At 35.1% G+C, this 72,089-nt stretch overlaps 3 protein-coding genes, 1 non-coding gene and 4 pseudogenes across 7 annotated transcripts; 3 read left to right on the top strand and 5 right to left on the bottom strand.

Annotated features, from left to right (window-relative positions):
* The first annotated feature begins 3,096 nt into the window (after positions 1 to 3,096).
* Positions 3,097 to 6,129, top strand: LOC143594972 (DEAD-box ATP-dependent RNA helicase 10-like). The gene is made up of 13 exons (XM_077074141.1): positions 3,097 to 3,240; positions 3,335 to 3,458; positions 3,532 to 3,601; positions 3,691 to 3,753; positions 3,949 to 4,023; positions 4,084 to 4,203; positions 4,311 to 4,352; positions 4,440 to 4,514; positions 5,146 to 5,292; positions 5,366 to 5,503; positions 5,577 to 5,688; positions 5,780 to 5,868; positions 5,946 to 6,129. Exons 1-13 carry the CDS (start codon positions 3,105 to 3,107, stop codon positions 6,066 to 6,068), a joined length of 1,314 nt encoding a protein of 437 aa, XP_076930256.1. The 5' UTR covers positions 3,097 to 3,104; the 3' UTR covers positions 6,069 to 6,129.
* Positions 6,130 to 9,026: 2,897 nt separating this feature from the next.
* Positions 9,027 to 10,440, top strand: LOC143594969 (large ribosomal subunit protein uL30w pseudogene; annotated as a pseudogene). Its single transcript, XR_013146443.1, has 4 exons — positions 9,027 to 9,053; positions 9,846 to 10,037; positions 10,149 to 10,246; positions 10,362 to 10,440. The product of XR_013146443.1 is annotated as a large ribosomal subunit protein uL30w pseudogene (transcript).
* A 6,935-nt stretch (positions 10,441 to 17,375) lies between these two features.
* LOC143594973 (glucan endo-1,3-beta-glucosidase 12-like) lies at positions 17,376 to 20,005 on the bottom strand (annotated as a pseudogene). Its single transcript, XR_013146444.1, has 3 exons — positions 19,912 to 20,005; positions 17,982 to 19,315; positions 17,376 to 17,507 (listed from the first exon to the last, which is right to left on the bottom strand). The product of XR_013146444.1 is annotated as a glucan endo-1,3-beta-glucosidase 12-like (transcript).
* A 5,398-nt stretch (positions 20,006 to 25,403) lies between these two features.
* LOC143594968 (glucan endo-1,3-beta-D-glucosidase-like) lies at positions 25,404 to 28,454 on the bottom strand (annotated as a pseudogene). The gene is made up of 5 exons (XR_013146442.1): positions 28,391 to 28,454; positions 27,448 to 27,949; positions 25,984 to 26,678; positions 25,563 to 25,682; positions 25,404 to 25,438 (listed from the first exon to the last, which is right to left on the bottom strand). The product of XR_013146442.1 is annotated as a glucan endo-1,3-beta-D-glucosidase-like (transcript).
* A 1,545-nt stretch (positions 28,455 to 29,999) lies between these two features.
* Positions 30,000 to 33,006, bottom strand: LOC143594967 (uncharacterized). Its single transcript, XM_077074137.1, has 8 exons — positions 32,944 to 33,006; positions 32,328 to 32,469; positions 31,988 to 32,242; positions 30,894 to 31,773; positions 30,490 to 30,728; positions 30,323 to 30,396; positions 30,145 to 30,253; positions 30,000 to 30,056 (listed from the first exon to the last, which is right to left on the bottom strand). Exons 1-8 carry the CDS (start codon positions 32,997 to 32,999, stop codon positions 30,000 to 30,002), a joined length of 1,812 nt encoding a protein of 603 aa, XP_076930252.1. The 5' UTR covers positions 33,000 to 33,006.
* A 17,825-nt stretch (positions 33,007 to 50,831) lies between these two features.
* Positions 50,832 to 56,544, bottom strand: LOC143594966 (AUGMIN subunit 2-like; annotated as a pseudogene).
* A 2,576-nt stretch (positions 56,545 to 59,120) lies between these two features.
* On the top strand, positions 59,121 to 59,204 carry LOC143594975 (small nucleolar RNA SNORD96 family). The gene has a single exon (XR_013146446.1). It is a non-coding gene; the product is annotated as a small nucleolar RNA SNORD96 family (small nucleolar RNA).
* Positions 59,205 to 65,701: 6,497 nt separating this feature from the next.
* Positions 65,702 to 69,909, bottom strand: LOC143594971 (nucleobase-ascorbate transporter 1). The gene is made up of 14 exons (XM_077074140.1): positions 69,804 to 69,909; positions 69,014 to 69,111; positions 68,742 to 68,918; positions 68,566 to 68,666; positions 68,383 to 68,458; positions 67,811 to 67,870; positions 67,510 to 67,697; positions 67,317 to 67,413; positions 67,152 to 67,238; positions 67,004 to 67,062; positions 66,829 to 66,920; positions 66,620 to 66,697; positions 66,369 to 66,526; positions 65,702 to 66,051 (listed from the first exon to the last, which is right to left on the bottom strand). The coding sequence occupies exons 1-14, from the start codon at positions 69,877 to 69,879 to the stop codon at positions 65,839 to 65,841; spliced, it is 1,560 nt and encodes a 519-aa protein (XP_076930255.1). The 5' UTR covers positions 69,880 to 69,909; the 3' UTR covers positions 65,702 to 65,838.
* Between the last annotated feature and the right edge of the window lie 2,180 nt (positions 69,910 to 72,089).

Raw genomic sequence — 72,089 nt, 5'->3', positions numbered from 1 at the left:
AGTGGAGCTCGAGCTCGACTTGTTTTGATTTACGAGAGCTAGAGCTCGGGCTCTTTCTTTAAAGCTCGAGCTTGCCTAGTGAGTCATTTCAAGGTCAAGCACGGTTGTGCGGTATGAAATTTATACATTGAAGTAAAAGACTAAAAAGGTAAAGAATGCACTAGGCTTGATTAGCCTAGACGATCTATGCAAACAAGGTTTGAGCTATGGCTCAATAACTAAACAAGTTTTAATTTTATTGCTCTACTCAAGCCTCAGCCTCGATTCCTTTTGAGCTTTTTATCGACTTGATTGAGTAGCTTGTGCTCAGCTCGTTTGCATATGTGAGTTGCTCGACTTTGCATCCTTATCGATCAATGGATAATAGTTTAGATGGTTGAAACTTGATTTTCCTTTGAATATAAAACACGATATTATATGTAGCTCAAGTTACAAAAGAAATGTTCGTTGAGTGATAAAAGGAATAAGATTCTCCACCTTATACGCCAATTATTGAGTTCAAAGGCGTTTTGTTTGTATTCTACTATTCTCTCTTCTTTAAGGCTTGTCATTTATCTACGAACTAGAATTAACTATATAACGACCTTTCCAGTTGAGCATAACCTCGTCCTTAAACTTCACTTCCACTTCTATGTTTCATTTCCTTTAATTAATTTGTTACAATGTATGGTGTACCTCATCATTGATCGTATAAACTATCACCCACTCAATTATTCCGTGAATCTAATAACATATAATATTATGTAGTTATCCAATGTATTAATAATATACATGACCCAAATAGTTCTGTCACATAGGTCTAATACTTGAATATAGATGACCAAAATTAGTTCTGTCAATAGGGTCTAGGGTCTAGAAATTAAATATGCAGGACCCAAATAATTTATTGTGTTCTTTTAAAGGGTCAAAGTGTTCAAGATTACTTTTCTCCTATACATTTGTCGACGCATAAAAATATATAACTTATGATAGTAAAATTTATATTTTACGTTGGATAATGTGAAAATGTGACAATGAAGAAAGTCGATTTTAGTAGTGCTTTTTCTTTATTCGTGTGAGAAAAGATAAAGGGAAAGGAAGGAAGGAGGTCAAAAGGGGCTAAGATGTTTTTATTTTCTTTCATTTGCTTTAAAATTGCTTTATGGTTTGACATTTCAACATGCATGGCCTATTCAAAGTTCAAACAAAAACGAAAATTTGGATTTTTTTATGATGTCAAAGTAACACCGAGTGGAAACTTGATATAGTCCTTAATTCGGTTGATCCTCTTACCGACTTAAACTATCTTCAATTGTAACGTTTTCATATATTAGAATTAGAAAGAAACAACCAAATGTTGAGGTATCGTCGAATGTGAACACCCAACATGTTACAAGTTGTTCCAATAAGTCAAGGTATATATCTCTTGAACGAAATCTTTATAATAAAAGACCATCTCTCATAAATTAACAAGTCTCCAGAGATATACTACAATTTTGACGCAACACATAACTTTTTCACTTCACTAAGTGTTTTAATAAAAAAGATTATGAAGTTCACTTTAAAATGATTTTACAAATTTAGGTATAGGAAATATGTCTAGGAAATTCTCATTTATTTAGGTTTGCTTAAATTTTATATATCTTTTTATGTAGTGACTAATAATAGGTTAACAAAAACAAAAATGTGTGGTTAAACTTAATAAATCTATTGTTTGTTCAAATGAAAGAGGACGAAGTTTTTGTGTGTAAGAACATAGATAGACATGTATACGAATTGAAAGCCCAATGAACTGTTTGTGTATCACTCGAAGTATAGTATGTTCTATACTCACCTACATGAACACTAAACGGTCCATATGACCATACTCGAGCAATCCTCAACTGTAATGAAGTTATTGACTTTGCTAACGTTGACCCAGCGACTTTCAAAACAACAATATTCCAACAAAAACGGATGAAAACTTCATGCCGGCGTTCAAAAACAACATTACAGGTCCTTCAAATATTCAATCGCAGCCTCCTTGGTGTCTTGATACACACAGTCACACACACACACATTTCCATTTTACCTTTGCGAGACACTTATAAGGTTTTCAATTTCCTTCGGAGACTTATAGGAAGAATAAAAATACTCGACAATGCATACACTTGAATCGAATCGAGCACTGAATTGATAAGCTGTAGTCTACACATGAAAGAGTAATGTTCTTTCGTAACATTTCTTCACATTTGTAGTAAGTTCCACATATGAATGAGCAATTGAAACCCCATCCCACAAATGTATTTTAATTAAATATTTTATCAAATAATATACGAAGAGTGAATCATTAGTTGACATTTTTTTCACACATATTAAAAAGTAAAAATCGATAAATGTAGTTTTATAAAGAGTATTTCCATTTGAAAAAGATTAGTGGCACAGATTGTTGTTTGTTTGCCTTATATTTTGATGTAAAAGCTCCATTTACCCTTAAGAAAACCTATTAAGTTTAAGCATAAAAAAAGTAAGACACGATAACAATATGTAGAGAAGGACGGTACGTAAATTGAATTGAATCTTTTTATCAAACTTATCACCCATTCTACTATGTGATGTGGACACCAATTTCGCACTTTCCCCACCGTATCACGTCTGGTCGTCGGCTACACATCACACCCCACTCCACTCCTTCACAATAGCTATCACGCAACACGTTTAATGGCCTCCCAGAAGTCGTTACCTACTTACCTCCAATGACAAACGGTGATTTCTAAAACCCAAACCCATCGGCCTAACGGGCTTAATAGGCTCGTGAACACGTCAATGTACATTAAAGGCTGGCCCATAAAACTCGTTAAGCCCATAACATAATAAGCTAAAATACACCCAACATACCGAAACCCTAAACCCATACCTGAACAACAACCGGATATCAACTGCCATTACAATTCATTCACCAAAGTCTTCCAGAACACGCGTCGCCGGTGCCGCTTGTTAGCCTCTGCAAAACCTAACTAAATCTGCTCGTATTGCTCTCTAATCCTTTATTTCTACAAATACACTTTTAATCAATATTCTTTATTTAAAATTGACAGTCCTTTACACTAAAATTAGGTTAAAACATCTTGTTTTCAGATTGAAAAATGGAAGAAGAGAGAGAAGAAGTGAAATCATTTAAGGAACTAGGAATTGTTGACCAATTGATTGAGGCTTGTGATAATTTAGGCTGGAAGCATCCATCTAAAATACAAGCTGAAGCCATTCCTCATGCTCTTGAAGGTCACATTATTTTTTAATTTTTAGGATATTATTCAAATTGTGTATTTTACATAGTTAGTGTAGCTTATACTGCCTGTTTGTGTATAATGTTTAGGAAAGGATTTGATAGGGTTAGCGCAAACCGGTTCGGGTAAAACTGGAGCTTTTGCTTTGCCGATAATTCAAGCGCTGTTGGAAGCTCCGAAAGCGTTCTTTGCTTGTGTGCTTTCTCCTACTAGGTTTTATTTTGTTCGGTTATTTGTTTAGCAAATTTATTGTGGTATTTTGTTAATGGTATTGTTTTTTTTATAGGGAACTTGCAATTCAAATTGCTGAGCAGTTTGAGGCCTTGGGCTCGGTCATTGGTGTAAAATCTGCAGTGGTGAGATTTTGCGTAGTGACAATGATTTATAATAGTTTGCAGATATACGATGAAATTTGTTTGAATAATTATGCAATTTAAATTTGCAGCTTGTTGGAGGGGTGGATCATGTGCAACAAAGCATAGCACTTGGAAAACGACCTCACATTGTTGTAAGTTTTACTTTCTGATTATCTTTATTGTTTGATTTATTAGCATAGTTAATTGTCAAAAGTATATTTGAAGGTTTAAAACCCTTATCTAGTTTCATAAATTTTACGTGCGTGTTATAATCTGAATTTTTACATGCTCTGGCCGGACGTCCACATTGCCCACACTTAAAGCCCCCCTATTCTTTTTTAATGCAGGTTGCAACACCTGGACGTCTTGTGGATCATTTATCTAACACCAAGGGTTTTTCTCTTCGCACAATACAGTATCTGGTAAGAATTTATTTGAATACTGCACTATTTTGTGATTAAGTTAACATGCATATTTGACAGGTGTTAGATGAGGCAGATCGACTGTTAAATGAGGATTTTGAGAAATCTCTTGATGAAATATTAAATGCCATCCCTCGTGAGAGAAGGACATACTTATTTTCTGCTACTATGACCAAAAAGGTAGATTTTGTTTTTTTTTATTATTATTATTATTGTTATTATTATTATTATTATTATTATCATCTTTTACAATAAAATGTCGTTGCTAATAAAGTTTCACATTGCAGGTGCAAAAGCTTCAGAGAGCTTGTCTAAGAAACCCTGTAAAGGTACCAATAGGAACTTTATTACACTTCACAATTTGCATGGTTGTTTTAATATTTATATGTTAATCTGTTTTTGTTATTTTTTTCCAGATTGAAGCAGCATCTAAATACTCTACTGTTGATACCTTGAAACAGCAGTATCGTTTTGTTCCAGCTAAATACAAGGTATGCCAATTTGATGTTGGAATACTGCCGTATATTAGTTTGTTGGCCTGTAAACGAAACAAACGTTTAGCGAAGCATTTAATGGGAAGTTTATTTGTATGTTTATTATATAAATGAACAAACATGCATATTTTTTTTGTCTATTTAGTTAAATGAACAAACATGAACTTATGTCTTTGAATGTTTGTTTATGTTTGTTTACATATGCATTAAAAAAAATTATATTTAATACTATTTAGTGTAGTTTTATCAAATATAAAATATAAAATATTATGAGTTATAATTAAGTGTGGTGTTTTTGTGTACCATTAATTAGAGTTTGCCTGGTTATGTTTGTTCATCAATCATCTATTTTCACTTTTCAGTTATGTGTATATACGTTCTTGAATTATTCATTTGTTTGTTTACACTTATTAAAGAGTTAACTTAAATGAACATGAACACGCTCGTTTTTATAACTAACAAAACACAATTAAGAAAAATATATTCGATTAATTATGCATGTTGGATTGTTTGTTCGGTTAAATTTAAAACGAACTAACATGAGCATTCCTTTTTCGTTTTCCTTCGGTTCGTTTACAGTCCAATTATATGATATGGCTTTATAATTAAATAATCATTTTATCTACAGAATTGTTATCTTGTATATATCTTGATTGATAAATCTGGAAGCACATCAATGGTTTTCACCCGTACATGTGAAGCAACTCGTCACTTGGCTTTGATGCTAAGGAACCTTGGGTTTACTGCAATCCCAATTTCCGGTCAAATGTCTCAGGTATCCCTTGACTTTTTAATAAATTTCTCTTTATTCTTTATTGTGCATCTAATTTTTAAATATATCAAATTAGGCAAACAGGCTTGGTGCGTTGAACAAATTTAAATCTGGAGAGTGTAATATTCTTATATGCACTGATGTGGCCAGTAGAGGACTTGATATTCCATCTGTTGATATGGTTATAAATTATGATATCCCCACAAACTCAAAGGTATGCTACGATTATTATACAAGTGACATTTGAAATTGGGTTTTTATATATAAATTATTATTTGGGATTTCAGGATTATATTCATCGAGTTGGAAGAACTGCACGTGCAGGGCGATCTGGGGTTGCTATTTCACTAGTGAACCAGTATGAGCTGGAGTGGTATATTCAAATAGAAAAGCTTATTGGTAATATACTAAAGAATCTTTTATTGTTATTTTGTTGCAAAGGGCGATAACTTTATAAGTTATATATGATTTCTATTGCTGTATGGTTCAGGCAAAAAGTTGCCAGAGTTTAATGCGCAAGAAGAGGAAGTTTTGTTATTGTTGGAACGTGTGACAGAGGCTGAGCGTTTGACCCGGATGGTAAATTTTTATTTGGATTGCTTAGAATGCATGGTTTATGGTAAGTTAATTTTGTTTTTATTTTCTGTTTTTTGTAGAAAATGAAGGAAAGTGGAGGCGGTAAGAAAAGAAGAGGCGGTGAAGATGAAGAGGAAGAAGTTGAAAAGTTTAAAGGGAAGAACAAAAAGTCATCAACAAATAAGAAGTCAAAACGACGATAGACATTTGATTTCTAACAGTTTTGCTATGATTCTATTTAAAGTGGAACGTTACGGATTTTGTAATTAAGGGTTTATGAAACTTTAAATTGTAGGACTGACCAGCAAAAGGTAAGACGGATTGATTGTGAATGAAGTCTGTTGTATGAACTTGCTTTTGTCTTGTGGTTTCATGTGGCAGAAATATGGCTGATAACTGTTCTGGCCAACAAAACCCGAATCAGACCAGAGTTGGCTTTTTTTAGCTGTTTAGGATAATATAACATACACTTTTAGTTGTGAGATGTACCACTTAACCTTTAGGAAGTCCCGGGTGGTATCTTTTAGTAACGACGATACCAGTTATCGTCAAAAAGAAACATATCATCTGAATTTCTAGAAAGTTGATTATATGCAATTGTGGTTGTAGGAGCTGGTAAGAGATCAACAGCCATTTTAAAGAAAATTATAAACTTAAACTTGTTTAACAGTCACTGCCTGTCTGCCTCAATGCATCAAAAGTTACAGTTGTCTATAAATGGTTTCTAGTTGTGATCTCACACCTTCAACGCATTCAAAACTTCTAATATGTTGATCATACTTAGCGCTACATGTCGCCTTACTTGATATCCAAATCGTGAAGCTGGGAAGAACTTAGAGAATATCTAATTTTGCTTCCACATCCAAGCCAACAGTCGCATTACTTGATATCCAAACCAATAGTAGTGGAAATTAATAGGTTGTCAACAGTCGCATTACTTAGGTTGAAGCCTGCAATACTTTAAAAAACAAGATTAATTCACCTACCGTTAACTAGTGAATATATTGTATAAAGTAAAACCTTGGTTCCAATAGTCTTAAACCTTTTTGGTTTCGAATCAATTGTGTTTGTACTATTAACCTGCTCTAGTTTCACGGAGTTGTATTTCGACCCTTATGCTAACTCGATCCCATCCATTATGCATAAGATTTGTAAACTTGATCTGATAGGCCTTTGCTTTGAGTTCCATCCCAACTTGATCCCATGCACTATTATACCCACCTTGCCTTCCCATTTTCGATATTAACCTTCACACCATGTACCATCCAATTATTTGGTTTCGTATCGTCATGAACCCAAACCTTTTAGCTTCATCCTTTAAGACAATGTTGTTGTTTGCTCTTGTTTTGACTAATGCTTTAATGGGTATGTTGTATCCTTTTATGCCAACTAATCGAAGTCCCTTGGTCCTTGCATTCGACCTCGCCATCATAATGTCCATTGACACTGCCTTAGCCAATTTCAGGCTCTTCTTATCCTTGCTCTTATGAAAGATCAACAATCTAAATCGTTGGGGTTGTGAAATGTTTCACACACTCTTGAATTGTACCGTAATGTTTGAGTCAACCGAATTTGCTTTATTCTTAACATAATCGAACCCATCTTATCCAATGGGCCTGATATAAAATAGGTGCTCCCTCCCTTTGGAGACTCGGTTCAAATCTTGCAGTATGTAGGTTAGGCGACTTTAAGAATATATAATCCTTTTAAGGAAAAAGATTTGCTTTCTACATTCCACAAAGTCATCACAAGTTGTTAGAATCAATACCTTCACTTTGTGTCACATGTCTCTTAACAGCTAAAAGCCTAAAACCACCATTACATGAGCTATTAGGTTTTGTATCAATGGTTTTATAAGCCCAAGTGGTGGCTTAGTCGAAAGCGGCCCAATCGAAGGTTTGGACTAGGGCTGTTCACGAGCCGAGTTGAACCAAGCGAAGGCTTGCTCGTTGTTTGGCTCGTTTACATCCGAACCGAACTGCTGAAATTCGAACCGAGCGAAAAACGAAACGAACCAAAATCGAATCGAGCATCGAACGATTTCGAACATTATTTATTTCTTTCTCGCTTTAAAATTTTCAATAAGAAAAAAAACTTGAAGGCTGTAAATAATATATTTTGTAAACAAATTAGTAGCTTTAGACAAACGTATAATAGGTTGTAATTTTTTAAGAGAAAAATGAACATGTAAATAAACTTTTAGTATGCTGGAAACTTGAATCAAACTAATAAAACTTTAAAATTGACGGAATTGAAAAAATTTTAAAGGGTCTAAAAAATGTATAATTTTATGTATGTTGTCTATATATTTGTTCATATATAATTATATATAAAATAAATTAAAAATATTCGAGCCGAGCCGAGCCGAACCTAACCAAGCAGAGCGGCTCATTTACAATCGAGCAAAAAAACGAACGAGCATTTTCCGAGTGAGCGGCGAGCGATTTGAACGTACCTAGTTTGGACATCGCCCATGGTTAAACTGATATGTTGATTGAAACATAGGTTGAATCATGAATTACAATTTAACGTCAATGAACCACCTTAATTTTCACTAGGATTCAAATAAAAACAACGGTGGGCGGTTAAATCAAGAACCAACTCAATCACATGTCCAATTAGCATGCATAGAAGTTGATAGAACCACCACTTAGATAAGGGGGCTATTTTGTGGGACAATATTGCCGCCACCTTACTAAAGGAGCAATTTTAATTTTAAGTGTAGTGGTTTGTAGCCTAAAATCCCTCTCCCCAAAAAAAATCCAATAATCGCATAGGGGGCAGTGGTGAAAATCACCCTAAAACGCCCCACTACACACTGCGTTATGATAGTTAAGTGATTCTCGAGGATGAACCTACGAACCACTCGTTAACTTACGAAGAATTATAAATTTCTACTTTTATACTTTATTACTTTTATATTAATTATAATATTATCTAGTTTTATAATCGTATCGAGAAAACTCACCAACTACCAAGATGTCCCGATCGGTAAAGGTAAATGATTGTTGTATAACTTAACCAGCAAAGCCCAATGGGCTAGGCTTAAAAGCCCGAAAATCAACGGCTGAGATTGACACTCCCTCATCCTAACCACTGGATGCGTCTCATTTTATAAACACACCCTACAAAACAAAACCCTAATTTCTTTCTGCAAATCACTTCGTCGCCGGTGCCACTTCACCTAGGTATGCTTCTGTAAACACAACTACCAAATTACTATGATTTGTTCATCAAGTAATCTTCCGTATTATTAGTTCTTTAATCACATCAAATCATAAACAGTCATTTACGCTTTAATCCTTTAATTTTGATAACTTACATGCTTTAATCTGTTCATTTTAATCCGTATTTCTGTTCCAAACATCAAATTAGAGCAGGTTTAATTTTATATAATTATAAGTATGTAGGTGTGTATGTATAGGTGCAAACAAGCCGATCCTGAGCTCGATTAGGCTCGTTTTTACTTACAAGAGCTAAGGCTCGAGCACGGTTTGTTTTGAGCTTTTTTTTTCTATAGCTCGAGCTTGCCGCTTAGGTTTTTATGTCAAGTTCTCGGCTCGTTTATTATTTATTAATAATTTTAAACAGTTTTAATTACTTTTAGATATTTTAAAGTTAATACATAAAAGTCCGTAAGTGGAAAAGCTTAAAATACACAAGGCTTTTTAAGCCTTGACGAGCCTGAACGAGTTTCCCATCCAAGGCTCGAGCTCAGACTCGATAACTAATTAAGCTTTCTTAAAGGCTCTGACTTGGCTGGAGCTTGAAAAAGCTTGCCTCGTTTGCACCGTGCCGAGTATGTTAACCTATTAAATGAATAAATAACTTGAGTAATTTTGTACGTTTCGCACTATAAGAGTCGTTTGTATTTAATCAACACACTATGTGTGTGTGTTTTTTATGGCATTAGTTAGTAGAAAAAAAATTGCTTGTTTAAACGCTGTAAAATTTGTGTTGAAATTTGTTTTTGTGAGTAGGTATAAGAAATGGCTGACATTGCTAAGGGAGGACAAATTGTGCCGGAGTCTGTTTTGAAGAAACAGAAAAGAGACGAGGAGTGGGCTCTTGCAAAGAAGCAAGCAGCTGAGGAGTTGAAGAAGAAGAATGCAGCTAACAGGAAGTTGATCTTCAACAGGGCTAAGCGGTACAGCAAGGAGCATGAAGCTCAGGTATTATATCAAGTTATCTTTGTTTGTTATTTATCTGTTTTGAATGGGTAATTATGTGATAGTTTGATTGTTGTTTTTGTTTGACGTGTTATGGATTTTTGTTGAATTCAGGATCAGGAGTTGATTCAGCTTAAGCGTGAGGCGAGATTGAAAGGTGGGTTTTATGTGAACTCTGAGGCTAAGATGCTTTTCATCATTCGTATTAGAGGGTGGTTGTTGTTTCTGTTTTCAAGTTGTATATTTATAATCACTGTCTGATTAGTTGGATATTTATGTTCTTATGTTATTGTAATAGCTCAATTTCTGTTTCATTTTGAATTATAGTATCAATGCCATGGACCCGAAGTCAAAGAAGATCTTGCAACTTTTACGTCTGAGACAGGTGATATATCACAAATTTTAGCTTGTTTCATGCTACTTGTCTTTGTTGAATTTGTTTACTTGAGATATTGGTGCACTATTTGGATTTTTTTATGTTATATAAATGTGCAACAAAACTTGCATTCAGTGTTATAGTTGGCACTACACTTGTACTCAATCTTGAAAGCAAACTATTTTGCATCAATTTTACAATATTTTTTTATATCCATACCACTAGTAACTATTTTTCAGATCATGTTTTAGAACAAATAGCTAATTGTTAACAGCTGTATAGCATTAGTTAAAGATGTGGTACTACCACAGTTAACTACGCCCTTTTTTTTTTAAATATTTTTCTGTATTAAATTGCTTATTTTTTTGCTTTTATGTTTTATCATTCGGATCTTCAATGGCGTTTTCTTGAAATGCAACAAAGCCACACTGAACATGCTACACAGGGTTGAGCCATATGTTACTTATGGGTATGAATCTTTACACCTATAACACTCTTTATATTGATTTTAATATCATGAGTTTCATTAAAAAATCAATCTTTTTCAGTTACCCCAACTTGAAGAGTGTGAAGGAGTTGATTTACAAGAGGGGATATGGAAAGCTTAACAAACAAAGAATCCCTCTAACCGACAACTCAGTTGTTGAACAGGTTTATCTTTTATTTCATTAAATGTTTTGTACTGAAATTTTCCAACAAAAACAATAATCAAATTGTTTTCTGGTACGACAAGGACTTGGGAAGTTCGGGATCATCTGTGTTGAAGACCTGATTCACGAGATCTTGACAGCTGGACCTCACTTCAAGGAAGCCAATAACTTCTTGTGGCCATTCAAGTTGAAGGCACCTTTGGGTGGTTTGAAAAAGAAGAGAAACCATTATGTTGAGGGTGGGGATGCTGGAAACCGTGAAGATTTCATCAACGAGCTCATCAGGAGGATGAACTAGAGTGATGCTGGGTGGTGGTATTATGTCACAGCGAGTCGAGCTTTAGAATTTATAGATTGTTCACTTGTTTTTCTATTTTTGAGAGTTGGATACTTATTTTTCAAATGTGACATTTTCAGAATGTTTCTTTCTTGTCTACCAGTTTTTGACTTGCAATGTTGTTAAGCTATGCTGCTGCTTTTATTTCTTATCTCGCATTTTGTTGTCTGATTATGTTTGGGTTGATCCAAAGTCTCTATGCTGCTGCTTTTGTTTCTTATCTTGCATTTTGTTGTCTAATTAGGTTGGGTTGATCCAAAGTCTCTTTTTAAGTTTACTTTAAAGCTGGCTTGTAAAGCACAGATTTTGGTAAATGAAGCATTAACATTTAAAAGATAATTTGCAGAAATAGGCCCCTAATTGTTTAATATGTTCTAGTAACAACTCATTTACATTATATTTATGCCGAAGGTTTAAGTTCATATCTAACAAAAGTAAGCTGACTCATTTCAAAAAGACAGTTGCAAAACTTTAACGTGTTCGTCCCACTAGGAACTCAGTTCGTGATCAACCAGCAGTGTGCGAGTCACCTGAAAGCATACACAAACATGCTAGCAAGAAGCCAAGAAGCTAAGTTAGTTACTAATATAAAATCCAAACAAGTGTACTCAAAACTCTATTATTATTATCAAGTTATTCACAATTTGGTCAATAAAACTACAATCAAATTTTGCACCAAAACAAAGTATAGAAACAAACCAATTCCTTGTACAATTTCAAATACCATGCAATTGCTTACATAAGAGTCATGAATTTCTCACATTTGCTTGATGATCCCTCGATTGCTCGATTCTTCTCAATTGATGTTGACTCTTAGTCAATATTTACACATGTCAATTGCAAGATTCAAACACAATTCACTACTGCCATGAATACATAAATTGGTGTTTAACAATAAGCACAAAAGAAAAAAAAATTATTGCCTAATTCAAATGAATTAAAATCTTGCAACTATTACTCAAGAACTAAAGCAGGAATTTCCATGTTGCAGCCATTCTTTTGCACAAATAAGTGCTTCAACAATCGACGGTTTTAACTCAATTGCAATCATGATAACCAGATTCAAAAGGGCTTGGCTTTACCGTTCGTATAACAGTAAATTTAAGTTGTCTGGATTTTACATAATTCAAAAAGGCAGGTTCATTGTTGTTTGCAGGGTACATCCAGCCTGAATTTACATAGTCATGCATAATAACCATCTTTGCAATATCTTGCCAGAATTTTTCTTGATTAAAGAAAGCACTTTCTGATTTTGAAGTGCTTTTAGCGGTTTTCTTGGGACGCTATTATTGTTATTAATATTACTATCTTGAGAGTTAATGGTATAAGTTGACCCCTTTTCTCGTCCATTTGAATAATGGGGCAAGATCTCTTTGTAATATGTCGGTTTAGGTGACTAGTGCCAGATAATTTTAAGCCTGAAGTATGTGAAAGTGATTTCTTGCAATGCATACAGCGGGCTAGGGTACATCCAGCATTAACGGGAATTGTAAAATGTTCCCGAACCATGGATTTCTTTTTTATAGGCTCGTTATTCGTCAGTGAATCCGCATTAACAGGTTCATTGTTGCTTGCAGGGTTAGCCATCATTATATTTCTACAATCAATAAGATCAGCATTACACTATGCATAAATGATCATGATCATATGAGAATAACTTATAAAAATAGATAATGACTTAAATATTAAGGGCATATTCTGCATCCAATATGTAATCAGAGAAGTAGTGATTAGCATGAAAGCAATAAGCAATAGAAACTAAGTTAATTATATAAAAGTTTCAAGATAATTTTGCTAACTTGCTTCTTCGTAAAACATTGATTATGGAGATAAAACTATTAATCGCAATAAAAGAATTCACATTATGCGATCTGAATTCTGTACAACAAACAATATGGTCAAAATTAAGGGTGTTTATGTTCATGGGCTGGCCCAACCTGACACAAACCTGAAAATTTAAGAGTACAAGACCCTGTCCCAAACCCAAAAATAATGTCAGACATGTAAACACGACATGCGTGTTCGCGGGTTGATATAACACTACCTTTTTGACACATATTTTTAGAGTTTTTTCACCTTCTAATACTTTAATTTGCATTTTTAAACCAAAAATTACAATTTATATAAAACAATGACATTCTAATTATTAAACCTTATGTGAATTTATTTTTAGTTTTATATTTTTGGAATAATGTATTCCATTTTTTATAAAGTTTTTATAAATAAGAATTTGAGTTTGAATGTTATGAAATACAAATCAGAAGAAAAATTTTTAAAAAAAATGATGGTCTTTTGAGCAATCATCACTTATGGTCTATGAATGCATGTGGGGTTCTAGATGGACTCTCTCTAGTACATGTAGTTAGATCCAGACCATACTGATCCAGTTGTACTCATTCAAGTTAATCATTTTGTTGCTGTTCTTAAAAATTAAAAAAGTTAATAATTTTGTAATAGATTCAGTAATAATTTATTAATAAAAGAATGGGAAAATTCCCAAAATACCTCTTTTTAGAGAAAGGATTTCTAACATAGCCCCTTTTTTCTTTAAAATCTTTTAAAATTTGGACTGAAAGATGCTTTAGGAAAAGATAAAAATAAAGGGGGAGCAGGCCAAATTTCGAAAGAAAGTCACGTAGGAAACGAGATTTCGGAAAATAATGAAGGTAAAATCCAAATTTTTTGTAATCTTGGAGTAAAAGTTCAAATTTTTTCAAAACTTTTTCTTTCAAAAAACCGTCTTGAGAGACTGTTTTTTTATGTTTCCTACCTTTCCCGACCGTATTTTTAAATTCTTGAAAAAATATATTTTTTACATTTATACTCCTGAACCACCACCACCACCTTAAACCACCACCATCACTGACACCGTCGGCCCCACCCCAACACCACCACCGTCAACCGCCACCACCATTTCATGAATCTCCGCCGTCGCCTCCCTCCTAAACCTCCTTCAATAACCCCCCGCACTATCCTCCCTCCTCCGCACGGCACGGCTGCACACCACAACCACTGTTGTCTCCATTCCTCATCTCCCTATTCTGCAACTCACTACCGTCTCTCCACAACTGAAAATGGTGGTGGTTTGGCACCTGAGATTCCCTAATTGGTTTATCTCCACTGTAAATTTGTTTACACCATAATCCACTCTCTGCAACTTCTTTTAAAGCCACTTAAACAAATTTTTTATATAATCAAAACCTTGTGAATCTAACCCATCTGCTCACATACATCTTCTTTAAAGAGAAATAGCTAAACATGTACCTTCAGCTTTAGATATTGCACTTCAATCATTGGGGTGCAGCGGTGGTGATGGGTGCAGCGGTGGTAGAGGCGGCTATGGTGGTAGTGACGGTGGTGGTGATGGGGTGGGGGCGACGGTGTCGGTGATGGTGGTGGTTCAAGGTGGCGGTGGTGTTTCAAGGGTATAAATGTAAAAAATATATTTTTTCAAGAATTTGAAAATATGGATTGGAAAGGTAAGAAACATAAAAAAAACAGTCTCTCAAGACAGTTTTTTAAAAGAAAAAGTTTTGAAAAAATCTGAACTTTTATTCTAAGATTACAAAAAATTTGGACTTTACCTTCATTATTTTCCGAAATCTCGTCTCCTACGTGACTTTATTTCGAAATTTGATCTGCTCCACCTTTATTTTTATCTTTTCCCAAAACGTCTTGTCAGTCCAAATTCTAAAAGATTTAAAGAAAAAAGGGCTATTTTAGAAATCCTTTCTCTAAAAAGCACTATTTTGTAAATTTTCCTTAAAAGAAAAACATTGCTGATAGGCATAGCATAATAAATTCAAGTATGAAGTATCTTCGTATATTGTTAAACAAAATTCTTTTATTTTTTATTAGTATTAGATTTATTTTTTTCTTTGGAATCGTGAAAATAAGATCAGGCATAATAAAGAAGAAAAATTATGGTAGAGACAAATACTTGGAACAAAAGGCGTGGAATTTATGGTGGATAACATGGGGATGTTTGCTTTTCTTTTCTATAACCTATCTTCTCCATCAGAAAACTAACATGTACGAGACACACATGCATGTATGCAGAAGCATTGTACAAAAAATGGCATATATTTATAAAAATATTTATGAAAAGTTGAAACCATGATGGTGTATGTCGTCTCTTCCGTCGTTGCTTTGCTCATCTAAACGATGTTATATGACCTTTTGTAAGTTTTTTGCTTGGTTAATTTATAATATATATATTTTGAAGAACTTGCATGTTAGAAAACTATGATGAATAATTATAAAATGAAATAAATACAATCACATGAAACACACAGATTTATAGTAGTTCGGTGAGTGTCAACTAACTCATTAGCAGTGAGGGCTATGAGGCAGGGTTGGGTGGTCGACTGACCTCGGCCCGACACCCTGATAGACCTGTATTTTTTCCAATATATATATATAGGGGATGGTTCATGAGAGAAATGAAATTACTGTGAGAAATGTGATAAATGAATATGGACCACTAGTTTTATTTTATGTTTTAAATGCTTAAAGATAAATAAGAAAAGTATTAATGCATGTTCTCTTCAATTAATATAACTAATAAATATATTAGTTATCTATTCAATTAATATAACTTATCAAATTATTATAATTGGAAAATAATAAGAATTCATTTATTTTTATAAATTATTTTTCTCTCTTGAATTTTTATCCTACACAAGTATAATTTATTCATACATTAAAATTTATTTCTATCCAAAACCAATTTTTTCCAACTCAATATATTAATATCTATCAACACGTAGTTACATTATGATAAATAGTACAAAAAACTATGCTACACGTATCTGCATTAAATATCAACAAAAAAGTACACAACCTACACAAAAACATATAACCTACACTTGTTCTAATAATAAGAAAATATATAACTTACACACGAAAAACATATAACCGACACATAAGATTCAACATCAATAAATTACACACGAAAACGTATAACCTATACACGAAAAACATATAACCTACACTCGAAAATGTTATCCTAAACAAATACAATTTATTCATATATTATATATCAATATCAATCAACACGTAGGTATATTGTGATGAATAATACAAAAACTTACATATATTAGCATTAAATGCCAATAAAAAATATACAACCTAAACAAAAACATATAACATATACTAGTTCTAAGAATAAGAAAACATATTACCTACACACGAAAAAGCTATAACCTACATACGTATAGAATATGTGTATCCATAATTAGAGAGTAATATATTATGGTTATATTAGTTGTATTAATTGAAGAGAGATAATGCATTTATTGTTGCATTTACATATTTTTCATTTATTTTTAGGCATTTAAACCTAAAATAGAACTAGTGGCCCATATTCATTTCTCACAGTAATTTCATTTCTATCCTGAACTTAAACCCACTCAACTAATTTAAAGTCCCAAATTTTCATGATTCACGAAGACAACCCTGGTCATTAGCCCAAGTGATGACCGTCTAGCTCAAAAATTACAACTTCTTCCTTGTAACAATTTTGTAATTAATCATCACAATTGTCCAATTAATAAGGTAGTCATCATCTTTAGTGGTAATAATGTAGCGATCACCTCTCAATCGTCGATCTCTAATAGTCTTAATGGTAGCAATCACCACACAAATTTTTTTTTCGCTGTAGTGATCATCTTTAATAATACTTTTTAATTTAGTTATGAGCCGCCACTAAATACGTGAGTGTTTGAATGCTCAACTTAAACCACCATGATACAACTTAAGCCTCTAGGTTTTTGCTCAACCAGATATTACATACTTGATTCAGTTTACATACTAAAAATTGCAATATAACTGTTAGTTATCCGTCTTTTCAAAATTAAATAACGACAAACGTTAACAAACTGATGACACGCTTTCAAAACAACATTTGTTACCCGTCTTTTACTATAAAGAAAAGGGTAACAATTTATATTAAAATAATACTATTAATACAAGCTTCTTCCATTAAGATAATTACAAATAATATTACTAAGATGATAAAATAATAAATGTTACAAAAATGCCTTCGTTTTACTTCATTCCTTGCTCCGTAATTCTTCAGTATTCAGTCGGGAATTCACACTTACCAAATCCTGCATCAGAAAACAAAATTTTGTTTTAAGTAAATTAATCTTGTCATAAACAAATAATTATCTCTTTAATAAAATAAGTCATTTTACTTCATTTAGAAAAGAATTTTTTATTTTATTGAAAAAAGAAAAAAAGGCACTAGGGAGAGTATGGACAATTTATAAGCGAACATGGACAGTTCACAAAAGCACATCAGATAATGTCCTAATGAGTTCACCTAAACGCACGTGCTGTCTATAAGATTTGGCAAACGCACGTGCAGTCTATGACACAAACCCCTTGTAAAATGAGGTCCAATGAGTCATAATCCATCTAGTGATAAGGACCCTTAAATGTTAATTTTAATTACACTTTTAACGAGCACCAAACTATCACCATTACCATAATGCCATTTTATTATTATTGTTTATTATTACTTGGCCAATGTGAGTTATTGATGTAATATGAAATACGAGTAATAGTTTTAGAGTACTCACTTGGTGGCTCGGTGACGACATATGCCGCCCCATCAAAATAACACGCATTGGGTGCGCGCCCCATCTTCTGGTAATAACTATTAAAGGCATACGAAGCATGTGCTCGCAACGTATTAGGATCGTAACAAGCTGCACCAGGCTGAATCGGACGACAATTAGCCCCACCTTCCCCACAAGCATAATCCAAACCCAACTGCAGCTTATCCTCCCCACGTCCTTCGCTACACACCATAACTCACCCGACCCATTTCCACCACGTTTAACCGGAGCCAAATCCCTAACAACACTACCACCACCACCACCATTGCTCCTTTCGTCCCTAAAATTCTTCAAATCCTCCATAGTAAACGGAATATTATAAACTTTTTCCATATTTGGATAAAACAACCGTAGTTTCGCTCTGAAGTGGGCCCGGGTTTCTTATTCTCGTTAAATAAAGCAAAAAGAAAAACCGTTAAATTGGCTTTCGGCCGAAGCTGTGTGCCACCGCCTGTGAGCACTCGTTTAATTAGATTTCCATTGTAAGCGGCTGCATTTTCTAAACTAGCTCCAATTTCGTTACTGTCGCCTTTTGACGGCCACCCGGTTTCCGAAACAATTAACGGAATGTCGTCATATTTTAACGCCGTCATCGCAGCAAAAACCGCTTCAATTTGTGCGTCAAACAGACTAAAGTAACGTAAACCGTTACCCGCATCAACAACACCAGGGTTTTCACGGAACAGCGTTGACCATTAACGCGTCAACAGTAACGTAATGAAATGACGTCAGAGTTTGACTCGTAAGCAAAAAACGGATACGCGTTGACCATTAACGAAGACCCAGTTTCCCGGAGAAACTCAAACATGGGTTTAAAAACCGGTTCGATCAACTCCGGTCTAAAACTCCCGGCTGACGAAGGTTATGAGTTTTGCAACGCACTCAAAGCAACCGGAGATGAAAGCTTAATAACGGAATCGAGTTTATATTTAATAACGCTTGATGAATGTTTCTCATGGCGGGTATTAAAAACCCGGTGGTGTTTTTCGGGTCAACGAATACTTCGTTTCCGACGGCGATTGATTCGATTAGAGTGTGGGGATAGTAAGCGACGACGTTTCGTCGGATCCATCCGTACGCGAATGACGGTTTTCTGGATGCGGCGTATAGAAGCTCGTTTGGGAGGTTTACTGTGACTTTGATTCCGGTTCCGGATAATGATTTAAGTACGGCTGGATCGGTGTCGTAAACCCGAACCCGGTCGATTCCTTGAGATTTGAGAAGCTTTGCGACTTTGAAAGCCGATGGTAGGTCGCCTCCGATTCGACCGTAGTTTACTCCAATTGATCCTCCATCTGCAAATAATAATAAAAAAATTTGTATACCTTAAAAGCAGTGTGATTGAAACAAGCATTAATTCAGAGGCGAAACTTGGGCGGGAAGACACAAAATGTATAAAGATTTTAAAAAATAAGGAGTGCCGTGATCAGACCCGAAGTATAGGAGGGACCGAGGTGACCCCGGTCACTTCCGGTTTTTTTTTTTTTTTTTTCGCTTCATAGGGCAAATATTTACGATTTTGTCCGAAAATTTTTATATATATTGAGCACGGTCACCTGTGGTACTGGGTTCGTGACTTCGGTCACCGCTGTGACTAAGCACAAGCTTTGCTACCGGTTGTGATCAAATTTTCGGTTGTAAACGGGTAATTTTACACTAAGTATAAATTTTGAATGCGAAAAACGGGTAAATTTACACTAGCTACTACGCCATTGAATTAATTGGTGGCAAATGTAAATAAAAAAATCGTGTAAACCCCAAAAACAAAATCGGTGTGAATGAAACTAAAATTAATTATTGGTGGAAAATGTACATAAGAAAATAATAATAATCTTGTAAACACTAAAACAAAGTCGGTGTGATTGAAACTAGAACTAATAAGATAATGTACCTGCAAGTGAAAGTAGTGGAGTTAAGGTTAAGAAGATGAAGGAAATGGAGTAGAGGAGTGAAGCCATAGCTGATAGCTGGCGGTTGATGGTTGATAGTGAGACTGTGAGTGTGTTATAGGAAAGTGGGGGTTTTTATTAGTGAAAAAAACTACTGTAGAGAATATGGCCGTTGATGGGAGTAGTGTACACTCTCCAGCTGCCGTTGGATTGGTGTAGTCGATTCAATGTGGGCCCTTATTCGACCGTTCGTTTGGTGGACAAAGAGACCAATGCGACTTCTTTTCTTGGAGGACGAATCGTGTATGGAGTATGCTTAGTTTGATGAGCAAAAGGATGCAGCCACGTGGGTGGAGTTTGATTTGATTGAATGGAGGCCGTTGGATTTCAAGTTAATAAAGAATGGGTTTGTTTTTTTTCTGAAACGAAAAACTAAGTAACGCCGGGTATTCCGTAAGCGGACCATAATGGCTAAAGGTAGCCTGAGCCAGCCACGAATCCGGACGGACAGAGCCCCTAGCGGTCCACCTATTGAGGGATTCCCCGGATAAAACCCAACCCCCACGCCCGCCAAATGGCACGACAGCGAGGAGCCGGTAAAAACGGGTGAGATCAGGACTCGAACCCTGACATTCTGGCAAGCCAGGGTCATCCCTCATATATCCCATATAAATTGGTGATAGTGAGGTTTAAACCCCCTACCTCTCAATAGTAAAATGAGTGCTCTACCATTGAGCCACAACCAATTTATAAAGAATGGGGTTGTTGAACGTAAACTATTGTCATTTTTTATGGCTCTGGTTATTCAAACACCCTTAACCTATCCACACACCCTTTAACGAGGGGTTTCATACGATCATATAACCTCTATACGATCATATGTAGGGTGTGTGGATTACCAAAGGGTGTACGAATATCACATCCCTTTTTTTATTTTTCTTACACATGACAGAGAACATGAGGGATGCCTGTGGTTGGAATTTAAGTGAACGTACACATGATATAAATTATTTACATATATAATATTCCTTTTTTTCCAACTTTTTACCTAGACGGTAAGTATTTGTGATGGTTCATAGTCTTTGGAGGTGGGTCGTGGTGGTTTTAGCGGTGTCCAAGGGCGGACCTAGATAGTTGGAAATGTGTCATGTGACAATGCAAGATTTTGGGTTCACTCCAATCATTTTAAAAGCCAGTGAAAACTAGGGTGATATGTTTTCAATCTAGGTTGTTAGTACGTTACACCTATTATGTTTATCATTTTAGTTTGTTATATAACTTGTTTGGTATGTTGAACACATTGTATTAATTACTGAATCTATTATTTGGTTATTATCATAAGAGAATGAAGTAGCAAATGTTGGATTATAGATTGATAATTGGTAAAAACCCATCATAGATGTCTAAAAACATTAGAAGAGTTATTGTTTTCTTGAAAAGTCTAATATTTTTCGAATGCATGAATGTAACGAACTAAAGTATATTAGTCAGGTTACTAATGTTGAATGTATTGAACCCGAAACTTGGTGTGATAACGTTTACTTGTTTGAAATTTAATTAGTAGTTGTTTCTTATTTATGCAAGTTATTAATCTTAACTACCCAATCAACAAATCAGTTTTACATTATGTTTATCAGTCGATTGGAACTAAGCATTAACCAATTTCTACATGGTTGGGCGCCATATTTTCTTTAACTAATTGAGATATCTAGAAACACCGAGCACACATCTTTTTATCTTTGATTGGTACCTCGACGTCGTTCACCGGACACCATAACATGAGTGTAGTTTATATACTTGTATATGCATGTTAATTAATTACTAAATGCATTAATATTATTATAATTTATATTATTTTTATCTATTTTTCTTTTAAGGTTTAATTTTAATACGAGTAGACGACAACGAGCTTAATAGATAAATATCTTATTGTTAGATCAAACCGTTAATGAAGGAAAGCGTGATACTGTGATAGTGTGATGCTCCATTTCAAATGTGAAAAAAAAAATTTAAATAATATCTCCAGAATATTCAATTATGAAGAAAATTACACACGTGTTTGAAATCAATTGCCGAAGCTAGGGAAAGGTGAACACAATTAAATGGAAAATGTTGAGTTTTTAATATTTAAATTCTTTCTGGGTTAGTTCAATAATTAAGAATGGGCTCAAACTAAATTTCATGGACTATTTGGTGAACATGTGAAATACAAATTATACAATTACAGTCAATTGGGCTCTGGGCTAGTTAAATAACTAACGTGTTTCAAAACTACTGTTGTGTTTATTTTAATTTTGACCGATGTCACACTCTATTGACAGAATTGAAATAAACGCAGCAGTTGTTTTGAAACATGTTAATGGGGAGTTTGCTTGTGATCACTAGGTGTAACCTAAAGTTATCCGTGCTAATTTGTTACGACTTAGGTAACAGTTGAAGGCCTATTCATTAATTTACATTTTACACATTCATATTAGTGAAAGTTTTGTCTATGTAACTTTCTATTTTGGTTAATTGGTTAAGTAAATTAGGTTACATATTATGCTATTAAACCCGAACCTAATTGTGATCACTCGTTTCTTGTAGTGTGGTTTATTTTGTGTTACTTGTCCGTCTTGCTTAATTTAATTGCACTTTAGGTTAACATTAAGTTAATTCACAATTAACAAGGTTTTGTGTTTTAATTTTTCGTAATCAATCAAAACGTGCAATATTACTTACATGTTCTTCATAGAAACGATACCCAGTTACCCAGTCTTTACACGAGGGGGGAGGGGGGCGACGCGAGTGCTTTAAATATAGACAATTATATATATATATATATAGATATAGATATGTGACAGGGAACTGAATGTATATAAAATCACCATCCTCTTGTATAAATAAAAGACAAAATGGCAAAAGACATCCTTTACGTTTGACCCAATTTTCATTAGACGTCCTTTAATGAAAGAAATAGCAAAAGGCATACATCATGTTTCAAATTCCTTTCACGTTACGTCCTTTGACACTAACCCAGTTAATTTTTTTTGTTAAATCAAGTCATGTGCAATGCACACGAAGATAAATTCGTCTTTCTACTCCTTAGAGGATTATTTGTGTAGATTACTTAAGTTGGGCAATAAAAATTAATAAATATCTCATATATATATATATCATATACTCTCTCTCTCTCTCCTCCCTCTCTCACACTCTGCAACTACCACCATCTCCTGTCACCACTACCAGAGGCAGCCACCACCACCTCCGGCGACCTCGAGAAGCGCACAGCCACATAAAACCACCATCACCACCGTGCTCAGTGTTCGTGTTTCAAGTTGGCTGATAACTCGAATGGTTCCATTTTCAGCTTCCACTCACACCTTCATTTCAACATACCCATTTGAAAAACCTCCATACTTTCTCAACCAACCCTCCTCCGCCCTTACCAACAGCCATTCAATTGTCAAATTATTGGATCTGAGAAATTGAAACCCTAGCCGATGTCGGAAACAAGCGCGGCGAATCGGCCATGAACAGTGGAACGATCGCCGGTTAAAGAGAGGGAGTAATTGGCATGGCTAGGGTTAGGGTTTGGTTGGTTGGTTGGTTGGTTGAAAATTGGGGAATTTCAAAAACGTTTGAAAGGGAAGGGGTGGTGGCGGCGGTTGATAGAGAGGGTCTGGTGGTGGTCAGAGCACGGTGGTGATGGTGGTTTTATGTGGCTGTGCGCTTCTCGAGGTCGCCGGAGGGGTGTCAGCGACCGGAGGTGGTGGTGGCTGCCTCTGGTAGTGGCGACAGGAGATGGTGGTAGTTGCAGAGTGTGAGAGAGGGAGGAGAGAGAGAGAGTATATGAGAGAGAGAAATATATATATTTATTAATTTTTATTTACCTGATGGCTCAAACTTTAAGTAATCTACACAAATAATCCTTTAATGAGTAGAAAGACGAATTTACCCTCGTGTGCCTTACACACGACTTGATTTAACAAAAAAAATTAAGTGGGTTAGTGCCAAATGACGTAACGTGAAAGGAATTTGAAACATGATGTATGCTTTTGCTATTTCTTTCATTAAAGGGCGTCTAATGAAAATCGGGTCAAACGTAAAGGACATCTTTTGCCATTTTGTCTAAATAAAATCAACTAATTATATGATACATTATTTGCAATAATAAGGCTTGTTAGCACGGTCATAATTGGGTCACACGTGTTTACCTGAATTTAGGTTCTCACGATTATGTGAAAACATAAAAAAAAAAGTTTAAGATAAATAAGATAGTTTACCTTGCCATCATATTCTCTACGAAAAAGAACCTCAGGGACAACCGGACAATGTATGCAGGAAAGTCAACTGCGAATTTGGGTCTCTAGTGCAGCAGAGATGTCTACATAACAACTATGGTTATGTTTGTTTTTATTTAAAAGGTCTGCGAGCTTATGTCTGCCGGCGTGCAGACACAAGTCTCTGAAGACAGATTGTTTTTCTCTTAAAAAATGACTTGAAAATTGCTTTTATAGTTTAAAAAAACAAGTTAATATCCAACTTCTTCAAACCTCTTTACACCCTACCAACAGCCACTGTTCATCAGCACCCACCGTCCGCCGCCACCACCACCCACCACCCATCATCCGCCACCGCCACCACCACCCACCACCCATCATCTGCCACCACCACCACCATCCACCACCACTGTCCATCACCATCACCACCCACTGTCCACTACCACCACCACCATCTACCACCACTACCGCTAGCCACCACCACCCGCCATTCTCCACCACCGCCGTTCACCACCTACCACCAATCGTCCACCTCCACTGTGCACCATCACCGTCCACTAGCACTATCACTGTCCACCATCACCACCCACTACCAGTGTTCTTACACCACCATCAATTACTTTAGCAGTCTACAGATGTTAAAAAACAAACAGTCTTCTTTTTACAGACTACAGAGTTTTGGTCCACATCTTCTACAGATGTGATTCGCAGATTGCAGACATTTTACCTGTGAATAACAAACAACACCAAAGACATTTAAAATATCCATTTTACTTACTAAACAAATTTGACCATGGTTATTTTACATGAATACCTTTGAGTAACCAAAATAACAACATGAATAATAAAAGTGTTTTATTTATTTTAATTTTATATATAATCATTATATTAAAATACTTAATTGTACACTACCGTTTAAAAAAAAATTAATTGTACACCGACATAAATAATTGAGCAAGTCGTGTAAATTAATTCACAATATTTTTAAGATCCATTTGCCAATTTGTTTCTTGTCTTTTCGAAACTAAAGAATAACAAACAAAACCAGATTTGTTGCCCGTAAGTCTGTTCCTATAAAGAAAAAGGTCACCACTTTATCTTTATATAACAATAACAATGTTATTATACGCTTCCATCAAGATAATTACAAAATGTTACAAAGATAATATAATACATGATAATTGTTTAAAAAAAGCCATCGTTTTCCTTCCCATACATTGTAGAAATTCTCTTTAGTACCCACTAGGGAATTCACACTTTCCAAATCCTGCGTCAAGAAACAAAATCGTAATTAGTAATTCTGTGAGTAAAAATTTTGAAAGACTATCGCCACTTAAAAAAAATTGTAGTGTAACCATGGAGGGAAAACTAAATTTAAAGTATACACGTACTTCGTGGTTCAGTGACTACGTATGCTGACCCACCAAAATCACACGTGCCAGCCGCACGTCCCATCTTCTGATAATAACTATTAAACGCATACAAAGCATGCGCTTCTAAAGTGTTAGGGCATCTCCAATGGGGTGTTTTGAATCCTATGTGGAGCTGTTTTGAAATTCAACAAAGGTGCCTCATCCCATTTGAGGTGGGTGCCAGAACTCATCCCATTGGAAACACAAACTAGTTTTTAAAGATGGAATAATTCACCATGGAGGGAAAAATATGTGATGAGTTGGCAATTTGAAACACAAACCAGTAATAACCAGAGTAGAAATAAATGTTTTTGTAGGTTGGTTTAAAATTTGATGTGGCATGTTGAGTTGACGGTTTGAAACAAAAACAGATATGCTGCATTGGAGATGCTCTTAGGATCGTAACACATGGCACCAGGTTGTATCGGACCGCAATCCGCACGTCCTCCACCACACGCATAATCCAAACCCGACTGGAGCCTATCCTTCCCCGCATCCTTCACTACACACCAAGACTTAACCGCACCCGACTTCACCCTGGACCTCTCCCCCTTAAAACTCTTCAAATCCTCCATTGTAAACGGAATGTCATAAACCTTCCGCATATTCGGATAAAACAACCCGTAGTTTTGCTCCGATAGCTAGCCGCCTTTCTTATTCTCGTTAAATATAGCAAAAAGAAAAACAGTTAAATCCGCTTTCGGCCGCAGCGGCGTCCCACCACCCGTGAGCACTCGTTTAATTAAATTTCCATTGTAAGCAGCCGCATTTTCTAAACTAGCTCCAATTTCGTTACCGTCGCCTTTTGACGGCCACCTGGTTCCCGAAACAACTAACGGAATGTCGTCGTATTTTAACGCCGTGCAGCAAAAACCGCGTCAATTTGCGCGTCAAACAGACTAAAGTAACGTAAACCGTTACCCGCGTTAGCAACGCCTGGGTTTTGACGGAAGAGTGCGTAATCTAAAGAGATGACGTCAGAGTTTAACTCGTAAGCGAAAAATGGATACGCGTTGACCATTAAGTAAGACCCGGTTTCGCGTAGAAACTGAAGCAACGGTTTGAAAACCGGTTCCATTAACTCTGGTTTGAAAGTGTTAGGTTTCAGTGATGATCAGTTAAAATTTTGTTTATTAAATCCGGTTCAATAAACGTGACAAATAATAATTAATCATATTAATTAATAATTATACGCAGCGGAATATATATAATTAATCAGCACCGAAAACTAAACCCGACAGGATCTGGTTACAGACAATACGAGTACGTGTCAAAACATTAAATATATAATTATAAACTAACAATATATTTAAGTTTACATCGGTTAATAAATAAACGGTTGAGACACCGAAGGCTAATGAACCAAGCTAGGTGACACAACGAGATCAACGACCAACGATGGCGGTGCACGACGGCAACGGCAGCGGTGGTGGTGTATGGCAGCGGCGGTAGGCGGTGGCGGCAGCGGACGAGCGGCGGACAGGCAGCGGTGGCACCGGCAGGCTGTGGCGGACAGGCGGCGGTGGCTGGTCAGGCACCGGAAGTGATGGCGGCGGTGAAGCAGGTGGCCGGCTGTTGGATGGAGGAAGGATGAGATGGACTTGTTAGGATTAGTTTTCAGGTTATTAAAACATCATATATTTATATAGCCTCATATTAGGTTTAGCTAATCTCATTAGTTATAAACCTAATGGGCCAACAAGTAACTAATCTCATTAGTTTAACTAATCTCGTTAAAGTGTCTAACCCGGTTAACTAACTTAAGCGGGTTAATGGTTCGTTGCCTTACAGTGTAACTCTCACGGGTCATAATCCGGTTGGCCGTATTAACTTACCCGAACCGGTCCATAATTCCAACAGTAAGAACCGGCTGATGGTGGGAACGAATTTTGTAGAGCGCTAAAAGCGATTGGAGTTGAGAGTTTAATAAAGGAGTCGAGTTTATATTTAACCAACGCTTGATGAATGTTTTTTATGGCGGGAATTAGTAAAAAAGTGGAGTTTTTGTTTTTGTGCTTTTGGGATCAACGAACAATTCGTTTCCGATGGAGATTGATTCGATTTGAGTGTGGGGATAGTAAGCGACGACGTTTTGACGAATCCATTTGTAAGCGAATGATGAATGATTGTCATCTTGATGCGGCGTATAGAAGCTCGTTTGGGAGGGTGATGGATAGTTTGATACCAGTTCCGGACATGGATTTGAACACGGCCGGGTCGGTATCGAACATCCTGACCTGATTGATTCCGTGAGATTTGAGAAGGTTTGCGACTTTGAAGGCTGATGGTATCGTTACCGAGTCGACCGTAGTTTACTCCAATTGAACCTCCATCTGCACATATAAAAATTATGTAAGATGGTAAAACTGATTGAATTCATTTCATTCGGTAGAGTTACAGTATATAGAGATAAATCAGACCTGTGAATACGACATTAAAACTCTAAATACTATATTTTATTAAATCAATGACGAAGATCAGGATTTTAACTTATAAATAAAATCCATGCAAACACTGGCAAAGCTTTACTAGGGCCCCCGGTTTTTTCATGCAGTAGTGTAAATTTACATGTTTTCGTCCGAAATTTTTTATGCGTAGTGTAAATTTAGGCGTTTTCGGCCGAAAATTTGAGTCTGGCCCCCCATCATTTGTGAATTTTTGTATACATTTTGAGTCCCCCCTCCCCGGTGCCTTGGTCCAAGCTTCGCCACTGCATGCAAACTCATAAAAAGAAAATGAATTTGAAGTAGAAAGTTGAAACAATAAATGGTATATTGTAAAGATGTGTTGATATAAAGATGATGCACCTGCAAGTGAAGAATAGACTAAGAGCACGAGGGAAATGGAGGAATAGAGGAGTGTAACTACCATAGCTATCATTTGATAGTTGATACTTGTTAGTGAGACAAAAGAGGGGTTTATATTAGTGAAAAAATGGAAAATGACCAAAATGGTTCATTTGACCACACAAATTTCTTGATTAACCTTCAAACTAAATAATACCTAAAATGACCCTTTTTGCTAAACGGAAGGATCCGCCATAATAGAACTAGCGGCCGCTAGTTCTATTATGGCGGATCCTTCCGTTTAGAAACTATCCATTTTGGGTATTATTTAATTTTGATGGTTAGTCAAGGAATTTGTGTGGTCAAATGAGCCATTTTGATTATTTTCCCGTGAAAAAGGGTGTGTTGGTGGGTCCCAAATGAAGAGTACAAATATGGCCGTTGATTTGAGCATCTTTTCCAATGAGGTCCGACGGATCCAAGTTTAAAGAAGAAAGGGTTTGTTGAAGATAAATTGTCATTTCTGTTACACACGACTCATGCAGGGATGTTCATAAAGAATTGGTTTGCCATATATAAGATTTTGAATTTTAGTTCAGCTTGGCCAATATGTACTTAAATTTTTAATTCAAATTGGCCAATAGGTGTTTGAATTTTAATACAACTTGGCCAATATGCATCTAAATTGGAGCCAAGAGTTTAAATATCATAGATTAATTTTTCACTAGATACTATCACCCTTTTAACATGTAATTTTTCTGCCTCCCGCTATATAATTATTTAATATAACACCAAGTAACTACGTTGCAATGTCTAATTATAAGATCATTTTTCAATCTTGAGTTGATTAAACAAGAGACAATTTATTATCTTGTTGTATATGAACATATGTAGGATTAATCGCAGCGACTTGATTGACAAGGACTTAGGAGTGAAGGTATGGTTGCTGAGGGAAGGCAGAGTACTTTCTGGAATTACAAGGGCTAAGTGGCTAACGATGTATTATCGTCAACTAAATCTTTCTCGAATCATTTTTGCTCAGTTGCGTTTCTTCTGGGATTTCATAAAAAATCGTCTCTATATTATTTTGTTCATTCGAGTTAGATTTGTCAGTTTGTTTTGAGAGACTGTGATGTTCTTGAATTGTATTCTTAACTCTTTGTAATATGGTCACATTGGTGAAGATTCGTTTTAGAAATTAATCATCTATTCACCATTGAATCTGCAAGTTACCAATGCTAATTTATTAAAATAAAAACTGCATATCCCTAAATCAAGGTATTCATAAAGTTACACAATCACCACAAAGAAGCTCAAAAGCATAAACAAAAACATACAATGCACTTTATTAGACCAAGTAAAGCTTGTTGGCAACAGAGCCCGGAGAATCCAACTAAATCTGAAAGCCGAGCAGTTGATGCGATTGGAACCAGAAGGCAAGATATTATATGTAAAGATTAAAGACGGATTACGATACTCATATACATGTATATTAATCATAAAACCTTGTTATTTACAATGTCCAAATCAGAACGCCCGACCCGTATAGTTTTTTTTGGACTCACCGCGAGGATATGTATTGTACTGTTTGTATGATTAGTTTGTGGTTAGGTAGATACAAAAACTGGTCTCAACTGTGTTTTATACTTTTAATAAGCAATGACTTCCTTCTTTCCCTTGCTTCTGCCTATAACATGCAACATGATTAATTCATGATCGACATGACATTCAAGGGAAACATCCCTCAATAACAAACCTTAAACATGACAACTTACCAACATCTTACTTCCCGGTCTCTTTCCTCTTTGAATGAAACTCAAAACGCGTGAACTCCCAGTTGGCTGATAAAGCCTTCTAATCAACTCTTGTACATGATTATATATGCTGCAAATCCATTACACATTATCACAAAAAGTACACAAACACCACGCACAAGTTATGCATAAATCTCACCTTAGCCGATGCCTATTGCATGCTGTGAAGAATGCAACAAAGCCACTTAAAATGCTTCTAACCGCACGAAAAATCTATAATACGATATATGTATAAAAAAATCCTTTTAACAAGTCATGTGATAATATAGAAAATGAAGAAATAAGGGGCTTTAAGGCTTTAACAACCTGAGAGAAAAGATCATTCCAAAGGGCGCGCCACATGGAAACCTCATGATGGCCCACAGTCGACTCAGCAGCCGAAGCTAACTTGAATAAGCCACTCGCAAACAGCCACGTATCTCCAATGAAATCATGCATTTGATTAAAAATGAATCCCACCAAATTAGATAGTCCGATAATAAGGCCAATTGGAGCATAAAGTATACCACAGATGAGCCAGAATATTGGGCACAAGATCAATATCACTGCAATGGATACATAGTAAAATTCAAACTATGAAGTGTTGTATACTTGGTGTATATTGATATATGGCCCATGGGCCCACGTATAGACGTCTCTAGGGTTGTTCTATACATGAGCCCATCGACCATATACCAATTAGTAAAATCAACGAAAGATTATGAACATACCAATCATCCATATGGTTGATGCGACGAAATACACAGGAAATATAATGATTTTAGAGAGATTATCGACGAGATTCCAACAAGTTGTGATCAGAATCCAAATGAATGAGCAAAGATATTCTCCCATCTGTATATACACCTGACAAATAGGAAGAAGTACCTCGAGAATCACCATAAAAGGCTCGGATAAAGGCTGTGTGAGAATTGATATACAAGACCGCACGTTACGTGACATTTTCATGAACCACTTAAACGCCTTCTCAGAGTTATGCAAAAACAACATGGTTCCTAGGTATTTGATCCTTGACGCCATCTCCCATGTTTCTATCCATCCGAAAAGGGGACCACAGAGACGGGCGGCGGTTGCCTTCAGAAGCGGGATGTTTTTGTACAAGTCATAGAAACCGATGACAACTGTAACCACAGAAACCACCACATATAAAACTCGTGCTAGTGGGCACATCCACGGACGATAGATATGGCAAAATACTGGATAAGATTGAAAGAAAATAACCCAAGACGGAAGTCCGGCTTCTAATAAAGTAAGCAATCTTAGATCAAACATAATTATTTGTTGTAGCTCAAATGGAAGATCATGATCATTGAAACGAAATGAAAGCAAAACGTCTTTGTATTGAATAGCTTCATACGTATGTTCATCAATAACACCATCATCATTGTATGTACCATGGCCATCTAGAGCATCATGAAACACATCCTCTTCATAACTCAAACCTAACATAGAGTTTAGTTTGCTCTTCATAAGAAAACGCTCACGCGGTGTCCCGGGAAACCACGAATTTACACCATTAGCAGCTTGAGATATACTATCAAATTCCCATCTATTCATATGCTTAGCCTCAATAGCAAGAGAAGTATCAGTCTGCTCATAAAGTAAGCTTAATAAGTTATTGATTCATATAGCCCGTTTAACCAGGTCAACCTTACAACCTAGAGTGCTTTGCCTATTTATTATCCGGCTTTCCTTTGTTTTATGTGTAATTTTCTATACAAACTCTTAACAGTAATCTCTGATTATCATTGTAAATTTACATAAACAATAAAGTAAATATAGAATAAGATGAGAGATTAAGCACCTGAAGTTCATTCAAGTAATTAATCCCACGAACATCTTCCCACACCACCTCAAAAACAATAAATCCATATAAAATCCTATGTGATTTGCTGTTTGCAAACAACGAATTCCTAAGTTTCTTGACAGGTAGCAAAGCCTTCTTGTTTGATAGTATTGCAGCATCAATCACCGGGTACCATTTTCTTAAATTTTTTGACTCGCACGTCTCTTTTATACCCTTTCGTGTTCTTGTAATAGCGAATGGTGACATTCGAGACTGAAAACATAACCAAAAACAAATGAAGACAATAAAAAGAAAACAATTGTTGTGATGTCTTAAAACAATTAATCATTTATGAAACCTTGGTAACCATCAACTGCCACAAGTGCGCAGGCCGTGACACCAAGTCTTCCAGCCATGGTCTATTATCCACCAATACATAAAAGTTCTTGCAATCAGGTGCTAGAAAAAGACTAAGATCTGAAAGATATGATTGCAAATCTCTGCAATAAACAATAAGATGATATATAATATCAACATGAATAGCAATAATTGATGTTAACAATTAACATGATAACATTGGATCCAAATCAGCTGGTCACAACAGATTTGATGTTACATAAGTACCATTTGTTGACCAAACCAAACCGGTTTCAACCCTAACCAATTTAGGGTCTGATCGGTTTCGGTTTCGGTTTGGGTTGAAACCGGTTTCTTGAATGGTTTATGATTGGTTTTTTACCAGTTTTAGCCAGTTTGGTTCAGTTAACCGGTTTGGTACCGATTTCGGTAGAGAGAATTTCAAAACGGTTAGAAGCCAGTTTATACATAATCGGTTTCAAACGGTTTGCCCACCTCGAAGTGCCAGAAATACAACAACTTTATAACAAATTCCAAAATCTACCTACTATTTATCAAACAATACAAGGTTTGACCAAGTCAAAATTGATCCAAAAATGAGAATAGAAGATTCATACCCTATCTGCAGACTGGTTAGACTGAAAAAATGGCGACTACTGTTGCATTCCTCCATATAAAGCCTGCATAAAGCTCCAAAACACAAATAAATACAAAAATAAACATAAATTAAAGCTCAATTTCAAAACAGTTACCACAAATCATAAGGATCTAACGAGAATTATGCTAAAAATTTTAATTAATTCACGAACAAACATGTAAATAAATTAGTTTTAAAAAAAATTAAGAACCTGATGGAGATGAATGAAGGATGAGGAGAACTTCATAACAATGAATTACCGATCACGCCACGTTTATCGAAGCAACCGTCATTAAATAACGTACAGTTAACCTTGATGTTGACGTTTCATGTAAGACTACTTTCATAAAATCAAACACTATGTGTCTATAGAGAGAGATCATACTATTATTATTATGGAGAAGTGGATGATGTGGCGGTTTCCGGCGAGGACACGTAGAAGACGAGCAGTTGTAGTATTAATGGAAAGGGAAGAGATTTCTGTTTCGGAAGTTTAAGGACAGAATGGTAATTGCAGCATGGGGATCTGAGACGTGTTTCCGCCTGTAAGATGTCATATCCGCTGACGTGGATGAGAGGTGGCAACCTGATAATACTGGGCCCAGCCGCAAGAATTCACATGTTATGTTAAGTTTATTTTTGGTCATTATCATATCTTTAATCATTTTATATGGATTATTACTTAACCGTTCTTTTTCTTTATTAACGACCTGAAATTCTACAAAAGCTCTTGCGATCCGGTCCATCACCAATTCTAAAGAAAGCACGTCGTCAAAATATCTAATTTGGTAAAATTTCTTACTAGCATACGACATTTTGTGACAAACAAGACTCGAACCGGTGACCTCTTATATAGAAAGTCAGTGGTTCTTAACCATAAAAACATTTGACTTGGCAGGTTTTGTTAAAATAATCATCGACTAAATATAGTATTTCAGTAATTAATAATTATAAATCTTTTTAAAGTTTTAAATCAGCAAAAGATAAAGTTGTATTTTAGGTGTAGTTTTTACCATCTACGATGATACTTGACACAAAATTAGACCAATATTTGTGCTAGAAGTGACCAATCGATAATACTATGATAAAAAAGATATGTTTGAATGTGTGATACAGAGCGAATGTGTGATACAGAGCGAATATTAGGTGCAAGAGTTAAAAAGATCTATTTGAATGTGTGACACAGAGGGAATGCATAAAATTATAAGAAAAAAAATTATAAATAAACTGATATAAAACAGAATGCCTAAATCACTACATGAGGTGTCCTACAGAATTCTAAAATTGACAGGTATTGCCGAAATTGTTAAAAACTTAAATCTGCAAAGTTGGCAATTGAATACTAAAATTAACAAAGTTAAGTCGAAAATAAACATGTGAACTAAGACAAAGTGATTTATGTGTTTCACACTATAAAGGTGTCACACCCCGACCAAAGGCGGCGGAACATGCCAAGGTGTAACGATTGTCCATAAGCACATGACACTAATTAAAGTGACAGTATTTAATAAACTCATTTCATTTCACAACATCGAAAATGTCACATAACAATTATCCATAAAATTACCATAAACAAGATATCACAAAATATGGCAAATTTGATATTGTTCATTTTTACTAATATCCTAAGGTCTTTGATGTCGTTTTCTTCACAATCATAAATCAACCAAGATGCAAACCTGTAACATTTCATAAAATAAAGTTTGTCAACACAAAGGTTGGTGAGCAATTCATAAGTTTAATCATATTAGTATATAATAAAGATAGCCACAAAACTTGCATACGAAACGATAAATAAAATTGGTAATTTGGATAAATAGATATCGCTAAACACATTTGCGACACCTAGCTACAAGGGGATGCCAAATAGTCTAGGATTTTATAGTTATCGTTAATTGCATTACGTTAACGACACCTTGCTATAAGGGGATGCCAAATAGTCTAGGATTTTATAGTTCCACCAACCAAAAGCGATAAACACATAGGCATATAAGCATAGAACACCAAATCGAGCAATTATTTAGGTAAAGTATACAACTACGTTTGTGGTTTAAGATTCAAATATAAAGCATTTTGTTGAATAAGTAAGAAATGTCACCCCCAAAATAAAAGATAGAAAATGGGGTATGAAGTACTCACCTTCAAGTAGTAAACTTGAAAGATGATAATTTGGAGATTTGTCGGAACGACGAGTTTAACGCACAATGCCTAAAAAGAAAAGAAGTCTTGAATTTAGAAAGGTTGTCTTGAAGGTCTTTAAACAAAATAAACGTTGAGAAATGTAAATAATTAAAGTTCAATGTTTAAAATGTAACCATTTAAGAATTTATAATAATAACCCTTTAAAAATGTAAGTTTGCTCGAAACCGGGTTAAAGTATCTAACCTTAATATTTACTCAACCTATGTTAAGTAATAAGGTGGGTAAAATGCAAGAATGCAAATCCCTTTGGAATAAAGATACTAAAACGGTTTTTTTTATCGAGTGTTCGGGTTGTCGGTTCGGATCTTGACAATTGGTCAAACCCAAAGTCAACTTTCCAAAATATTGAATGTTATGAGATAACTCAATAAAATTTAATAAGACTTAACCAAGTATGTAGTTTCATTGTTTTAGAACTAACAACGCACGTTAAGCGAGTGTTCGGTTTTGTCGGTCCAAACTTTGTTATGAGATCAAGTTGGATCCAACATTTCCAAGTACTTAAGAAATCATTTAAAAATCAATTTGTAACTATTTTTAAAGAAATATACAAGTCTTGACGGCTAAAAAAAAACACACTTGTGTGTCTTAAGTGAGTAAGAATCGGTTTGGTTTCCACATGTCCAACCACTAAAGAACTTGTATAATAATGTACAAATAAAAAAATACTTTAAGTTTTACAACCAAAAGTTAACAATAAAGTCTTTAAACAAAAGTTCGGTTTTCGGTTTGGATCGTGTTTCGGGTTAAGACCGAGGTAAGATTCTACAAACCCATAACCATAGAATTTGTAAAAATGATTTTAGAAACTTAGATCTAACAATAAGCATGTTTAAACAATTATTTAACAAAACTAGTAACAAAGTTTGGTTTACGGTTTAAAGCTATTTACGGTTAAACCGAAGCATAGACTCTTAAAAACCCATAACCATGGAACTTGTAAACATGACCAACAAACCTAAAATAAGCAAGATTAATATGTATGAACAAGTTATATAGATGTATATATATCAACGACACGAAGTCCTCCATGAAGCCTTGCCTTATGAGGTCCGAAACCTAACCGACCGGAATCGGAGAAGTAACTACCAAAGGTAAACAAGGGGTGTATATTATATATATGTTGCACAACCATAAACAAGTATTAATAAGGCTACATAAACTAATTAAGATGAAAGACTAAAAACCTTCAAGAACACTTAAGAAGATAACCTTGAATCTTTGATGTTTGAGAGAGTTTTTTTTTTTTTTGGAGTTGTAGCAAGGGAAAATGAAGAGGAAATGTGGTGTATATATAGGGTAATGTTGGTGGTCAAATATGGGTGTGAGACACAAGAGTTTTCATGCAAAATGGATCAAAACAAAAACACAAAACAACAAAAATAAATAAATAAATAAATAAATAATAAATAAAAATAAAAATAAAGATAGGATGTTTTCAAGACCCAACAAATGTGAAACAATATTGTAACATAAATCCATCATTTTGATTATAACATAAGCTTCGGTTTACAAATCGGGTCGGTTTACATAATAAACAAATACAAAAACGAATACAAATAAGACCCGAAATTGACGAATATCACAGTATCCCCTACTTTAGGAAATTTCATCCCGAAATTAAGACGAAGATGTTGCGAACAAATGTGGATACTTCTCTTTCATTTTGTCTTCTCGCTCCCAAGTGAATTCCGCGCCGCGCCTTGATTCTCATCGAACTTTGACTAACCGAATACGACTACGCTTGGTTCTCTTCTCGTTGCGATCCATGATTTCAATGGGTCGTTCAACTAAGACCATCGACTCATCGACATGTACTTCGTCGAGAGGTATATGGAGATTACCCTCGGCTAAGCACTTTATAAGATTTGAAACATGAAATGTCGGATGAACACCGGCAAGTTCTTCCGGTAGTTCGAGTTGATAAGCTACTTTTCCAACACGCTCAAGGATTTTAAAAGGACCAACGAAACGAGGAGCTAGTTTTCCCTTCTTTCCGAAACGAGCTACCCCCTTCCAAGGAGATACTTTTAGAAGGACAAGATCGCCAATATTAAATTCGATCGGTTTTCGCCATTTGTCGGCGTAACTCTTTTGACGACTTCTAGCGGCTAGGAGGTTCTTACGGATTCGATCAATAACGTCGGTGGATTCTTGAACCATTTCGGGTCCCGTGATTTGAGCTTCACCGACTTCGTTCCAACTAATCGGAGAACGACATTTACGACCGTAAAGAGCTTCGAAAGGAGCCATCTCAATGCTCGAATGGTAGCTATTGTTATAAGAAAACTCAATGAACGGAATATGAGAATCCCAATTCCCACCGAAATCAAGAACACATGCTCGTAGCATATCCTCAAGAGTTTGTATTGTACGTTCGGATTGACCGTTCGTTTGAGGATGATACGCGGTGCTAAGATCGAGACGTGTTCCCAAAACTTCTTGAAGTGAACGCCAAAAATGAGAGGTATAACGAGCATCACGGTCAGAGATAATAGTCAATGGTAAACCGTGTCGGCACACGATTTCTCGAACATAGATTTGAGCAAGTTGCTCAACAGAATACTTCTCGCGGATCGGAATGAAATGAGCAGATTTGGTCAAACGATCGATGATCACCCAAATGCTATCGTTGCCCTTTTGGGTGTTGGGTAATTTAGTGATAAAGTCCATAGCAATGTCTTCCCATTTCCAAACGGGAATCGGTGGTTGCTTGAGTAGACCAAAAGGTCTTTGATGTTCGGCTTTAACTTTTGAGCAAGTAAGACATTTAGATACGAATAACGCTACGTCTTTTTTCATACCCGGCCACCAAAAGGTAGCACGAAGGTCGAAATACATCTTATCCGCACTGGGATGAACGGAATACCGTGAATTGTGAGCTTCGTCAAGTATACAAGTACGAAGGTCATCGCGATTTGGAACCCACAAACGATTGAGAAAGTACAAAAGACCATCGGGTTTGGTTTCGAGTTGAAGTTCGGCTCCACATGACATTTCGTTGTACATGTTACCTTCTTCAACGGAGGTACGTTGAGCTTGGAAGATTCGAATTTGAAGATCGGTTTGAACGACAACGCTTAGAAGCAGAACGGATTTAACATTAACCTTTCGACTTAGGGCGTCGGCGACAACATTCGCTTTACCGGGATGGTAATGAATTTCGCAATCGTAATCACTAAGTAATTCGGCCCATCGTCGTTGTCTCATATTGAGATCTTTTTGGTCAAAAATGTGTTGAAGACTTTTATGATCGGTAAAAACCACACATTTCGTACCATAAAGGTAATGTCTCCAGATTTTGAGAGCGAAAACAACGGCACCAAGTTCGAGATCATGAGTCGTGTAGTTCTTCTCGTTGACCTTAAGTTGCCTTGATGCGTAAGCGATGACTTGACCTCTTTGCATGAGGACACAACCAAGACCTTGATGAGAGGCATCACAAAATACCACAAAATCGTCGTTTCCATCGGGAAGGGTTAAAATGGGAGCATTGCAAAGCATGTCCTTGAGAGTACAAAAGGCTTTTTCTTGCTTCGAACCCCAATCAAATGGTTTTCCTTTATGAGTGAGGGAGGTAAAAGGCAAAGAGATCTTGGAAAAGTTTCGAATGAAACGTCGATAATATCCGGTTAAACCGAGGAAGGATCGAATTTCCGTAGGAGTCGTTGGAGTTTTCCAATCCTTAACGGCCTCAATTTTAGCAGGATCAACATGAATACCTTTGTTGTTTACGATATGTCCCAAAAATTGAACTTGCTCGAGCCAAAATTCGCATTTGGAGAACTTGGCATAAAGTCGTTCGTTTCTAAGAAGTTCGAGAATGGAACGCAAATTATGCTCATGTTCGGCTTTGGATTTGGAAAAGATGAGAATGTCATCAATAAAGACAATAACGAATTTATCGAGGAATGGTTTGCAAACGCGGTTCATGAGGTCCATAAACACCGCGGGTGCATTTGTTAACCCGAAGGGCATAACCAAAAATTCGAAATGTCCATATCGAGTACGGAAAGCGGTTTTTGGAATGTCTTCTTCGCGAACACGCAATTGATGATAACCTGATCGAAGATCGATTTTGGAGAAGCAAGTTGCGCCTTGAAGTTGGTCGAATAGGTTATCGATTCGTGGCAAGGGATAACGATTTTTAATGGTGAGTTTGTTAAGTTCCCTATAATCGATGCACATACGAAACTAACCATCCTTCTTTTTCACGAAGAGAACAGGAGCGCCCCAAGGAGAAGAGCTAGGACGAATGAAACCTTTATTGGAAAGTTCTTCGAGTTGGTTCAATAATTCTTGCATTTCTGACGGGGCTAAACGGTAAGGAGCCTTGGCCACAGGCATCGCGCCGGGCACAAGATCGATTCGAAATTCAATCGGACGAACGGGTGGAAGACCGGTGACATCGTCGGGAAAGACATCGAGGAAATCACGAACAATAGAAATATCTTGGATTTTCCTTTCCTTTTTGTCTTTTGTCGCCAAGAGAGCTAGGAGCGGAGCATACTTTTGGCGTATGTATTTTTGCGATTAAGAACACGACATGAGATTAAGCCTTCTCGAAGTAGCTTTTTCGAAGACCTTAAGGATTTTACCGTTGACAAGCGGAATGCGAATGAATTTATCGAAGCAAACAACATCGGCACGGTGCAAAGATAACCAATCCATGCCTACTATGACATCGAAACTTCCCATTTGCATCGGGATGAGATCGATGGAGAATTTATGGTTAGCAAGAACGAGAGTACAATCGCAGACGACGGAATTTATGGTGATGGAGTTTCCATTGGCGACTTCAACAGAAAACGACCGGGAAAGCTTGGTTCGAGACACGGCAATTTTTTACTCAAATTTCAAAGAAATGAAACTTCTATCATCACCCGTATCAAATAAAATGGAAGCCAAATGTCGGTTCACTAAAAACATACCATTCACAACATCGTTTGCCGCTTGAGCTTGATTAACATTCATCTTGAAAGCTCGTCCTTGATTGCCTTGGTTGACTTGAGGTGCTTGCGGTGGTGGAGGAGGTGGTGCTTGTATGGCTTGGATGGGTTGGATGAGTGGTGCATTGTGTTGGAAAAGTTAAGGTTGGTAGGTTTGAACTTGGTAAGCTTGAGTTTGGTAGTAAGGTGCGGTCATGGTTTGGTTTGTAAGGATGAGGCGAGGACAATTGTTGCGGAAATGGTTAGGGTTACCGCAATTGTAGCAAGCTCGGGGTTGTTGAGGTAGGTTTGGTGGGTAGGGTGCATATCGGTGTTAAGTATTTTGGGGAAAAGTTCTTGGTTGGTTAGGTTGGGTTCGTTGTGCGGATCGGCATGTGGTGTTGAGATGACCAAGTCGGTTACAAATGGTACAATGGCGACAAGGCATGTTTGGTGGGTGATAGAGTTGGCAAATGTTGCATAGTAGGGCGGTACCGGTATATGGTTTTCGGGTTTGGGGTGGAATTTGGGTTTGTTGTTGAGGTTGGGGTTGGGCAACGGCATAGTTTCGGTAGTTGGTTTTGGGTTTGTTGTTGTTGTTATTGTTGTGACGGGAAGAGTTGGAGTAGTTAATGGCTTGTGGTGCGGGTTCAACCTTGGCTTGTGGTGCGGGCTCGGGTTTGGCTTTTTCGTTTGGTTTCTTGAGGGTTAGGGTACCCACTTTCACATGATTCTCCGATAGTGCACCGGCTAGAGTAATGGCATCCTCAAGATTCACGGGTTTGCTACTCAAGACTGAGTCCCGGATTTGCATAGGTAAACCCCCAATGTATTTGTCAAGCTCACGCTCAGCCGGGGTAACCAAATGAGGGACGAGAATGCTCAACTCGTGGAAACGGAGTGAGTAAGCGGCCTTATCACCACTATCTTGCTTGAGGTTCCAAAATTCCTCCTCAAGCTTTTGAAGTTCGTGTTTGGGACAAAACTTCTTCATCATGAGTGCCTTGAGGTCGGACCATGGAAGAGCCATAGCCGTTTCCGACCCTTGGAGATGCATGACACTACCCCACCATGTTAGAGCGGTTTTTTTAAACATGCTTGAAGCAAAATTTGTCTTTTTCGCTTCGAGGCACTCGCTATATCTAAACACATTCTCCATAGACTCGAACCATTGCAATAAGGTAGTCGCACAGTTCGTACCCCAGAATTCGGTTGGGTTGGCACTAGTAAATTGCTTATATGGGTAGGATACGGGTTTGGGTTCAACGGGTGCAACAACGGGTGGAGGAGGTTGGTAGCTTGGATTTGAGTTACAAGTTCGGGAATCACAGCGGCCATTTGCTTGACGATAAAAGCAGCCATACTTCGGTTGGTGCTCTTGCGCGGTCTTAGTGGAGGCATGCTAAAAGATTATAAAGAAATGGAATAAGTTTTAGGTAAAAAGAAATGGATATGAGAGTGTATAAAATAAGAATAAGGTGAAGTTAAATTTTCTTTTTGATTGTGAATCCTAAAGTTAGTGAGGAGTAGATGTTAGTGTTAGATAAAATATAAATCTTTGTATATAAACAACAAACCGGAAACAATCTTAAATGATTTTGAGATTTTGAGGGGTTAAAGCTTAAAATTTTGAGATTTTGAGGTTTATGGAGTCGAAAAAATCGTACATGAACCACCATGATTTGATATTCCAACTCAAAAAAAAAAATTTATAAAACACAACGTTGGAGTCTAAACATGTGCACGAATCACCGTAACTTTTTCATGTTTTCGACTCAAATAACGATAATAACACCATAAATCGGAATACAACGTCATGTCAAAGCACTAGTCCACGAATCACCGTAGTTCTATTGTTTTGACACCGAAAAATTAGGATGGCGACCGGAACGCTCGCATTCGACTACTTAAAGTATTGACATGTATAACATGGTTTGTGGCCTAGAAAACGAGCACTATAGTCCCACCATTCCAGGTAAGTAAATCACCTTCGATTCTTGGAATCTTTTTGTCAAATGGTCGTTTTATAATGTCTTGTTTCCTATGAGGGCTACGAACCCGATATAAATGCAACCTTTAAGGGATTATAAACAAGGGGATCCAAGTTAACTTGTAATCCATAAAACACAATGAAAATATGCTTTTTGCGTTTTAAGGTAAGGATACCTTGGAAATACTATGAAAGTGTGTGTAGGTTCCCTGGATGGATCGCACGAGATATCTCGATCTACTCAGGTGCGGAATCCCTGCGTAGATCGTTACGAGTATAGAACACGAATCACACGAACACACGAAACGAACACACGTTATATAATAACTCAAACACGTGATACGATATCACTATTACAGACACACGTTACAGCTCTCGTAACAACTCGAACAAACTAACACGAACAACTAAAATAATTAACCACAAACAGCCGTAACCTAGGACTATTTATACACGACAACTTCGCCTGGCATGTTCAGGCGAAGTTGTCCATAACTTCGCTTGACTAACAAGTTCGCCTAGGCGAACTTGTTAACAACTTCGCTTAAGACATATATAAAACATAATTAACATTACAGACTCGATTACAGACACTAGACTATGAACTACTGACATTATGCACCAACAGACTCCCCCTTGGCAGTAGCTTCATGTCTTGATCTTCAAGCACGTGTCTTGTAACCTTCAATCTCTTTGTCTTCATGCATGTACTCCTTCTCTCACACATACCGTGACTACTCGCTGATATTTCCTCGCTTCGTCTTTCCAAGCAGGAATATAAAATATCTTCTTTTCATTTAACACCTGCAGATCAGCTTTCGATAAATTAACAAGATGCATCGGATCATACACTCTTAGCACTTCTTGTTCGTCTTCGCCCCTCAATAACTTCGCTTGGCCATAACTTCGCTTGGCTGCTAACTTCGCCTGGCCAATAACATCGCCGAAACCCACGAACAGTGACGGCAACTTCGCTTGAATCCCATAACTTCGCCTGCGGCGCTGATTGGCCAGAAATGATCAGAAACGTGCCAGAAACACCAAAACGCAGATCTCGAACCATAGCATAAGAGCCTAAGGCTCTGATACCACATGTAGGTTCCCTGGATGGATCGCACGAGATATCTCGATCTACTCAGGTGCGGAATCCCTGCGTAGATCGTTACGAGTATAGAACACGAATCACACGAACACACGAAACGAACACACGTTATATAATAACTCAAACACGTGATACGATATCACTATTACAGACACACGTTACAGCTCTCGTAACAACTCGAACAAACTAACACGAACAACTAAAACAATTAACCACAAACAGCCGTAACCTAGGACTATTTATACACGACAACTTCGCCTGGCATGTTCAGGCGAAGTTGTCCATAACTTCGCTTGACTAACAAGTTCGCCTAGGCGAACTTGTTAACAACTTCGCTTAAGACATATATAAAACATAATTAACATTACAGACTCGATTACAGACACTAGACTATGAACTACTGACATTATGCACCAACAGTGTGTGTATGTGAACATTTGGGATATTGGTGAATTTTAAACAAGTTTATAAATAATATGCGATATGAACAATCAAAATAGAGTAAACACGTATGAGCACACGTATAAGACCCTAAGCATAACAATATTAGGTCGTTACGTCTAACCACCTATCCTATTGTCATGTCTCTGATACCAATCTGTCACACCCTGACCAAAGGCGGCGGAACATGCCGAGGTGTAACGATTGTCCATAAGCACATGACACTAATTAAAATGACAGTATTTAATAAACTCATTTCATTTCACAACATCGAAAATGTCACATAACAATTATCCATAAAATAACCATAAACAAGATATCACAAAATATGGCAAATTTGATATTGTTCATTTTTACTAATATCCTAAGGTCTTTGATGTCGTTTTCTTCACAATCATAAATCAACTAAGATGCAAACCTGCAACATTTTATAAAATAAAGTTTGTCAACACAAAGGTTGGTGAACAATTCATAAGTTTAATCATATTAGTATATAATAAAGATAGCCACAAAACTTGCATACGAAACGATAAATAAAATTGGTAATTTGGATAAATAGATATCGCTAAACACATTTGCGACACCTAGCTACAAGGGGATGCCAAATAGTCTAGGATTTTATAGTTATCGTTAATTGCATTACGTTAACGACACCTTGCTATAAGGGGATGCCAAATAGTCTAGGATTTTATAGTTCCACCAACCAAAAGCGATAAACACATAGGCATATAAGCATAGAACACCAAATTGAGCAATTATTTAGTTAAGTATACAACTACGTTTGTGGTTTAAGATTCAAATATAAAGCATGTTGTTGAATAAGTATGAAATGTCACCCCCAAAATAAAATATGGAAAATGGGGTATGAAGTACTCACCTTCAAGTAGTAAACTTGAAAGATGATAATTTGGAGATTTGTCGGAACGACGAGTTTAACGCACAATGCCTAAAAAGAAAAGAAGTCTTGAATTTAGATAGTGTGACATTTGTCAATTTCGGGTTATTTTATACTTGTATTCTTAATGTAAACCCGACCCGTTTTGTATCCCAAACCTTTCGATATTATCAAAATGATGAATTGTGTGTTAAATATTTGTTTTATAGTTGTTGGATAAAAAAAACACCCTTTTCGGTTCTTAAAATTCCTCAAAAACGCTCAAAACGAACTCCAGGGACTAAAACTACCAAAATGGAGACTTGAATGACACATTTGTAGTTTGTGCTTCTTGGGTCTATAACCAACCCATTTTCATGAAACACCCTTTATGAAAGACCCATTCAACTTACTCTATATATACACACCCATCTTCTTCATTTGTGCTTGCTCATTTCTTCATTTCTCTCTCAAATTCTTGAATTCTAAGGTTGTTCTTCATAAGCTAATCTTTCATTTTAACTAACTTCTCAATACTTAAAGCTTGATGTTACAACATATATATAATATACACTCCTTGTTTACCTTCGGTCTTTCATTTCTCCGGTCTCGACCGGTTGAAATGTCGGGCTAGTAAGGCAAGGTTACATGGAGGACTTTGTAGTCCTTGTTTATATATTTAACAAATCTAACCATATAACTTGTTATACTTGCTTAACTTCTACGTATTTTAGTTTATTGTTCATATTTGTCAAGTTCCATGGTATTGGGTATGTGGTGACTAGCCTCGGTTTCATCCCGAGTTGAGAACCGAACCAAAAACCGAACTTTTGTTTAAAAGCATTATTGTTAACTTTTTGAATGTAAAACTTCATCATCATCATCATCGTACTCAGTATATCCCACCAATAGCAATGCTATGGTAGGGTCTGAGGAGGGTAAGATGTAGACAGCCTTACCTCTATCCCATAGGGACAGAGAGGCTGCTTCCGGTGAGACCCCCGGCTCGATAGTAGTTTTGCATCAAGCCTTGGACATAAGGCACATAGCACTCAATCATCGGGACACCGGCTGATCGGTGCATGTGCCATTGTCTTTCAGCTATCAATGCCACCACATGATGCCTGATTAACCTTCCGCCACTTTTAACGTTATTTTCACGAGATTAGTAAAATAACGTCAAAATTAGTACAATTTTACTTTTGCCCACCCGAGGGTTCACACATATATACATTATATGCGCGCACCGCAAGCAGGGCATATAAGTTATTTTACAAGTTCCATGGTAATTGGGTATGTGGTAACCATCCTCGGTCTTATTCCGAGTCAAGGACCGAACCAAAAACCGAACTTTTGTTTAAAAGCTTTATTGTTAACTTTTTGAATGTAAAACTTGAGTATTATTATTTATATGTTATTTTACAAGTTCCATGGTAATTGGGTATGTGGTAACCATCCTCGGTCTTATTTCGAGTCAAGGACCGAACCAAAAACCGAACTAAACCGAGTTCACTCCCTTAAGACACACAAGTGTGTTTTTAGCCACCAAAACTCATATTTTTCTTCAAGATTATATTTTAAATCAATTTTAGTTAGTTTCTAAACATACTTGGCATGTCGGTAACCAACTTGATCTTATAACAAGTTTGAACCGATAAGGTCGTATACTCGCTTAACGAACGTTAAGGTTCTTCACAATAGAACTACATACTCGGTTAAGTCTATTTTGATTTTATTGAGTTATCTCATAACATTTATTATTTTGGGAAGTTAACTGTGAGCTTGGTCAATTATCAAGTCTCGAACCGACAAACCCGAACACTCGTTTAAACCTCGTTTTGGGTATTCTTATAACCAAGGGTTTTGCAATATCGCATTTTAACCCACATTATTACTTAACATAGGTTGAGTAAAAAAAAAGAAAAAAACTAATGAATAGAATACCGAGACCCGGTTTCGAGTAAACTTATTTTACAAAACTCGTTTATTTAATTTCTCAAATATTTACATTTTAAATCCTAAACTTTATTTATTTACTTTATTTGTCATGTATTTTATTTTAAACCCTTCCTAGACTACCTGCTAACACAAGACCCGTTTAATATAGGTCTTGCTCGTTAAACCGATCTCTCCGATTATTCACGACACTATCTTTCAAGTTACTTGTTAATGTGAGTACTTTTTCATTCCCCGTTTTCCATCTTTCGTTTTGGGGGTGACATTGCATACTTATTCAAATTCAAATGATTTATACTTGAGTCTTAAACCACAACACGTATTGTATATGTTTACTTAAATAAATGCTCGATTTGGCGTTATATGCTTTACATGATTATGTGCAAATTCTTGAATGCTAAGGCGGGTAGCCTCATCAAAGTATGATCATACGTTAATTCCGAGTATATATGGTATCCCCATATAGAAAGGTGTCGTCAATATATTCTTATTGACGATTCATCAATGTATTCTTATTGACGGTTTTATTATCTAAATTGTTGCTATTATTTATTGTTTTCATATACTAGTTGTGGATTTCATACTATATACTTATTGTCCAAAACTATGAAAATTGCTCACCAACCTTCGTGTTGACAACCTCTATTTTATGCAATGTTACAGGTTTGATGTTAGCTTGATTGGATTACTTGAAGAAACTTATTATCTTGGCTTTAGAATATTAGAAAATAAAATAACAAGTTATTTGTTTATCTATCTATTTGGCATTTTGTATGAACAATTGTTGTGTTATTTGTGATGATATGGATTTAAATGAGTTGTTTAAATATTGTAACTTTATAGTGTCATTGTGCAATGAGCAATCATGTCGCGCCTCGACGTTTCCGCCTTCATTGATCCGGGTGTGACAGAAAGGTTGTCTTGAAGGTCTTTAAACAAAATAAATGTTGAGAAATGTAAATAATTAAAGTTCAAGGTTTAAAATGTAACTATTTAAGAATTTATAATAATAACCCTTTAAAATGTAAGTTTGCTCGAAACCAGGTTAAAGTATCTAACCTTAATATTTACTCAACCTATGTTAAGTAATAAGGTGGGTAAAATGCAAGAATGCAAATCCCTTTGGAATAAAGATACTAAAACGGTTTTTTTTTATCGAGTGTTCGGGTTGTCGGTTCGGGTCTTGATAATTGGTCAAACCCAAAGTCAACTTTCCAAAATATTGAATGTTATGAGATAACTCAATAAAATTTAATAAGACTTAACCAAGTATGTAGTTCCATTGTTTTAGAACTAACAACGCACGTTAAGCGAGTGTTCGGTTTTGTCGGTCCAAACTTTGTTATGAGATCAAGTTGGATCCAACATTTCCAAGTATTTAAGAAAATATTTAAAAATCAATTTGTAACTATTTTTAAAGAAATATACAAGTCTTGATGGCTAAAAAAACACACTTGTGTGTCTTAAGCGAGTAAGAATCGGTTTGGGTCGGTTTCCATCTCACAACAAGTTCATAGATGGTTTCCACATGTCCAAACACTAAAGAACTTGTATAATAATATACAAATAAAAAAATACCAAAAGTTAATAATAAAGTCTTTAAACAAAAGTTCGGTTTTCGGTTCGGATCGTGTTTCGGGTTAAGACCGAGGTAAGATTCTACAAACCCATAACCATAGAATTTGTAAAAATGATTTTAGAAACTTAGATCTAACAATAAGCATGTTTAAACAATTATTTAACAAAACTAGTAACAAAGTTCGGTTTACGGTTTAGAGCTATTTACGGTTAAACCGAAGCATAGACCCTTAAAAACCCATAACCATGGAACTTGTAAACATGACCAACAAACTAAAATAAGCAAGATTAATATGTATGAACAAGTTATATAGATGTATATATATTAAGAACACGAAGTCTTCCATGAAGCCTTGCCTTATGAGGTCCGAAACCTCACCGACCGGAATCGGAAAAGTAACTACTAAAGGGAAACATGGGGTGTATATTATATATGTGTTGCACAACCATAAACAAGTATTAATAAGGCTACATAAACTAATTAAGATGAAAGACTAAAAACCTTCAAGAACACTTAAGAAGATAACCTTGAATCTTTGATGTTTGAGAGAGTTTTTTTTTTTTTTTTTGAGTTGTAGCAAGGGAAAATGAAGAGGAAATGTGGTGTATATATAGGGTAATGTTGGTGGTCAAATATGGGTGTGAGACGCAAGATTTTTCATGCAAAATGGATCAAGACAAAAACATAAAACAACAAAAATAAACAAATAAATAAATAAATAAATAATAAAAATAAAAATAAAGATAGGATGTTTTCAAGACCCAACAAGTGTGAAACAATATTGTAACATAAATCCATCATTTTGATTATAACATAAGCTTCGGTTTACAAATCGGGTCGGTTTACATAATAAACAAATACAAAAACGAATACAAATAAAACCCGAAATTGACGAATGTCACACTAATGGATTTTGTAAAATCATGCTTGTTTAAAGTTTAAATCATTTTTCTCATATTTTTCTCCATCAAACATCCAGTTAGTCCGGTAACTCTTGAATCAACTCTTTTATCAATTCCTTGTCAGTAAGACATGTAGCGTATAGCCGTATATTAGCTGGATGTAATCTTTTGTAATGATTAAATTAAAAAATAAATAAAAATCACTATATAGAAATATATCTAGTCGAAATGGTTATTCACGTAACTTTCCCTGTTTAAGTATTTCTTATATTTCTTGTATGGTTACTTTTAGTTACCCCTATTATTAAGGCAGCCGATCCTCCCACACCACCTTGGATCTTCATACACCACATTTTTTCCTATACGGCTCGTATTGGATTATACGGTCGTATAGCACCTGAATACTGTCATATTGTGTCGGAGATTGTCGTTCATTGTTTGTAGTGCCTTGGATAGCCCTATACGGTTGTATAGACCTATACGGGGCTGGGCGTATAGAGCTATACGGTCGTATAGACAATTTTTTTGAAAATTTTAAATATTAATACGTTAATATGCCAGTATAGACCTATACGGGCGTATAGGGTTATACGACCGTATAGGACTCGACGGACAGAAGCTAGGGTCACGTGGATGATGGATTGGATGATTCGCAAGGCAACGGAGGAGTGCATTCCAGTTCCCATGGTGCCGGATATACTTGGTTCACCACCGGCACCGGAGCCACAGGCGCAGGGGCTACCACCACAGTAGTTCTTATTTTATTTTCAGTATGTGCACTCTTATGAACTTTATGTATGTGAAGCACGTGTTAAAAACTTGATGTATTTTAGGATGAACTGTTTACTTTTATGCATATAGACCATGTGTTTGGAGCATGATGTATTTTGAGGTGCACTTTTATTTTTATGTATGTGGACTAGATGTTTATCAGTATGTTTTGGCCAAAATCTTATACGGCAGTGGTTGGTCAAAGGCAGGCTGACTTTTTCTGCAAAAGTTTTCTATACGGTCATATAGCCCTATACGACCGTATAGGTGTTATGGTGTGTCAGATAGCCCTATACGAGCCATTTAATACCTATACGGCTCGTATAGGTCTATACGGTCGTATAGGTTGAAAAAAGCTGTTTTTCTATACGGTCGTATAGCCCTATACGACCGTATAGGTGTTCTGGTGTGTCAGATAGCCATATACGAGTCATTTAATACCTATACGACTCGTATAGGTCTATACGGTCATATAGGTTGAAAAAAGCTGTTTTTTGTCCCCCTGTCGGTAATGCGTAGCCTATACAACCGTATAGTCCTATACGAGCCGTATAAACATATGGAGGTGGTGTAGGAGGACCACATCCCATTATTAGTAGTATATCTTAAATATTACAAAACCAAATAAAATTTTTCTTTTTATTCTTCGCTTCTGTTTTCCTGGTAACCTTTTCCTTTTTAATCCGATTTCTAAAAATAAAAAAGCACTTGTATTCAATCATTTTCTGACAAAGTGACAAATAATTGAAAGGGGTATCAATATCATAGGCGAGGGAAGCATGTGGTGTGGAAGTGATTATGTCAACTTGTTATTCGTCAAATGCATGAAAACAAACAAATCCACCCATGTTTCCACCCTCATTCCTGTTTTATTTCATTTCTTTAATCATCACAATAATAGTTATACATAGGATCCTCTATAATCGATTCACCCTTCTATCAATTATGTTCGGTTCCAGCTTAAATTTGTTTAAGATGAGTTTTTATAAAGTTTGAGTTCAAACTCATATATAAAAACCGAGTTCAAAATATATAATAAAAAAGTCGTAAAAAAGCAATAAAATGTTTCAATTTTATATAACCATGATGGAAAATACATGCACTATAACACTAACATATAAAATCACATTGATTTGTCAGAACCATAAAAACTACAAAAAAACCCTGTGCATGATGCCAATGCCACAGGGATTGGCCTAAGACTATCCCCATTGGTATGAAATGTTCGGTCGGTCGTTGATTAAAGAATTAAAGAAAAAGCAAAACTCTTGTTTTGGAGGCGATCAGGTTGGTGGACCAACTGTTGTTCGATCGGAAGCACATCACCCATATTCCATTTTCTAATTCCTTTTTAGTTGTTATGCCACAAATAATTGTGCTTCTTGCTGAATATATATTTTATTAACTTTTGATTACAATATGTATGTTTAATAAAAAAGAAAAAGCAGTTTATTTTTATTTTTTTCTTATATTTTTAATAAAACAAAAAATTATATCTATGTAGTTAAAGTGGCATGTGGTGCTGGTATTTATATAATTAAATAATGTATTTTTTTAGTTTTAATTTTATAAAAAGCAACTCTGTATATTTGATAAAAAATATTGTTTGCCTTAGGTTGTGAATGGGAGTGAAAATTTGAATTGAGTTGGGTTGTATAGGTGGTAGAGAGAAATTAATATTTTATTGAAAGATTGGGTTTGGTTGGGTTGTGAATGGGAGTAGTCTAAGCATCTCCTACATCATACCATACCAACAATTTCAAATTCACTTACCATTAATAACAATACAATTTTTAAGGGTAAAACAGTAATTTGACGTTTTGCCAAAGACATACCCCCCAGGCAGTCGGTGGCTCTTTAAAGTTTTGAGTCCACTGAAAATCTGCAATAGATGATGTTAAAAGACCATAATCACTCGCAGCCGTCATTAATAATTCTGAGAATTGTTTCTGTAAATATCAATATAAAAATAAAATGATTAGCATAGTGATTATTAGATTTTGCAAATGCATGTTTACACAATAAAACTATAAAAAATCAGGATATATTTATACAAATCATTATAACTTAACTGTAATAACTAACCTGATATTCTAATTTCCACAGGAATACAGTCTAATGAATATGGTTGTTGAAGACGGGCTATAATTCGGTCCTGTAAATTAAATAAGCAATAAATGAGAAAGATCCATACATGAATCGCATTAAACATGCTCACAGGTGACACGCATAGGGGTGTTGATCGGGTTTATTATTTGGGGCGGATAGTCGGGCTTTTGTGTATGATATTGTAACCGATAACAGACTCATGTCACTATCGGGTTTAGGTTTGGACATGTTTGCTAGACTTAACCGCATGGTTGGTCCTTGTAGTTTACAGTTTTTACAAACTTGCTCCTTATAGTTCAGTAATTACACAGTTAATCCTGATTGTTGTAAGAATGTTCATAAATGAGTGCGATAGTTACATTTTCATAACATGAATAGTCCTTAGCAACTAACGTCGTTAAATTTTCCAGTTAAGTAAAATGAAATTACCAGACTACCCTTCCTATTAAATATTTCAACAAATTAAATTCTAAAAATCAATCAATCAATCAATCAATCATACCCAGTAAAATCCCACCGACAGCAAAGCTATAGGTAGGGTCTGGGGAGGGTGGGATGTAGGCACACCGTACCTCTATCCAAAGGAATAAAGAGGTGGCTTCCAGAGAGACCCTCGGCTCTAAGTACATGTGTATGAAGCAAAATAAAACTTTAATTTTCTTCCTACATCTAAATAATAAAACTTTTAAGTGGGACCCACCCCAATCTTCTTCCTCCCTGTCCCCACCCCCTCCCTCCAAATACCAATGCTTGTTTATGCCTCTATCACGTTTAGTTAAATTAAATTGGTCATGATTTGGTTTGCAAACGTGTTGACCGTTTGTTGTTCGATCCCGAATGCCACCTTATAGTAAGACCACCACGTACCACCATAGATGGCCACCGTCCTTCAGCTAGCTCCGCCGTCGATGACCACCGTCGACGCTGGTAGTTGTTAATAATCATGCTTTGTTTGTCGGAGAACCAAGCTTCGCTGGATATACGTGGTATTGCCAGAAAATTCGTCTTACGCGCCGGAGCCGCGTTGTATGTATGCTCCCTATCTCAGATCCTTACCCCGTCGTCCAATCTGAACCGGGAACCACCATCTCTACTTGTTGGTTAATGAACCGTCGAGAATGACAAGGCTGCGGTGGTGGAACCCTAGCCGCTGAATGTTCCATCGTTGGAGAATCGCTTCTGTTGGGGCTCGGCAGAACTCGTGGCTATTGCTTCTCTGTCAAGAGCTCTCTCTCTATCGTTCCAAACACTTAAGTTTATTATATTTATATTTCTTTTAATATTTAGTTTATTGAAATAAAAGGATATTTTAGTAATTTCTTTGAACTTAACTGAAAAGTTTATCACTGTTATTTGATAAGGACCATCCATGTTATGAAAACTAACTATCTAGCTCATTTGTGAACATCTTTCCAACTAACGGGGTCAATTGTGTAATTACTAAACCACGAGGAGCAAGCACGCAAAAAGTGTAAACCACAGGTACCAACATGCAGTTAAGTTTGTTATTGAAAATTGATTGGAGAGGTTCTAACTGACATGCTGTTTAGAAAGTAAATATAATTCAAGACAAGAACATAATCTTCATACTATTTGGAAAGTTAATGTGTATTCACGAAATCTTGATAACAGGCCAAAAGTAAAACCAATGTAGTTCGTGTTATTCGGGTTAATCGGTTCGGGTCATTCGGGTTTTTAATGTTGAACGGTTTAACCAATTACCCGAACCTAATAACAATCGGTTTTCGGGTTTGTTCGGGTTGGGTTAATCAGGTATATGTCAAATCGGATCGGTCGGGTTAATCAGGCGCAAGGAAATTCGACAGGCCTAGATATATACTCGTATAGTGAATTTTTCAAAACCATAGCCATATGATGATTAACATAAAAAGTCGCACGCGAAGTTGTATTTAAAAAATGTCTATCAAACTATTAGGGAACTTTACAGATAAAAATATTAAGAGAAGGCCCTAACTGGATTACCTTATTCTGGATAACATCTTCTAATATTGCAATGATCCTTGTTAAAATTTCTATTTTCTTTTCCATTTCACTCACATGTGTCAGGTGTGCAACATTCTTATCTTCCTGAAAATCACAAATAATATGTTTAACTGATTTGGTCCCAACTGTCAACAAAGAGAATCGGTAGCTCAAAAAACATTAATTAAGTTTTCACTTAAAGAACACAACTACAATATTATGGATCTTGCAATAAGATGAAAATGCAACTGCAAAGATTAACAAAAGATCGACAACTTCACCTTTCGACCTTGAAGTTCAACCTGCAAATCTGCAATTTTTCTTTGCACAGAGGTAAGTTCCCTTAAGACTCGTATCAGCTCGTCACTTTTTTCACCACCAGAAGATAGATTCTGCAAGTCTTCCTAACCATAAAAACAATATATATATATAGGATTAGGTTCATTTCAGAAGTGTTTCTTAGTGTGAGAAGTGCGAGAAGTAATTATAACCAATCATAATTTTTCTTTTATTTATGATTTATTTTAATAGAAGGGGCATCTTGGTAAAAAGTTTTTTTTTTCATAGGATGAGTTACATATTTTTTGTTTTTAATTTAAATATTTTTATAATATAACTAGTTTCATTTGCCATAAAATAATCGGTCTTCATAATTTCATTTTATCAACAAATATAACTAAGTTGCATACTATTTTTTTTTAAATTGCTTGTTTTTTTTTGTATTTTTAATTTATGATTAATTCCTTCATTTTAATTTTTTGAACTTAACCAAATTTATGAAGATTTTCAATTTTATACTGAATTCGTAAAATCACATACACAGTACATAAATGATCATGCACACGATAAAATTTACACATACAATTCAAATTCCACCTCCTCAGTGTATATATATGAACCTGCACACGATAAAATTTACACATACACAATTAGAAATACCACCTACATAGTACATACATGAACTTACATAACTACATACGATAAAATTTACATATACACAATTCGAAATACCATGTACATGGTACATATATAGACCTACACACAATAAAATATACACATACACAATTCGAAATAACACCTACACATTACATATATGAACCTACACAAGATATAATTTATACATATACAATTCAAAATACCACCTACACAGTACATATATGAACCCACACACTATGAAATAATTTTTTTTTTACATTAAACTACATATAATAAATAACAGATCATGCTAATAGCCTACACTTATAAAATTTCCGCATACACATTCGTGAAATCATCTACACAATACATATATGAACTTACATAATATTATTTGTGTAAAATAGTTTGTAAAATAATTTCATGAATTAAATTATTTATGATTTGAAACAAATGAAAAAAAAATAAAAAACAACAAATTGAAGTTATATCGTGATGTATTTCAATATTTGTATATTCGAAAGAAAAGAAAAAAAATGAAGTCAAACATTGGTATTAAATACGGATAGGAATATTATGCTAGTATTAATCATTAAATGATTTATTAGCAAATGTTTAGGGAATTCATTGAATTATAAACATTTATTATGTTAGAATAAGACCAAAGTACCCATTTTCAATAAAAGCCTTATAAATAAATTCCATATTATTAGAAGAATGCCATTATGATTATGAACCATAGATCAAGTATATCAATGGCTCAGATTTATTTCTCGCACTTCTCGCTATAATATCACTTCTCGCAAGATCCATCCCATATATATATATATATATATTAGCAAACACACACATTCTAATGTTCAATGATCTATGCAGTCAATGTGGAAAAATATCGGATATCGGTCAAGGACCAATATTTGAGATATCGGTTATCGCGGTAAAATATCGGTAATTTTAATATCATGCAGAATGTGTATATATAGCAATTTAACATACTATACTCTCCTACCATTAACAAATTAACCTTTTGCAACTTACAAAACACTAACTGCTGTAACAAATAGGAACTGATTAAGTCTTAAAGCACTAAGATTAAACACTAAAAATTGACAATAAACTCTGTAAAGTTCCCTAATAGTTTGATAGACATTTTTTAAATACAATTTTGGCGTGCGACTTATTATGTTAATCATTATATGGCTATGGTTTAAAAAAACCACTATGTAAGACTTAAAAAACTGATTGGGAAAATCAGTGATATATCGGTCAAACATCAGTCCAATATCGGTCAATATTGCAATATTATCAGTACCGATATTCTGTTACATGTCCGATAACCACTATAGCACTGACATCGACTGCATAGACAATGATATTAGAAACTGTTGATCACAAAATCAAATGATAAAATCATCAGTCATTCTGTGATCATACATATAACATGAGCTTTAGTTTCTGCCTGTTGTATATCTCACCAATACCACTGCAGCCTTATAGTCTTTTAAATTCTTCAAAAATTATGGATTATGGTTACCAATTATACACTTAACTTCAAAGCATAAACCCTAACATTAGGTCTACAAAGCAAAAAAATAACTAATCACCGATTGTTTGGGTATTGCAGATAGTAACTAAACCCTAAAATCACAGCAAGCAAATGAGTATTATGAGTGTATGAGATAACAAATGTTGCAATTGACCTGAGAAGGAGAAGAAGCAGCCGAGAACCCTACGTCGCCGGCGACGGAGAGGACGTCTGACATGCCACCGAGTCGCCGTGGTTTTCTTCCCACCCAACTACCGTCGATTCCTTCAATTATCGACGTCATTCTCAACCTGTTGTATAACTTGTTTGGTGGCTTTCTAAAAATTTCAGGGGTTTTGCAGTTATCGAAAATGAAACTAGCAGCCTAGTGTCATGATTTGTGTGGACACTTGAAAAGTTTGAGTTTGTATTTCATCGGGCTTGGTTTAGTGGGATAGGAGGCGCACATGTATAGTCGTGTTTGCACGACGCGTCATTTGGTAGTGGGTTGTTGCCGCTCGCTTGATGAGTTCAAGACAGGACGAAACCAGCAGACCCTGATCATGAGCGGACCGATTGACTGACCTTCGAACCGCCACACGAAGTTTGAGAATATAACTCCGTGACACTAGTCCTTTAACTATTAATCACCTTCCATTTATAGTGCTGGTGTTTATTCAAATTACATTGAACCAGTTACAACATCTGACTTTGAGACATCACTTTGTTACTTAAAAGTTCAGCATTTTTACTAATCATCAATTCATGTGTCCTTACATAGTTACACTAAATCCTAGATCAGTTCCATTTGGGTTTCTGACGAGGTAACCCACGTAGGCATTAGTGTTTCTTAGCGAATCAAGTTCGAGTTGTCGCAACACACATGTTCTTCAACATGATTAAATGGCACCTAAACTTTTGACCTTAGAGAAAATCAAGTTTATAATAGATTCATTTAACGATAGTGAAAACTTTGATAATGGGTCAAAATCACATCTCTTTGGGCCCACACAATTTGGTCAATGGGACATCGGTCACTAGAAAAATAAAAAATGTTATAAGAATTAAAATGGGTGAATAACTGACCATGTAAGTTTTAGATGTATAACAAGTTATTCAAACTTTAAGAGAACTTTGTAGTTAAGATGTTGCTTGACTACTTAATAATACATGAGCGACTAAGTAGATAAGAGTTACTTGAGTAATCATCAGTAACATATATAATATATATACATAGTATGTTGTATTCATGTGAATGCTAACTAAATGTTATTGTGCGTTCTAAAGTCTTGAATCTTGATTCTCATCAATCTATCTAATTTTGAGCTTTGACATGTGAATTCGTAACACGACACTTAGTATTGTTTGTATATAAAAAGCATAAATAAACAAGGCACACCAAAACCAAGTCAAAACATTAAAAAAAAACACAGTTTTAAAAGCCCCTTGCAGGCTTTGCTCACCTATTATCTCGGGTGTATTTCCCAGCGTAGGACATAACCTTTTGAGCATAGCTTTTATCAAAGGCAGCATACCATATGCGATACATCCATTGCATGAGATACCCCTTCCACACAACCTCAAAATCACATTTATAAGTTTAAATTGTTTAGTTTATTGCTACACATCTTATATATACATCCATCCACCATATTTACAGGCATATCAAATTTATGACAAGTTCTAACTACCTATTCAACGACATGCCCAATTGTCCAATTCCATTGCATATGGAACCCATGAGGTCCAAGGACTTCGAAATGTAAAATCCGTTTGAAAGATTCTCGAAGTCTTAAGATTTTTAAACGTAAAACAAATATTAATATATTATAAAGAAAGAAATAATAAGGTTTTATCACTCTTAACTTAATACGTTTGTTATCAATAATAATTTTTTGTTTGGATAGTATAATAATTACTTTTTTTTTGAACGACTAACTAAAAAATATATATAAAAAAGCAAGCAAGATTCTAGAAACATCAAAGTACAAAAGAGGAACAACAAAGAAAGAACAAAGAAGCATCCAAAAAATATATTATCTTCTCAAATACCAATGTGTTAGTTACAATAATATTAGGCAAAGGAACCGGGTTTAAATGAGTATAAATTCAAAAATAATAATTACTTTCTAATTAGTTAAATATACATGCCTTTAAAAAATAAATAAATATAGATGGAGAAATGGGCTGATTAAATCTACCTGGACTTGTTAATGGGCTGATTCATCCAAATTGTTTCTTGAAAACTAGGGTTTATGATTCAGCTCTTCTGTATATAAACTCATCACCTCTTCCTTTACCCAATACCCAAAATTAGGGTTTATGTTTCTTTAGTTTTTACGCCTAATTTTTTTTTCCTAAATCAGTTCTTAAATTTCGTTTACGATCGTTTATCATCGGCGATTTCATTTATTTGGGGCGAAAATTTTCAATTTTCGTAAAATCCATTGCAAAATCGTCGTAAATCAAGCCTTATCCGTTGTAGCAGCGGTTGAGCCATCCTTCACAGGGAGGTTCCCGTCGCCGGAGCTGGCGTTGTCACATCCTATCGCCTTAGGGAGCATAATATGCCATGATCTTTTGGGACTGGCCGTGAGAAAAACATTATTGTTTTCAATTTAGCTAAGCTTTGTTTCCTGACGGTTTTTTTTTTTATATTTGGGGCGAAACGTTTAGTTTTCGTAAAATCCAATTCCAAATCGTCGTAAATCAAGCCTTCTCCGGTGTCACAGCGGTTGAGCCATCCTTCACTGGGAGGTTCCCGTCGCCGGAGCTGGCGTTGTCACATCCTATCGCCTTGGGGAGCATAATAGCTTTGATCTTTTGGGTCTGGCCGTGAGAAAAACATTTTTAATATATGTTTAATTTTAATATTTATTTAGGCCGATGATGAGATATGCTATAAAAGAACACCATCTTTCGGGACTGAATACCCTTGATGTTAATAATGCGATTCTGAGGCTTTTTATTTTTGTGAAATTGGATCTTGTGCTTATGGACGGTCAAGTGCTGTTTAGATCACGCGCCAGCGGTACTTAACATTTTTCATAAGCTAGATTTAATTGTGGCCGCCTGTCTTTCATGTTTAAGCCTGTTTTGAACAATAGGTTTTGGCAATCCATGGTGTGGCTAATATTTTTCATAAGTTATTATTTATATTGCCGTGCTAGTTATCATGATTATAATAATTATTGTTTGTTTATGTTAGTTGAGATGTAGCTATTCGAGCTGAATAGGATTTACTGTATAACATATTACGAAGATTTATGCCGGATAATTAAGCTGAAGATACGAAAGTAACTGGTTTTTATTCTTGTTAAGAGTGATTTGGTTGAAGACATGCAAGAACTAATCAAGTGCGCAAGTAAATCTCGTTAAATCTGTTAATGTGATAAGATCTTTTGTACTTAGCTGAATTGAAATCAAAGACTGATGCCTCATTGTCTATTAATTCAAGATATGTTATGTCATTGTTGTATTTTGTGTCTACAAATTGTGACCTATGATGATTTGTTCCTCAAGATTTATAATTCTCTTTTATGTTTTTGGAAATTGGAAATTACATTTTGTTGCAATTCTACACAAACCAGTGAATCTTTGCCAGTTTTAGGGTGTGTCTGGGATTGCTTATTTAAGAGAAAAAGGATTTTTAACAAAAAGGATTTATTAACTTTATGAATATGTTTTAAAAGAAGTTTTGAAAAAAAATGTTTTGATTAGCTTATTTGTTGGGGAAAGCCAAAATGACCTAAAAAGAGTGTAATAGGTTTGAGGGTTAGAAGGGTATAATAGGTAAATCAAACCCGTTAAGTTAATAAGTTACAAATTCCTAACTTTTCAAAACCTTTTTATTTTGCTTTCTTCATAAGTTAAAATCCATAAGGCCTTATGGTGTTTGCCAAACACCTTATACGTCTTATTAACTTTTAAAAAAGTTTATAAGTTATTAGTTGATGAAAATAAGGAATCCCAAACACCCTCTTAATTCGTGACAAAGGTACCTGAATAATACGTTCTTATAATAAGGGGGTGTTAGGGATTCCTTATTTTACCTCCTTATAACTTTTCATTAAGTTAATAAGTTACAAACTTATGAATATTTTCCTCTCATAATATAAATAATCCTAAATACCTTATTACTTTTCAAAAAGTTAATAAGTTAAAGTTAGTTAAAATAAGCAATCCCAAACACCCCTAATTTCACCGGTTTTGCTACTAGATGGTCTCTGTATTTACTAGCGTATCCAGGGTAAAAAGTTTAGAGACCATTTAGTTGTGAGTCGGTGTATTTACTAGATCTGTATTTTATGTTGTGTTTTGGGTTCTATGTTGAATCTATGGCCGACCCAATATGGGATCTATGAAATTTGACTCGAAGACCGATCCCAATGTATGTTCGCGTTTTGGATAAAACTAGTTTAAACCAGTTTTATGTTGTTTATTTTGTGCTTTGTAAGTTGTTTGTTTTGGGCTCTCTGAACTCGAAGATCAACCCCAATATGAATGTTCAACCTTAACAACACCTGAACACCGCCACCACCAACTGCTGTCACCACCACTTGAGCACCATGTACCGGTTCTGACTATTGTTCTATGTTTCAAAAACTGTTCTTATACTTGTACCGGATTGAACTAAAAAATGGTACAAACGGTGAACTGGGTTAATTGGGAAGTTCAACCGGGTTGAATAGTTGACTTTGTAATTTGATATAATTGCAACTTCAACTCAAAGATTAGCCTAAAAGCATAATATAAAATGTGTAAAAATTAATACAACTTTTCAATGTTAATCCTAAGATCAAAAGTAATTTTTAAAAAATATAGGTTGAAAAACAAAAAAAATCTCTTGGGATTTAAACCGGTTTGCAGATAAACCACCCTCAAATCATGCTCAAAATACTGGCTTGATATGCGAAACTCGGTATTACCAATTCAAACTACTAGTATGAACTGGTATTTAAAACATTGGTTCTAGGGTTCCCGACGAACTTAATAATTGGGTTTTTATTTGAAAAAGGTTTCCAAATGTTAGATCCAAGGTTACAAAGATGTTTGGGACAAAGATGTTGAGTTTTCTGGAAAAAAATGTTAGCTTTTATGCCAAAAAAGTTTTTCCGGCGACCTGCAGCTAACGGAGGATTCTGTTAGTCGCAGACCGTTGGGAACAAATACGTTAAAATATGGGACTGTCAACAACCAATTCGTTATTTAAGACCAACAATGACAAAAAAATGATAGTTGAGATTAATAAAAACCAATACACCAATATTAATTACGTGGATGATCCTTGTTATAAAGCCATGAATATTTACACTCAACCTGAAGTCAGGATTTCAACCTAAAGACCGACTCAAACTATTGGTTTTGGGTTCGAGTTAGAAGGTTTAATGGGTTGGGGTTACGGTTATTGGTTAATTGGGTCACTAAGGGTCGGGTTTAGCATTGTCTAAAAGCACACTCTTATTGCCTCTCTTGGAAGTGTCACTAAAATCATGAGAACTCGTCACCTGTTCTTTCTGATGAAGGCTATTTATCATTCAAATTCGAATCTATATCATTGTTAATTCTATTATTTACGGAATATTTAATCTTTCATCACCTTTTGCGCTCCATCAAATTCCTTAAAATATATAGGCACATCTCTCTTTATATATAGGAAATCACTATTCACGTCCCTATATTCATAATTTTTGTGATGAATGAATTTTTGAGTTAAATTGCAAGTGTGACATTTGTCAATTTCGGGTTATTTTATACTTATATTCTTAATTTAAACCCGACCCGTTTTGTATCCCGAACCTTTCGATATTATCAAAATGATGAATTGTATGTTAAATATTTGTTTTATAGTTGTTGGATAAAAAAAAACACCCTTTTCGGTTCTTAAAATTCCCCGAAAACGCTCAAAACGAACTCCAGGGACTAAAACTACCAAAATGGAGACTTGAAGAACCCATTTGTAGTTTGTGCTTTTTTGGGTCTATAACCAACCCTTTTTCATGAAACACCCTTTATGAAAGACCCATTCAACTTACCTTATATATACACATCCATCTTTTTCATTTATGCTTGCTCATTTCTTCATTTCTCTCTCAAATTCTTGAATTCTAAGGTTGTTCTTCATAAGCTAATATTTCATTTTAACTAACTTCTCAATACTTAAAGCTTGATGTTACAACATATATATAATATACGCTCCTTGTTTACCTTCGGTCTTTCATTTCTCCGGTCTCGGCCGGTTGAAATGTCGGGCTAGTAAGGCAAGGTTACATGGAGGATTTTGTAGTCCTTGTTCATATATTTAACAAATCTAACCATATAACTTGTTATACTTGCTTAACTTCTACATATTTTAGTTTGTTGTTCATATTTGTCAAGTTCCATGGTATTGGGTATGTGGTGACTAGCTTCGGTTTCATCCCGAGTTGAGAACCGAACCAAAAACCGAACTTTTGTTTAAAAGCATTATTGTTAACTTTTTGAATGTAAAACTTGAGTATTATTATTTATAAGTTATTTTACAAGTTCCATGGCAATTGGGTATGTGGTAACCATCCTCGGTCTTATTCCGAGTCAAGGATCGAACCAAAAACCGAACTTTTGTTTAAAAGCTTTATTGTTAACTTTTTGAATGTAAAACTTGAGTATTACTATTTATAAGTTATTTTACAAGTTCCATGGTAATTGGGTATGTGGTAACCATCCTCGGTCTTATTCCGAGTCAAGGACCGAACCAAAAACCGAACTAAACCGAGTTCACTCGCTTAAGACACACAAGTGTGTTTTTAGCCACCAAAACTCATATTTTTCTTCAATATTATATTTTAAATCAATTTTAGTTAATTTCTAAACATACTTGGCATGTCGGTAACCAACTTGATATTATTACAAGTTCGAACCGATAAGGTCGTATACTCGCTTAACGAACGTTAAGGTTCTTCACAATAGAACTACATACTTGGTTAAGTCTATTTTGATTTTATTGGGTTATCTCATAACATTTATTATTTTGGGAAGTTAACTGTGAGCTTGGTCAATTATCAAGTCTTGAACCGACAAATCCGAACACTCATTTAAACCTCGTTTTGGTATTCTTATAACCAAGGGTTTTGCAATATCGCATTTTAACCCACATTATTACTTAACATAGGTTGAGTAAAAAAAAGAAAAAAAACTAATGAATAGAATACCGAGACCCGGTTTCGAGTAAACTTATTTTACAAAACTCGTTTATTTAATTTCTCAAATATTTACATTTTAAATCATAAACTTTATTTATTTACTTTATTTTTCATGTATTTTATTTTAAACCCTTCCAAGACTACCTACTAACACAAGACCCGTTTAATATAGGTCTTGCTCGTTAAACCGATCTCTCCGATTATTCACGACACTATCTTTCAAGTTACTTGTTAATGTGAGTACTTTTTCATTCCCCGTTTTCCATCTTTCGTTTTGGGGGTGACATTGCATACTTATTCAAATTCAAATGATTTATACTTGAGTCTTAAACCACAACACGTATTGTATATGTTTACTTAAATAAATGCCCGATTTGGTGTTATATGTTTTACATGATTATGTGCAAATTCTTGAATGCTAAGGCGGGTAGCCTCATCAAAGTATGATAATACGTTAATTTCGAGTATATATGGTATCCCCATATAGAAAGGTGTCGTCAATGTATTCTTATTGACGATTTCATTATTGTCGTCAATGTATTCTTATTGACGGTTTTATTATCTAAATTGTTGCTATTATTTATTGTTTTCATATACTAGTTGTGGATTTCATACTATATACTTATTGTCCAAAACTATGAAAATTGCTCACCAACCTTCGTGTTGACAACCTCTATTTTATGTAATGTTACAGGTTTGATGTTAGCTTGATTGGATTACTTGAAGAAACTTATTATCTTGGCTTTAGGATATTAGAAAATAAAAGAACAAGTTATTTGTTTATCTATCTATTTGGCATTTTGTATGAACAATTGTTGTGTTATTTGTGATGATATGGATTTAAATGAGTTGTTTAAATATTGTAACTTTATAGTGTCATTGTGCAATGAGCAATCATGTCGCGGCTCGACGTTTCCGCCTTTATTGGTCGGGGTGTGACAGCAAGGATGATAAACACTCACTTAAATTCTCTTAAAAGTTTTACTACCACTAAAACTCCCTCTCCAAACAGTATAAAAACCTACACTTGGCTCCTTCCATACGAACCCTTGCACTTTAAACTTGACTATTTCCACCGAACTTTTGATAATGCTATCTATTAATTACCGAAAATCCTGGTGTTCAAAGATAAAGATGGGCAATGGAGTCATAGGTATAGCAAGAAGCAACCAAGAGCATAAATAAATAAATAATATTCACGAAGAAGATGAGACAAATTGGAAATATGGTAGTGTGGAGAACCAGCAATGTTATGGGCCTTTTGGCTTAACAATAATGACCCGTAAATTTCCAAAAAATTAGGATCAAACCGTAACATGACTTTTTAACAAGGATCATCCATCTAATTAACTCAATTTTATATGTTTTTGTCCGTATATTCAAATAAATATCTTTTCACTACAATAATATGGGATGTAATAATGAGTTGTATTGGTTTACATCTTAATACAATCAAGTGATCAATAAACGAGTTAATGACGTCTTAATGACGAGTGACCATTATAATACACTATTATTTTGAGTTACTTAAAACTAAAAATCACACAATATAAATACAAATTATAAGATTGTAAACTGGATTAGTATAACTATTAGCATATCTAACATTCCAAGAGAGACTGGGTTTTCGATCTACTTTGCTGATTACTCTTGTAAACAACCACATGAGAAAGTGCTCGATGAACAATCATTAAAAATTGCAACATCTATTCGAGAAAGACAACATTAGACATGTACATTCTTAAGCAGAATTCGGCCAACACGTCTAAAAAAAGGCCATCTTACTGAGTTCAAAAGGTTGACTAGAAAAAAATAATAATAATAACTTATGCATTCATTTTTTTTTTGGTCGACTTAGAACATTTCAACTATTTACTTTACCTTATATTATAAAATCAAAAAGTAAATCCATGGCGGAAATCTTAGTAAAGATCTTATTAGACATGTAGATCCCGCTATTTACCAAATTTTATAAAAGGACAACTAGCTTACTATATCCACTCTAGCGTGCGCACACATGTGACGATGCATGTCTTGCATTCATAACTATATACAAATACATGCTTACTTTTAACATACATATATACATGCATACACGTAGTATTGGCCCCATACAAACAACTCAAGAACATCATCTCACTACTGTTCCTTTTATTAGTGAAGAAACTCCAAAAGAACCAATGATCAAAAGCTCTATAGACATTTCAAATATTTGTACCCTGCTCTGCTCCTACACAAAATATCTAATGGATCAACACAATAATCTGAACTCTTAATATATGACCCCAAAAAGAAGCCTAACCAGTCCCAAATTCAAGGAACACTTTTGTCCATAAAATCACTACAAAATGGGAGTTAGTAACCAACTTGTCTTCTCTCTTTTTGATCATGGCTTGCCTTCTCACACCTCCTCTTTGTTATGTCGGCGGGAAAAATCTGTTCAAATTAAAGGGCAAAGTGTAGAACTCTTCATTCCGGTTATCCCCTCTAAATGTTCTGAACTTCACCCACCATGGCATCCCTCTATCTTTCTTTGAATTCACCACGTCTAACGTGTTGTCAAGAAACACCGCCACCATCAAACCTACTGTTGGCGGTGATGAGAATATGGCATTCAAGAATGCATTAAACTGCAAAATAAAAAAAATAAAAAATTACCATAAATGATACAAGATTCTTGTAAGGCGTAAAACAAACAAACATAAGTATCCAATAAAATCCCACTCATAGCAAGCTATCGGTAAGGTCTGGGGAGGGTAGGATGGGACAAACCTTTCCTCTATCCCGGAAGATAGAGAGAGGATGGTCAGCAGTCCCATTGAGACCCACGACTCAAAAAAACATTTTCTTGGCGTGTAAAGTGTAGTAAAAAGATAACCAGATAACATAAAGTGTGACACAAGGAATCAAAATAGCAAGAAAGGAAAAGGGACTGAAGAGGTGATACCCAACCGGCATTGGTGCGAACAAGCCCATGTTTTATAGTTGCGTACTCATCAAAATATTGAGGAATGGAGATTCCAAGAAAAAGGGAAAGCCCGATTATGATGAGGTTTCGCATAGAGTTCATGTTAGTGAACTGAAGAAATGATAATCCAACCGCGCCTACATAAACATATATAGAAATCTTAAAATGAATTTTTTTTAAAATAAAGACGAGTTGTGCTACAAATCATTTGGGATGTTGTAATCACATACCTACAAGACCAAATAGAACACAATATACTGCTGCGTATATGGGAAACGGTATAGATGCAAACACAGCTCCAAATTTTCCTTAAACGCAAAATAAATCTTATGTTAGATCTATTATACACGGATCTTAGTAAGACAACTAGACAAGAATTACTATATATCATTAAATGTAATAAACTGACAAATACAATGTTATGAAATATTAAACTAACCTAATATGGAGAAGAAAATGATGAAACCAGCAGAAATCTGAACGACTCTTCGACTCCCGACTCGTGTTAGTCCAAGAAGACCAACATTTTCACTGAGATAAAACTTAGGTTAGTTTAAACAACAACAAAAAAAAGAAATTAAAAGTTAAAAACTTGATAATAATTAGGTTCTTACACCGACACAGTGGATCCAGTTCCGGTTCCATAAAGACCATCCAAAAGTATACCTATTCCCTATTTGAATAATTTACAAATATACATTGTGAGCTTCAAGGTTATATTAGCCATTTCTAACATAAGCATATAAGTAGATACAAACTCACCTGCCAGCCAATGCCTCTGCTAAGCACATAAGCAGGTGGTGGGGTCGCAATTGCCAACCGAGATGCCGCCATATATGCACCAGTTGACTGACATAACATAAGTATTACTATTAATACACAACCAAAAACAAATCAGTTATTAAGGTTTCAAAATACAAACAATACCTCAACCATCGACACAAGAACTGATGACATCATCGCGAATGAATGACCGGCTGAAAATGTAGGTGGGCCCCACTGTAAAGGGTATGGAAACTTGAACCTAAAAGTTCACTCATGCATATGGGATTTTAGTTTTGAGACCAAATATGCAAGGACATTAAATGAATTTATAATTTTATTAATATAGTTAACTGACCAAGGAGCGGTGGATATGAGATTTGCTCTGTCTGTACGGCAGCTTACTTGAGTCACATGCTGTTTATTCCGGTAGGCCCCACTGGCCGTTAGTATGATCGCATAAATCCAGATGATTGATATGCATATCAACAAAGGAAACCGCTCAAAAATGGGCACGTCTTTTAGTAGTTTTGTGTGCTTTAAGTACTACAATATGAGCAAAAGTTGCTACATTATTGAATGCATCAGCACATCAAAGGTGTAAAAGATAGCATTTGGTTTATTAACCTTTTCAAATGATAATTATAACAATAACTTACCTGTGAAACTCCAATAACCAAAAGTAGCATAGGTAACCCGATTTCCACACAATTTCCTAGCTAAGAAAAGAAACATCAAACGACAAAATGTAAACCAGACGATAAGATAAACAAGAAACAGTAATAATCATGCACGCTGACTTTTCTAGTCAACTGGGGCTAATTTCCAACTTCATAATATGTATGAATTCTAATCTTTTGAACAAAAACCAACGGACCAATACAAAACATTATTCTTTAGACAGCACGCAAAGATTGAAAATTTGCGATATCTTTTATGGCAAATTGTAAAGCTTAAGTTACATACTGACCCCGTGACCCGTCATCATACTTCCAATTTAAAGATTTTGTTTTTAGATTTGGTAAATGAGGTTCCTCTATTTCATCATTACATGTAGAGTATACAATTTTCATGCAACCGAGAGTGTAATAAGTACTACACGCAAGTTCTTTAAAAGAAAGTATACGCCTTTTTAATAAAAATACTTCCTTTCTATAAATGGTAAGCTGATATCTCTTTAAAAATGTCAACTTTTTACTTGAAAAAGAAATTCAAGATGTAACCAACTTACCATTGGAAATCCGCGTTGAAATAGACCCAAACCGACCAATCCAACAACCGGTGCCACACCAAGAGGGCTAAAGAACCTAAAAAAAGAAGCCAAAACGATACCAAATTCAAATTAGAAAACATAACAATATTACAAAAAGTTACACGGAAATTAGAAAACATAACATTATAAACATCAATCTACCGTGAAAAGAGACCCCAAAGCTGGCTGTAACCAATTACAATTTGAATGCTAGAAGCAACAATTAAAGCCCCTTGAATAGCTCTCATTGTTTGTATAAATCTCTGCAAAAAAAGATTTATTTCAATACACATATTGTAAACTCTAAATCCAATCTTTTGAAATTTAAAAAAACATACATCATGATTATCAGGGATTCGTTGCAAAGACGAATCGTTTATAATATAAAGAATGGGCATAAGATATGCGAACGAGCCTCCAACAACCGCAGGCAATCGGGTTCCAAATAGTGTTTGCAGAAGTGTCTTGATTCCAGCTACAAATAGTAATGTTTGTATAACACGAGCCTTGTCGCCCTACTCGATGTCATTAAAGAAAACAATTAATACTTAATCAACACGTAAAATGTTCAAATTTATATAACAAAGAACACTAAAATCAAAATGCTTACATCTGATCCACCCATCAAGGGGACTAGCATAGTAGGTATCATCACACTTGTTCCAATCACAAGAATGTAGTTTTGAAATGCTAACAAAATCGTTTCGGCTACAAGACAACAAATTTAAGTAAAACATTAAATCTCAATTTCACATGAAAGTAACACATTTGTCTTCATCTAATTTTGCCCAAAAAAAACCTGAACTTGCATTATTAATCACATAACACATAAAGTTCATAATTCAAATCTTGATGATTTCACAATGATTCAACCCAAAAACAAAAGATGGATTTGATATTTGATCTTCTTTTCCACCAAACCAAAAATAGAAATTGTTAGGAAAATGACAAATTGGGTGACCCACTTGGTCAATAAATAATCAACAACAACCTTCATACCCTTGACTTTTGCTCTACAGATATCAATACAAAATTCCATAAAAAATTATTTATTAAAAAAAAAAGAAACAAAAAAAAAGAAGAAGAAAAGAAGCCGCATTGGTGCTCTACTTTCCCTGTTCCCAATTCCACCCCAAAACACAAAACATTTTTCTAAACCTGACAAACATACTCCCTTCAAGACATACCATAATTACAAAATATTAAATAATAATAATAATAATCAAACATTATTAAAAAAAAACCCATAAATCTTATAATAATTCCAAAATCAGTCAAGACTTAAGAACACTGCATGAAACTGAATAAAAAATAATAATAATAAATAATAATAATAAAAAAAATCCTTTGCTTTGTGTGATTGTGTAAATTGGAGTAAAGAGGGAAATAAACAAGCATACGCCATGGTGGGTTGGAATCGATGCAGTACTCCAAGTCTTGAAGCTGTTCCATGGGTGGGTGACTGATGTCCGCCATTGATGAAGCGTGGGAGAATCTTGGAGAAGAAGAAGATTAATGAGAAAGTACAGCACAGCACAGCACAGCACAGCACAGCAAGCAGAGTGGTGGAAAAGTTGAGAAAATAAAAATTAAAAGTTGGAGAGAGAATAATAATATTAATAAAAGAGAGTGAAATGTGGGCTGTGTGAAACAAAACATAGTTACTTCATACTTAGCTATACTACTTACTTCAAATGTAAGCCCCCAAGTCCCAAGATCCCTTTTTTATCTTGCTTTTATTTTTATTATAACAAATAATTACATAGCGTATATAAAAAAAATGTATTATATCTATGTTTGTATCTATATAGTGTGTACATAAATCGATTTTATTTATATCACAAAATTATTTTTTTAAATGAACTTAATAAAAAAATGCTTGTGCAAAATCGTACCCGATAATATTTCTTTCTATTGAAAAATTCATTCTCGGTGTCATATATGTATAATTGAAAGACTTTTGGTTATGAACCAATTTCGGAAATTTTACTTCTCATACGATAGTAGTTCTAACCATTCAGTCTAAATACAAAATGAGCATTACCTTTATTGATATATTTATCAACTTACCACTAATTAAAGGAAAGCAGAGCATTAAATTACATTAAATTGTAACAATGGATGTTCTTCAAGAGCTACGTTTTTCTGAGCTACACCATGAAAAAGATTTTGATAAGTTTCAGAGGGTTTCTCGACTTTGTCATAATGACAACATAAAAAATAACATGTTAACCATCCAATTTTGTGAATATTTTGTTTCATTTTAGAATAGTTTTCCATGACATGTTTCCTAGACAACGTTCTGATCACCATTGAAGGAAAAATTAATGTTAACATAAATATTTCAAAATTGATAAAAGTTAGAAGCATTAATAGGCATGTGGGTGGTATGTCGAAAGTGTTCGCAGTCTTTTCTTACATTTTAATAGTTGAGGGAAAAAATAGTCAGTTGCCAAATCCCGAACCTTTTGATTATTTTAAAAAATGCCCTTAAAAATAAATTTTAAACCCGAATCATGTTTAAAATTCTAACTTTCATACTTTAGGCATTTCAAAGTCAACACTTTGAACCCATAACAAATTTGACGATAAATCTATTTTGCATTCTCAAACTTTTAAAAATACTCAAAATTTTCATTTTTGACCCGTAACAAATCTTGACCTAAATGTAGTTAATTTGTATCAAATAGTCTATTTACTAACTTTTAACCCATAATATAAAATTTAAGTTCCATAAAAAAACCTGAAACAATTTTCATTTGAATTCATGATTTGTTGTTAATTTTTGAAATTCACCCAAGTATTTTGAAAAATGTAGTAAAATAATATGTTAATATTTATATTTATAAATATATATATATATTATATAAATATAGTGTAAAAGGAAAGTGAATAATTATTGATTTATTACATATATTAAGGTAAATTAGTTTTGGAGGGGAAAAATTGTGAGAATTAATCAAAACATGACAAGTGTCCACATTTATTTTACTTTATTAGAATATATAGATTGTTGTTAAGTGTTTATAATCTCAAATAATTTTTTGTATTCATATTTACTTTTTTTGACAAAAGAGAATACCATTAAGAAAAATTAATGTACTTTTTATTTTGGGCTCAAATTCAAATTCAAATTAATGTACTTTTTATTTTGGGCTCAAATTCAAATTGTATGGAAATTTTTGTTAACAAAGGGCTCAAATTCTCGGCCGAAAATGAGCAACTTTAAACTATGTATACAAATTTTCGAACGAAAAGAGATTAATTTACATTACTGCGCAAAAAAATGGGGGCGGGGCCACCCCCTTGACCCTCGATAAGCTTTGTCAATGTGGCCATGTAGAGAATGTCTGACACGACAATGCAATCTATACTTTACATTAGACAATGGTCATAAAAAAATGGAAAATTGGTTTTTATTAGTCCCAACTATTTCATTTTTGTCGGCGCTGGTCCCAACTTTCATTTTGGCTGGCAACGGTCCCAACTTTAACATTCGTTTCCTCTACCGGTCCGCGACTAACGGAGTACTAACTCCGTTATGTTTTTGCTGACGTGTGCATCTGAGTTATCAAAAGGCTATGACATGGCAGCCTACGTGGCTATAACTCTGTTTATGTTCTTTATACTAAACCATAATCTCTCCAAACGTTCATTCACACTTTTGTATCCCTAATTCTCTCTCA

This window comes from Bidens hawaiensis, unplaced genomic scaffold (assembly GCF_021521415.1).
Source record: "Bidens hawaiensis isolate Kalapana, Puna unplaced genomic scaffold, B.hawaiensis_p1.1 tig00044427_1, whole genome shotgun sequence".
NCBI lineage: Eukaryota > Viridiplantae > Streptophyta > Magnoliopsida > Asterales > Asteraceae > Bidens > Bidens hawaiensis.
The sequence above is the reverse complement of the archived record's forward strand: the minus strand, read 5'-3'. Positions and strand labels throughout refer to the sequence as shown.

Excerpts from the sequence above, each read along its gene's own strand:
- LOC143594972 (XM_077074141.1), top strand. The coding sequence starts at position 3,105 with ATGGAAGAAGAGAGAGAAGAAGTGAAATCATTTAAGGAACTAGGAATT. Across the intron at positions 3,241-3,334 it reads CATTCCTCATGCTCTTGAAG|GAAAGGATTTGATAGGGTTA; the intron begins GTCACATTATTT and ends TATAATGTTTAG. Across the intron at positions 3,602-3,690 it reads TTGGTGTAAAATCTGCAGTG|CTTGTTGGAGGGGTGGATCA; the intron begins GTGAGATTTTGC and ends TTAAATTTGCAG.
- LOC143594967 (XM_077074137.1), bottom strand. The coding sequence starts at position 32,999 with ATGGAGGAATGCAACAGTAGTCGCCATTTTTTCAGTCTAACCAGTCTG. Across the intron at positions 31,774-31,987 it reads ATTACTTGAATGAACTTCAG|ACTGATACTTCTCTTGCTAT; the intron begins GTGCTTAATCTC and ends CTTTATGAGCAG. Across the intron at positions 30,254-30,322 it reads TGCAATAGGCATCGGCTAAG|CATATATAATCATGTACAAG; the intron begins GTGAGATTTATG and ends ATGGATTTGCAG.
- LOC143594971 (XM_077074140.1), bottom strand. The coding sequence starts at position 69,879 with ATGGCGGACATCAGTCACCCACCCATGGAACAGCTTCAAGACTTGGAG. Across the intron at positions 67,871-68,382 it reads TTCAACGCGGATTTCCAATG|CTAGGAAATTGTGTGGAAAT; the intron begins GTAAGTTGGTTA and ends TTCTTTTCTTAG. Across the intron at positions 66,527-66,619 it reads TGTTCTATTTGGTCTTGTAG|GCGCGGTTGGATTATCATTT; the intron begins GTATGTGATTAC and ends ATGTTTATGTAG.